The 70,779-nt window shown below is 47.1% G+C and overlaps 1 protein-coding gene and 1 pseudogene across 1 annotated transcript; both read left to right on the forward strand.

Moving 5' to 3' along the window:
• The first annotated feature begins 2,233 nt into the window (after positions 1-2,233).
• On the forward strand, positions 2,234-44,312 carry LOC102003578 (telomerase protein component 1-like). Its single transcript, XM_013516101.1, is given in 60 exon segments — positions 2,234-2,375; positions 3,479-3,747; positions 4,236-4,367; positions 9,070-9,231; positions 10,313-10,474; positions 10,763-10,831; positions 11,992-12,098; positions 12,302-12,459; positions 13,779-13,888; positions 14,254-14,344; positions 14,563-14,606; positions 14,831-14,958; positions 17,742-17,910; positions 18,403-18,591; positions 19,132-19,209; positions 19,462-19,551; positions 20,206-20,333; positions 20,790-20,819; positions 20,821-20,847; positions 21,850-22,008; positions 26,059-26,235; positions 26,472-26,592; positions 27,109-27,190; positions 27,193-27,232; positions 27,495-27,608; positions 27,694-27,811; positions 27,930-28,124; positions 28,249-28,424; positions 28,509-28,665; positions 28,796-28,975; positions 29,403-29,495; positions 29,742-29,874; positions 30,031-30,181; positions 30,429-30,562; positions 30,929-31,017; positions 31,506-31,620; positions 32,050-32,290; positions 32,472-32,595; positions 33,921-34,045; positions 34,166-34,265; positions 34,452-34,607; positions 34,738-34,950; positions 35,200-35,370; positions 35,472-35,667; positions 36,289-36,449; positions 36,686-36,799; positions 37,484-37,591; positions 37,939-38,071; positions 38,159-38,235; positions 38,341-38,473; positions 38,584-38,637; positions 38,640-38,719; positions 38,873-39,006; positions 41,483-41,611; positions 41,725-41,860; positions 43,291-43,341; positions 43,343-43,397; positions 43,509-43,693; positions 43,806-43,910; positions 44,190-44,312. Coding segments are annotated over 60 exon segments (7,623 nt in total).
• Positions 44,313-57,931: 13,619 nt separating this feature from the next.
• Positions 57,932-60,310, forward strand: LOC102003901 (annotated as a pseudogene).
• Positions 60,311-70,779: the final 10,469 nt, after the last annotated feature.

Here is a 70,779-nt window from a genome sequence, read left to right on the forward strand (position 1 = left end):
TAATTTACAGCTTACAGAAATCAGGAAGTCCAAGAACAGCGTGCCAAGGACATCCTGCAAATGGATTACTAAGCAGTAAGTAGGCCAGCTCAACCCCCCTTAAAAAGCTCTGAAGCTTTTTCCAGATTTTCAAAAGCCTCTAAATGGTACTGATTAGGAATTGCAGAGCCAATGGGGAACAAAGCCAAAAGGATCCTGCCCCAGGAACTTACAGTCTAGGGGGTCATAGGAGATGCAGTGACACATTCTACAGTAAGGGAAGTACGGGCATGGGGAGAACCTGGAGAGGTCACCTGTGCTAACGTGGCCCTGGGTGTCCTAGGATCTCCTAGTGAGGAGTGCCAGTGAGAGGAAAGTGTGCTGCCTTTGTCCTGGTGAAGGAGAGGTTGGGGGACATGTATTGGGGCTAGAGGAAGGGCGTTCAGGCTTCTCCCTGTACACAAGTCCAGAGTCGTGAGACATCTCAGTAATTCTATGGTTGTTTCTTGGATGATAATAATAAATAATAACCTCTATTTGTTGAATATTTGTTACACGTAAAACACTTGCACAAGAGCTTGTGTATTTATGCTTGTAACACCTCTGTGAGATCAGCATTTTCTCAGTATTGGGGAGCGAAAACCAAGACCCAGAGAACTGAAGCAACTTGCTTTAGACACAGAATGTGAGAGCCAGGAGTCAAACCTTGGTGTGGCTCACTCCAAACCCCTCTGAACAGTAGTGGTGAAAAAGGGGGAACAGATCTGAGGGAGAAGTAGGAGTGAGGGCCAGATGATGATTCCTTGGGGATGTCTGGAATGTAGGGTGCCTGTAAGTCATCCAAGTAGAGATGTGCCCTAGGCAGACGGATGAATGAGTACTATATGAAGCTTGGGAGAATAAAGCGGCTCAGGGAATGAATTTGAGATGCCAGGATAGAAAGGGTATTTGGAGCCACACCGAAAGTGAGACTGCCTTATTTAGAAGGATTAGAATAGAAGTATAAAGAACATTAATGTTAGGGAATGGTGAGCCAGAACCCCCAAGAAGATGTCCATAGAATTATAAGAAGGACACTGGACAGTAGAATTGTGGATGCCAAAGAGTGTTTCAGTGAGAGAGTCAGCAAATGGTGGACTATTTTCTACTCTAGGAAGTGAATTAGACAGCAGCTACCGTGTATCTGTGGATTCCTACTAGAACAACAAGCCTATTAGTTATCTGACAGGACAGTTTGCTGGACACATAGTTGGTTGAAGAGTGTAATGGTTTGAGTCTAAATGTAGTCATGTGGGGTAGGCTTTTCAGAGGGGGCCGAATCTAGAGTTTATGATTGATTGCTGGTCCAGTGCTGGCATTAAGGGATTGAGTGCTACACCCGTCCAGGGCAGGTAGCCCATGTACAATAGAAGGACAGAAAGAGTCTTGTCTCCCTTCCCTGGTTGCATTTGCTCTCTTCATCTGCCATGAGCTGTTCATCTCTGCCATGTGCCACGCTGCCTTAGAGTCAGCTGATTATGGACTGAAACCTTTACAAAGTGTGAACTAAATAAACCTTTCCCCTTTTAATTTTGGGTGCTGGGTATTTTGTCTCAGCACCAAAAATTAACTAAGACAAAGCGGAACAGAAACCAGACCTCATGGTACAAACCTGTAATCCCGGCATGCTGGGAGACCGAGGCAGTGGGATTGCAAGTTCAAGTTCAGCCCGGACAACTTAGTGACTTAGCAAGATCTTCAGTTAAAACATTAGAAAACAGAGTATTAGGGGCATTGCTCTGCGTGAAGGCCTTGGTTCATTGTCCCGTAGTTGAAAACAAATGTACACAGAGGACAAGAAGTTGGAGTACTGAGTATATACAACTTGATTGAATATTGTTCCTCTGGAGCTAAGAATCCAGAGTCCAGATTATAAGTGAGCCCCTTCTACGAGGTTAGGCTCCGACTGCCAGTCTTGGGGGTCTCTTTTACTACGTTATGAGAAGACATATTCTTCTTTCTCCAGCCATACCTTTATCAAAACATTTCTTGGTCATAAACTTTTTGCCTGGCCCCTTTTTAATCCTCTTAGAATCCTTCCTGGGTGAGTGCAATCGTGGAAAACAATTATGGGTTGTTTTTCATGTTCAGCTCACTGCTATAACCAGCGGGATCATGGGAAAAGATTCATTTCCAATGCAGAGGCTCCTTCCGTAGGCCAGGACTCACCACCTATCTGTGTTTCTCTGTAGGTGCATTCTAGTTGATGGCAGCCATGGAGAAAGGCCATGGGCCTGTGTCTGCCCACCCAGACATCCTCTCCTTGGAGAACCGAAGCCCGAGTTTCCCCAGTGTAAAGAGCAGCGTGTCTGCCGGCCCCACACTCCAGTGTCTCCAGGTACCACACATGCTCACTTGTGCAGCCTGCACGCCACACATGCCTGCTCTCTGAGGCTCCAAGGAGAGGAGGACTCAGTGTCTGTCCCTGGTAGAGACAGTTCGAGTAGCCCCTTCCACAGTGGCTCCAGACACTCATCCGGTCTCAAGACGTGTCTGCTGCATGCTGTTGTCAGTAGGGTTCTCCGCTTCAGTTTCCACCCGAGCTGCTTTGTGTCTGCAGAGCCTCTTCCTACAGCCTTGTTCCTCAACCACCTGACTCTTCCTCCAGTTCAGGGAATCTAGAAAACAGGAAAAGCAGCCCTTGGTCATGGAAAGCCTCTGCTCAGGAGAGAGCTGGCATGACATTGCTACAGCAGGGTCAAACCAGTGCTTCTGAGATCAGGCAAGGACGTAACTGCCATCCCAGAGCTCAGTTCCCTCTGTATTGCTGTGTAAACATGCGTCCACTGGACACTGCGTACTGTGCAGGTCAGAGCTGGGAGATGGGCACACGTTGCTTCTGTGGAGACTGGAAGCTGGGCTGAGGGACAGTTAGCCTGAGCCCCATACTGTCTGCTAATTACAAAGTTTGCAACCTTGGGCAATACTTGGAGCCCTCTGAAGCGCCAACTTCCTCACCTTCAAAGTGGCATCTCTGCAAATACACTTTACAGATCTGTTGTCAACCTTACAACTATTGCCATCTTACAGTGATTTAGGGTTTTGGGATTTTCAAAGTCGAGTGAGTGCATTATTCCATTTCATTCTCCAGTGACCATAGCAGATAGGTAGGTGGTAGTGAATGAGGAAGCTGGGCTTGAGAGTGGTGAAGTAGCTTAAAGCCGCTGAGGCTGACACGGCAGTGGCTTTTTTGTCTTCTGGTTGTAGAAATATGTTAACAGTATCCTTGGAGGGGTGTGGGGTCCCCGGCCTCCGAGGCTGTGACTCTAGTAAGGATGTGAACACAGGGAGGGAGATGTGGAAGCCGCAGGGCAAAGGCTGAGAGGCTCAGCAGGAAGAGGGATGTATGAGAGTGAGCGAGCACTAAGTGGGACAGGATAGGTGAGTGCTGGTGTGGGCTGCGGTGAGCAGAGAGGAGTTTACACATGTTATATGGAGATGTGAACCGTTCCTCTTGCAGGGACCTGCTTTGATCTTCAGACCAAACCCAAGTTTGAGGGGCCAGGGGTTCATGCTGTGACTCATAACTGCCACTATCCCCAGGGTCATCTGTGCTCATCAGAAGAAGAGAAAACTTCAGAAGTGAAGCAAGGGGAAGAGGCCCAGATGACTTTTTATAGCCAAAGCTTGGCAGAAGAGGAAGCAGTGGAGGAACTGGTCCCTCAGCTTACCTGTGGGGAGTTGGAATGCCACCCTGATTTCCTTGGCCAGTACATTCAGAAAAAGAAGGTGAGACTTCCAGAGTTGGGGAGAGCTTGACAGTGCAGGCATGAGGGGCTGGAAAGCTGAACCTGGTCTCTCCTCCACAGGAGGAAGGGGAAGAAGCTGACATGAGCCAGCATTTATTTCTCATTCCTTAATCCTTTTATTGTTTTAGTTTTAGTGTTTTTTTTTTTTTTTGGTTCCTTGTTATTTTGAGACAGATCTTGCTACGTAATTGAGGCTGGTCTTGAACTCACCGTGTAGCTCAGGCTGGCCTTGAAGCTCAGGCTGGCCTTGAACTCATGGTGCTCTTCCTGCCCCAGCTCCTGAGTGCTGTGATTGGGGGTGTGTACCACTGTGCCTGGCTTCCTATCTCCTTCTCTAACCTCTCAGTGGACAGGTATCTTTCTGAACCTGGGTCCACTGTTTTGTCTAGACTTTGTAAGTTGCTCTGCACAGCTGTTCAAGTTGATCTGTTATCTCACACTTTCTTTCCTTCCTGTTCTATCTCTTAGATGACACTGGTGAGTTTAATATGCTCTACCATGGTCTCAAATGAAAAGATGAAAAATGCAGCTGACATCACTAGTTTCATCCTTGAAATCTGTAGTGCGCTTGCCCCCTTGGAGCCCGAGTTCATCCTCAAGGTATTGTGGAGGACGGAGGGGTTGGGGTGGGTAGCTGGGAGACAGGAATGTGATGACAGTGTGTGAGATGGGGCTGACTAGGCTGTGGTTGCAAGTGGGAGCAACATCCCTTAGAAGAGGGCAAGGATCCCTGGTTGAGTTTGAGGACTCATTCCTGGGGTTCTGTGAAGAGTGGAGAAAGATGAGGTCCTGAAAGGATACTAGGCTTGCATTGCCTCATAACCCAGGCCGAGCATGCTGACCATCATAGTAACAGATGAGCTGGCTCTGGGGGAGCTTGGAGTGTTGTGAGGAAGGCATGTCACTCCAGAATATCACGTGAAAGCAGCTGGATCCAGAGCTCGGGGTTACAATACCGTGATCTTACAGCAATTTAGGGCTGTGGGATTTTCAAAGCTGACAGTGTTTGAAAAGCAGCAAAGGTGCTGGGTGTTTGCTGGGAGGGTTTGGAAGATGGCAGGTTTAACCAGTGATTGAAACCCTTGGTAAGTTTGATAGACTTTGATAGGAGCAGTCTTCTGAAGAGAGCAAGGTAAGGTTGACTTGGAGGCCTGACAGTAGAGTCAGAGTAAAGGAAGCTGCAGAGGAGAATAAAGGATAGACCAGGGATGGTGAACCTGTGGCACTTGTGCTGCAGAGGACGGTACATCTCACTGAAAGTTTTAAAAGGTTCACCCTAGGAGGTAGGTCAACTGGACAAAAAAATGAGCAAAGAGCTAACAGAACTGAACAAAATTTGTGAACCAGTGGTCTTGGTAGATGTCTATAGAATGTTCCACCCCACCACATCAGAATACCCATGCTTCTCAGCTGCATAATGGATGTTCTCTACAGTAGAGAACATACTAGCCTATAGAACATGATGAAGTAAATACAAGGGAATTGAAATTATGCCATGCATGCTATCTGAGCATAGTGCAATGAAATTGGAAATTAATGGCAAAGGGAACCACAAAAACTCCACAAACACATGGAAATTAAATAATAGCCTCCTGAACAACCAGTGGGTCACAGATGAAATTAAATGGTATCTACAAACAAACAGAAACGTAAATACAACTCCCCAGAAGCTGTGGGATGCAATGAAAGCAGTCCTCAGGGCAGTGATCTCACACATCAGGAAAACAGAACGAGAACAGATAAATAGCCTAATGCTGCACCACAAACTTTTAGGAGAAGGAGAACGAGGCAAGTCCACCACCCAAAAAAGGGAGGAGATTAGAAAGGTCAGGGCAGAAATTAATGCAATTGATGTGAAGAAGCTACCACAAAGAATTAATGAATCAAAGACTTGGTTCTTTGAATGAATAAATGAAATTAATAAACCTGTAGCTAACCTTATCAAAAAAGGAAAGAAAATACTCAAATTCATTCAATTAGGAACGAAAAGGGTGAAATCACAACAGATCCTGTAGAAATTCAGTTGATCATCAACACCTACTTTGAAAATCTTTACTCCCATGGGATGGAAAACACAGAAAAAGTGGACAGTTTCCTAGATAAGTATGAATTACCAAAAATGAATCCAGAAGATATAAAAATCCTGGACAACCCAGTGTCAATTAATGAAACTGAAAATGTGATTTAAACCTACCAACCAAGAGAGCCCAGGTCCTGATGATGCAGAGCTGAATTCTACAAGAAATTTAGAGCAGATTTAATGCCAATTGTTCTCAAACTCTTCAATGAAATTGAAAAGAAAGCAGTTCTCCCTAACTCATTTCTGGAGGCAAGTATTGTGCTGATACCAAAACCAGAGAAAGCTCCAAGCAAACAAGAGAACTACAGACCAATCTCCCTAATGAATGTAGAGGACAGGATACTCAATAAAATACTTGCAAACAGAATTCAGCAAATTGTCAAGAAGATTATCCCCCTGACAAAGTGGGATTCATCCCAGGGATGCAGGGATGGCTCAATATACGCAAATCAGTTAATGTAATACACCGTATCAAGAGAGCCAAAAACCACATGATCACCTCAACTGATGCAGAAAAAACTTTCACAAAGCTTTTGCCAAACACTCATTCCTAATAAAAACCCTACCAAAAACAGGAATAGATGGTCTTTACCTCAATCTGATCAAAGCCATCTGTGACAAACCAACAGCCAGCATCATACTAAATGGACAACACCTGAAAGCTTTCCTTTTAAAATCAGGAACAATACAAGGATGCCCACTGTCACCACTCCTATTCAACGTAGTTCTGGAAACATTAGCCAGAGCAATTAGACAAGAGAGAGAGATACAAGGAATAAGGATAGGAAAGGAAGAAGTGAAATTGTCATTATTTGCAGCTGACATGATGCTCTACGTGGAAGACCCCAAAAACTCCACCAAAAGCCCCCCCAAAATTAATCAACAAATTCAGTAGCATAGCTGGATGCAAACTCCACAGTCAGAAATCAATAACATTCTTATACCCACTGACAGAGAAATTAAGGAAATCATACCTTTCACAATAGCATCCAAAAAATTGAAATACTTAGGAATCAGTGTAATGAAAGAGGTAAATGATCTTTGCCATGGAAACATCAATATTCTGAAAAAGGAGATGGAAGACGATTTCAGAAAATGGAAAGATGTTCCTTTCTCATGGATTGGAAGAACCAACATTGTGAAAATGGCCATACTCCCAAAATTGTTGTACAGATTCAATGCAATCCCAATTAAAGTACCATTAGTATACTTCATAGATTTAGTGAAAACATTCCTAAAATTCATCTGGAACCAGAAGAGACTTAGAATAACAAAAGCAATCCTGGGCAACCAAGACAAGTCAGGTGGCATCAGAATCCTTGACTTGGAATTACACTACAGAAGCCACTGTGATACAATCAGCATGGTACTGGTAAAAAAACAGACCTGAGGATCAGTGGAACAGAGTGAAAGATGCAGCCACGACCACAGACACACTCATGCACCTTATCTTTGAGAAAAGGCCCAAACAAGTTCACTGAGGAAAGATGGCATTTTTAATAAATGGTGCTGGAAGAGCTGGGGATATCACTCAGTGGCTCAAACACCTGACTAGCAAGTGCAAGGTCACCAGTTCAATTCCCAGTACCAAAATAAATAAATAAATAAATAAATGGTGCTGGAAAGACTGGCTTTCCACATGCCAAAGACGGAAACGACCCATGTCTATCACCATGCACCAAATTAATGTCAAAATGGATTAAAGATCTAAATATTAAAACAGAACCATTAAATCTATGGGAAGAGAAAGTAGGTAGAAATCTTTTAGACATAGGGGTAGGCAGAGAGTTCCTAAAAAAAAAACCAAACTGCACAGGAAATACTTCAAAACGACAACAACTGGGATCTCATCTTATGGAAAAGTTTTTGCACATATAAAGATATCACCAGTAGACTAAAAGAAAAACCCACAAATTGAGGAAAAACTTCAGCCAACTACCCCTTGGACAAAGAATTTCTATCTAGAACGTAAAAAGAAGTGAAAAAAAAAAACAAACAACCCTCCCCAGATTCAAAGACCCAATACAAAAATGGGTATCTGAGATGAATGCACACTTCTCAGATAAAGAAATAGAAATTGCAAAAAATACAGGAAAAAATGTTCAACATCATTAGTCATTCAAGAAATGCAAATTAAAACAACACTGAGATTCCATCTCACCCCAGAAAGCATGGCTATCATTAAGAAATAAACCAATATCAAATGCTGGCGAGGCTGTGTGGGAAAAGGAACCCTATGCCACTGCCGGTGGGAGTGTAGACTGGTGCAGCCATTGTGGAAATCAGTCTGGAGATCCCTTTGTAAACTAGGACTAGAGGTCCCATTCAAGCCAGCTATTTCCCTTTTGGATATTTTTCCAGAACTGAAGACATCATACCACAGCAATATATGTGCACCCATGTTTATAGCAGCACAATTTGTAATAGCTAAATCATGAAAGCAACCCAGATGCCCATCAACCGTGGAATGGTAAAAAAAGCTGTGGTATTTCTATATAATTTAATATTACTCAGCTAAAAAGAAAGATAAACTCGAGGCTTTCATAGGTAAACGGATGCAACTAGAGATCATACTCATAAGTGAAATAAATCAGACCTGCGGGTGTAAATACCACATTGTCTCACTAGTGTAAGAACCTGAAGGAGTGAATAAAATCTAAAAGGTACAATAGATATTGTGAAAGGGAGAGAAACTGCTCTAAAGGAAAGAACTGGGATGAGGGAAAGGAGAAAACAAAGAAAGAAGGGGAAAATATGTGTATGTGTATACACAAGATAGCTACGATAATTGTACTACTAATTTCGATTGCTTTATTGAAAGAAACAGTTAATGTTTAATTGTTTGATCAATCTTACATGCCTCTATTTGTTTCACCGAGTAACCAATTTGAAGATAACAATATATACTACAATAACCATTGTTGATGTCCTATCACCTTGTCCAAAATTCTGTATTTCTTCTAATGTTCTGCTGCTGTTTTTTTATGTCTGTTTGTTTGTTAATGTTTTCCTTCTTTTATGTTTAGAAAATAACCAAAATAAAAGGTTTACCCTCACTGGGCTAGACTAGGGAGGATTTAGAGGGGCAGGCTAGACGCCATGGTTATATTTTGCATACAGAGGGCTAGAGAAAGGTTTCGTGCAGGCAGGCTCAGTAAAATGAGTTAGTTTAGATCAGGAAGCTACAGCAGAGGTGGCTGAGACACTCGCCCTGTGTCCTAGGCATCTTTGTACGCTAGGCATCAGCTGAACCTCCAGGACGTGGCCAACAGGGTGTTGGCCGTTGCTGCCTTCTTGCCCACCTGCCGCCCCCACCTGCGACGCTATTTCTGTGCCATCGTCCACTCGCCTTCCGACTGGATCCAGGTCGCGGAGTTCTACCAGGTGCGGAACTCAGTTCCTGAGTGAGGAAACCCCCGGCTTGCCTGTCTTCTCTGTCTGAATCTGAAGCAAACTCTCAGCCAAGTCTGCCTCCCCTCAGCTTCCCAGCCAGAGCCCACAGGGGACAGCTTCTCCCGTACCAGGCTGCGTTGCCTAAAGGAGGGTAGGACTGGACCACAGTTTGAGAAATGATTGATCTTAACTCTGGACCTCATGTTTGCAATGGGGAAAATGAAAATCAGAGAGGAGGGCTGACCTGCCAACTGCCATGGAAATTTCCTTTTCTCCGCTCATGTCCTTTCCGCTCTTCTCTTTCCTGTGTGCTTGGGAGAGAGAGACAGAGACAGAGACAGAGACAGAGACAGAGACAGACAGAGAGAGCATGCATGTGTATTTGTTTGTGTTACCTGGTATTGAACCCAAGTCCTTTTTTTTAATTGACTGGGGTTTAGGGAGTGCAATGGGAAATACCACGTAGGGTCACACCCTGCTCCCACCCCCAGGGAATATCTGTTCTAGTCTTTCTGGGATGATGTTTTGAGCTTTTTCTCCTTTATCCTAGCACTGAACTTGCTGCCAGCTTCTTCCTTACACCCACCGGAGACTGACTTCTCCTTGGAGGAAAGTTTGGTCTTCTTCCTAGAGACACCCCTGCTGGCCGCATCTTGTAGTTCAGTAGCTCTTTGCTCCTTGGTGAACTCAAGGACTTCGTGCTGAGCTACGTGCCCAGCTCTTTTGTTTGTTTTTAGTTTTTATTTTGAGATAGGGTCCCTAAAATTCATTTAGTTGCCCAGGCTGATTTTCAACTTGTGGTCCTCCTACTTCAGGAGGGGCCCAAGATTATGATCCTCCTGCTTCAGCCTCCAAAAGTGCTGAGATTACAGGTGTGCTACCAGACCTGATCAGAAATTGTGTGTGCAGAGCTGGAGACAGGAATTTGCTAGCTTTCTGTAATTTCAAATATCCTAGGGTCTTGTTTTCTTTTGGAGGATTTCACTGGGTGTCACTTCTGAGGGTCTCTCTCTCTCTCTGTCTCTCTCTCTCTTTCTCTCTTTGTTCCCCCACCCCCGTCTGTCTCTGACAGGAACTGGCTAAAGGAGAGGAGAATAAGCTGGCCCCACTGCCTGCCTGCTTGCGGGCTGCTATGACTGAAAAATTTGCTCAGTTTGATGAGTACCAATTGGCTCAGTACATTCTGCCCAAGCACCATGCCAAGAGACACCACCGCAGGCCACCACAACCTCCAGTGAGTCCCTGCCTCCTCCTGGCACAGGCCCCTCCTCTGGGAAGGGAGCAGTAGGGGAGCATGGTGGTCCCAGGGATATCACACCTCGCATTTGATGGGTTTCCTGGAGAGGATCTAACGGAGAGGCCCTGGGATGCTGGGAAGAGTGCGGGGCAGAAGGAGCAGTGCAGGCCTTGTTCCTCGCTGGCTTCCTTTCTGTCAGAGGTGGACCTTCAGGATTTTCCAAGGGTTTTCCCCCAGGGACAGTCTCCATTTCCCCGTATGAAACCACTTCTCCCGATCCCACAGGAGCATTCATTTTCTGAGAGAATGTGTTTTCCAAGGTACCTGTGGCCTATTCTAAAAGTACAGAAAAAGGTGAGTCCTTTTCCTGGAACTGCATGTGTGCAGGTACAGTTCTGTCTGCATGTGACTGACAGGTGGTGTGTTTAGTGGGATAAATGAGATGTGAACAGTATGAAATAAGTACCTTCTGGGGAAGTTTGAGAAACAAGCAAAATCGTTTGTAGTTTTATGACAAATAAGCCTTTTTACCTAGCGGTTAGGAGGATAGAATCTGGATTGCCATAACTGGGTTTGTATCTCACTTCCACTACCTGGGGTCGCACCCTTGGTCAAATGACCACAGTTCCCTTGCCTCCCTTTCCTCATATATAACATGGGGAAAATAGCAGGACTTACACTCCTGGGGTGTAAAGATGAACTCAGGTAGTTAAGGTATTTCTGTTAGTATTCAGCTTTAAAAAGTGTAAGCTCCTGTCATTATTAAATCATATTATTAGGAGAATGGATGTCAGCATTACAGGAAAAAAATCATATTTTTAGGAGGTCACTGGTTTTTCTATTCATCCTATGAATGCAGGCCAAACTGGGCTCCCGTAGCTTAGAAAATGCTCCCTGCCTTTTATCCCTCACAGCCTACACTGTTCCATGGCCTCCATTTACCTGACCAGGGCCTCAGGGCCTGAAATAGGAGCTGCTTTCTCTTTTCCTCAGAACAAGGGTGTTCTGTGCTCATTTTGTCTCCATCTTGTTTTCACCAGCCACCCACCTCACGCTAACCCCGATAGTTCCATCTTGTGTGAGGGAAGCACTGGGACCCTTAATTGATAATGATACGCTCTTTAGTTTTTCAGCGCTACAAACTGAACCCAGGGCCTTATGCATGCCAAGCGAGTGCAGTAGTGCTGAGCTCTGCCTCCAGTATCCGCAGCATATCTTCTTTCCAGGCAGGGTGTTACCATTGCCCCACGTGGCCTCCCACTCTTTGGGTCAAGCCGTACTCTTGCTTCAACCTCCGGAGTAGTGAGGACAGTAGTTGTGCCACTGCTTCTGCCTGTGTGCGGCAGTCTTACTCAACATGGTAGCTCTTGTTGCTGGAGATTTTTACCCTGTCTCGCTATCTAATTTGGGCAAGGAGATTGCCTAAGAGGTGTAGAACGTCTTAGGCTCTGCTTTCTGGGGAAGATCCCTGATCATGGATGAAATGACCCTTGGGACTTGGGGTATTTCCACAGTTTGAGGTGGGGAAAAAGAATCCGCCAGGCTTCACCCTTAAGAAGTTGGTAGAGCGGCTGCATATCCATGAGCCTGCCCAGCATGTCCAAGCCCTGCTGGGCTACAGGTGAGCAGGTCCACCCTGAGCCCACGTTCCACTGAGGTGATGCCATTGCAGCTCAGCTTCCACGGCCCCTGTCCTGATGGTTCCCAAGCAGGAGCCTGGGCAGGCAGGGGCTGTAAACGTGACTGACACATGGCTTTGACGAGTTCACCTTTCCTTTGCTGTTTTCTGCTTTGAAGTAATGGGCATTTTCTCCTCTGGCTCAGGTACCCCTCCAGCCCCCAGCTCTTTTCTCAGAGTCGTCTCCCTGGGCCCTGGGACTCAAGCAGAGCAGGGAAATGCATGAAGCTGCCGAGACCAGAGACCTGGTCTCAGGCGCTGAGCCTTCGGGGGAGCAAAGCATCCGCTTGGGCGCAGCTCATCGGTGCGGTAACCTTGATCTTCCTGGTCCTTTCCTGTCTGCTCCATTCTTGCTTCCGCATTGTAGAGCGCGATGTCTCTATGGCAGGATACAGCTGCTCTCTTGGTCGATAGTCTCACCACTGAAAATGACTGGACTTGCAAGGCTTATGGTTGACCACACAGAGTGCACAGTGGTGCCTGCGTGGAGTAGTGTTGATGAGGAGGCTGACACACCAGCGTATCAGTGTATGACAAAAGCAGCAGCTCTGTGTTTATTGCATGTATGCCGATGTGTACCTTCCCAAAAAGGGAGGGCTGGCTCTTGATATGTTAGAATCTCTCCAGGATCTCATATGTAGGATAGGGAAATTTTAGGTAAATAGATGTATTATGTACAGGTAATCATTCCCCGCAGGAAATGTAAACATTTTCTACTAAGGACAGGCACTGATAAAAAAAAATTAAAGAAAAAAGTTGGATCACACTGATAAAGCAATTAAATTCAAGAGAATCAAGTTATTTTATTGTTCTCTTTTTACAGTTCTTATTTTTAGTGAATTTCTCATGTGGTACAGGGGATTGAGAACATGCTATGCAAATTCTCTATCACGGAGCTACATCCCCAGCCAAATAAGTGCCCTTTCTTTTCTGAGACAGGACTTTGCTAGTCTCCAATTATCCCACACTAATCTCAAACTCCCGGGCTTAGGCTGTGCTACCACCACCTCAGCTCTCTCAGTGCTTCCCAGGTTCCACAATGGGAAGCCTACAAAACTCAGTCACAAGGGTTAATGCTACATATTTTCAACAAAGAGCAACTGACTTTAAATTTATAGAGATGAAAGAGGAAGCAAAGGGAAACAAAATGGATGCAGGGCTTATAAATGTGGAAACAGAAAGAACATTCTATAGTCAGAAATGAGGAATGGGTTGGGAAGCTAAGTTCAAGGCCAGCCTGGGAGACACAGCAAGACCCTGTGTCAAAAAACCAACAGTAAGTAAGTAGCTGAGTGGGGGCACATGCCTCGCAACCCAGCTACTAAGGAGGCCAAGGCAGGAAGATCACAAGTTTGAGACCAATTTGGACAGGCTAGCAAGTCCCTGTCTCACAATCAAATACAAAGAGCTGGGTCAGGATGTACTGATCTGCTGTCCCATGAACAGTGTTGGGTAAATCTTGCTGCATGCGTCCGGCCCATACTGGCTTCATCCTTGTCCATTTCGGGTTGGATAGATCACGTGGTGAGTCTGCATCTTGAAATTTCCTTGAAGTTCTTCCCTGGACTCTGACCTCTCACCCTTCCTTCCTGTGCTCCCCTCACCTGTGCCCGCCTCCTGCAGACAGCGGGAAGCTTCCCTTCACGGCCATGCTTCAGAACCTGTGCCACCTGCTGCGGGTGGGAATCAGCGCCCACCACCATGAGCTCGTCCTCCAGCGGCTCCAGCACGCGGTATGCAGTGAACTGCCCTGACAGCAAGTCTGCTCCAAGAGAAGTGGGGCTGCTTCTGTTGCTTCCTCTCTGTGGGAGACAGGGTCTCACTACGGACTTCAGGCTGGCCTTGAACTCGCCTCAACCTCCCAGGGCTAGGATTACAGCAGGCCCCACCTCGCCTGGCTCATTACTCCTCTTGCTTACCTCTTGTCTACTCTAGCATGCCTTCTTCCTGCTTTCTTCCCTGTATCTCCTCTAACCCCACAGTCCCCTTCCTTCCCTTCCCACAGACCTAACCAAATAGTGACCCTCTTTTCGTGGTTCTGGCCCTGGTAGCCTCATCCTCCCCGGCCCTGTGGTCATGATCCTCCTTTGCACTGCAGAAGTCTGTGATCCAGAGTGGGGTGTTGCCCTTCAGATTCCTTAATGCCCATGATGCCATCGATGGCCTCGGGGCTCAACTCCACAATCAAGGTATTATCTGCCCTCTAGCAGCCCCTGTCTGCCTCTCCTGTGTGAATGAGGCGGCCCTGCTGACTCATCATTCATAGCCTCTTGTTTTGCAGATTCTGGGCATACATTGGGCAGAGGCCAGACTCGAGCCGGCCTGGAGGGTTGGGCTCAGAGGATATCACTGGTGGGATGGGATGTGGGAGCAGGAGATGCCTGACTGTGTGTCTGTCACCCCACAGCAGTGCCCTTTCCTTCGAATACAAGGCTGCTGAGGCAGATAATGATAACAAACTCAGGGCTGGGGATTTAGCTCAGCGGCACGGCGCCTGCCTGGCAAGCGCGAGGTCATGAGTTCAATTCCCAGTACTGAAAAAAAAAAAAAAAACAAAAAAAAGGGAATAGGGGCTGGGGATTTAGCTCAGCGGCACAGCGCCTGCCTGGCAAGCTCAAGGTCGTGAGTTCGGTTCCCGGTACCGGAGAAAAACCAAAAAAAAAATGATAACAAACTCAAAACGTATCAAGATGTATCCACGGTATCTTTGCAAGCTGAGTCGCCGGAAGCTTCGAGCAGCAATGATGATCCTGGTGATCTATGAGCAGCTCAAGCAGGAAAAGCTGAAAATACACAGGGCCAGGTGTGTGTGCGTCATCCAGGGGCCACGCCTGGGTGACAGGAGGTGTGCTGGTGGGCTGGGATTCATCTGGGAACTCTGAGGTATTTTTCTGTAAAGATATGCTTGGCAGTCATCATAGGGCCTCATACCTGCTTGCCTCCAGTCATCTCAGCACAGCCGATGCTGTCTTGTAACATTCTCCTAGAGATCGTGAAACCAAAGCTGTGCCTGGGCCTCCACTCTGCCGCTGTTCTTATCTTCTTGGTTCCCATGGGTTCTGTGTCTGTGTGTCACCCCCCGTTCAGTGCTTGGGTGTTGTGTCCTCTGGACTCTGCAGCTCCTTGGTTTCCTTTCTCTTCTCTGTGACATCCGTGTTTTTGTTTTTCTCTTGCTGTATTTCTGGCCCCCTCACCTTTTTGCTTTTGACACACATAAAGGTAGTTATCACAAGCAGGCCTAACGACAGGCGTGCAGTCTGTTCTGTCTGCTGGATCAAGTGAAGCTCTGAGTTCTTACTGAGCTAGTTTTTTTGGGGGGGGTTTTTGGTTTTTCTCCGGTACCAGGAACCGAACTCACGACCTTGCGCTTGCCAGGCAAGCGCTTTTGCCGCTGAGCTAAATCCCCAGCCCCGAAGCTCTGAGTTCTTTTGCACCGAGAAGTTCAGTGAATGTGCAAGACAAGAGGCTATGAATGATGAGTCAGTTCTTATGCACTTCAGCATATCCTACGTCCATTTTTACCCAAGATGAGCACAAGACTCACCTGTCATTCTCATGTGACTCAATGACTCACCTGTCATTCTCAGTACTCAGGAATCTTTTTCATCAGTGGCTGAACGCAGAGCGATTTATAAAGCGAACCCAGAAGCTGGGTGTGGTGGCACATGCCTGTTCCCCCAGCCCTTTACCCAGCCTGGACTGAAGAGTGAGTGAGATCCTGTCTCAGAGACAACAAAGACACAAATAAAAACAAACCTTTTTAGCTAGATCGAATGATTTTATTTTATCCATTTCTTTTGCTGACCCCTCGTTTTTGAACATAAGTATAAAACAAATGCCAAAGAGTATGACATATTCTTTTACCCTTGCATATGACGTTCTTGTCTTCTAAAATTGTCCATTTTCTTATATAATCAGAATGTCAATGATATAGCAAACAAAGCTGAAAATAATTCCTTGGTATTATCACCTACTGTATAGTTCATCTACAAATTTCCCTGTTGTTACAAAAATGACATTTCACAGTTGTAAACAAATCAGGAACAAAACAAGGTCTTTTGTATTTAGTTGTTACATTTTATATTTAGTTGTTATATTTAGTTATATTTAGTTACATTTTGCATTGTTATATTTCTTCTCTCTCTCTCTCTCTCTCTCTCTCTCTCTCTCTCTCTCTCTCTCTCTCTTTGTTTTTCTCTTTCTTTCTTTTCTTTGTTTCTTTTTTTGAGCCCGGGACCCACTATGTAGTTCAGGTTGGCCTTAAACTCACTGTAGACCCCAGGTTGGCCTCAAACTCCTGGTGATCCTCCTCCCTCAGCCTCGTGAGTGCTGGGATGACAGGCATGCACCACCACCCCCAGGTGGTTCTTATATTTCTTAAATCTCATTGAATCTTTGTTTTTGTAAACACTGTGTTGCTGTGGAAGGCAGGTTAAGTGCCACCCCCTAGTGTCCCATATTTGGATTGATGTACTTCATCATGATATCTTTTTGCTTGTTTTCTATTTGATATACTATGGAAAGTAACTGTCCATCTATAATACATTGATTTATTTTCTTTTCGCAAGAATTTCAAGGGCAATCCTGTACAGACTGAGTGAGATCACCAGACTTCTGTGCCTCTTGATAAAATACAAGATCAGAGGCAGGAACATCCCAAGTTCAAGTTCAAAGTTATCCTGACTTAACCTCATGAGACCTTGTCTTTAAAAGATAGAGAGCTGGAGATTTAGCTGAGTGGTGGAGCACTTGTGTAGCATGGCTGAATCCTAGGGTTCCATCCCTAATAATGGCGGCTCTAACATGTATCTATATGACAAAGTATTTCATGGCGCAAATTCATAGTGATGCTAAAATTGATGAATGCTCTTAGGAGGTTGACAGCCTCATGTCTTCGCTGGGGGTAATAGCTGATTTCTTAAGATGCTTGCTTGAACTTGTTGATTTATTGGTAGTTGCAGAATGGCAGCTTTCCATCATTCTGTCATATTGCTTAGCTGGAAAAGTAATGAGCTGCCCTCATCCGCTAAACTTTTCATTTACCTTAATAAAGTCATGGCATAGTGAAAGTGGAATGAATGTTCTCCACTGTTTCTTATCTTAATTGCCAGTGACTAGAGTCAGCAGTTAGTGTTTGTTCTTTTTTTCTCTTTAAAGAGGCAGGAGAAAGTCTTATTAGAAATGGATGAAGGATACACTCAAGGGTGGAGAGTAGATGCTCAGAGAAATGAGGCACAAGTGTTCTACAAACTGCAGTTGAAAACTATATGGCCGTTCAGGCTTCCTTCAGGAAGTGAGCGGGGCTTAGTGTGCTGAGTGTGGCAGGTGATTTCAGGGTGGTTTTCCTGGTGAGTCCCTCTCCCGCCATGAGACCGGGCGTCAAGAGAGGATCCCACAGAACAGGGCCTCAGGGAGCTGCTGTACCCAGCAGAGGGGCTGCGTGCGGAAGGGCAAAGCTGAGCTTGAGGAGGGGTCCAGGGAGAGGACTCAGGACTTGAGTGTGGAGTTCTCATCCTCCTGACTGCCCCATACTGGCAGGCCGAGAAGCCCCTGAGTGACTGTGTCTGTGTCTTTCTTGGCCTGCAGACAGCACAAATATGACATTGAGCTGGTGGACCGGTACCGACAGGCCCTGCAGGTGGCTGTGAACCTCTCAGTGAAGCACAATCTGCCGCCGCTGCCGGGCCGCACCCTCTTGGTCTACCTCACCGATGCCGATGCAGACCACTTCTGTGCCAAGAGCAGCGCACAGGGGGTAAACGGCCGAAGCATGCTGCGAGGGGCTGGGAGGGTGCTGGGGGGCCTGAGAGGTGTCCTGACCCCAGCCCTAGTTTCCCACAGAGACACGAAGATTAAAAGGAATAATGTGGATTTGCTTCCAAGTATCAGCCCTTCGCTGCCTAGGGAGAATCCCTAGCACGTGGTGTGGATCCTGTTTATGGCTTATAGCACTAACATTTCCCCTTGCAGTACTTACTATTTAGTACTAAATTTCTGTTTATAAAAGTATACCTCACTCTCATCCAACTGCACCCCAGTGCTGGATTTGGGGAGGGAAGCTGGCTTCTCCCCACTCCTCCCCACAGCTCTTCTTGAGGGCAGCAGGAGCTGAGCGCTCCTCACTGCAGATTTTGTCCTCCTTCCCATTATCCCAAGCCAGGGAAGGTGCATGGCCTCCAAGCTGGGTAGACAAGACTGGATTTGAGAGTAAGGGACCTTTATTTCATCCTGATGCTTATCCGACCAGCCTCCCATGAACTATGTGCTGCTACTGATGGCAATGATGGTGGCGCGGGCCGAGCAGGCAGAGGTCACGCTGTGTGGAAGCGGCACTCTGAAGACGGCCGAGCTTGTGGCTGAGGGATGCATCCTGAAGACTGCGCTCAAACTGCAGGCTCAAGTCCAGATCGGACACCCACCCCCACCACCTCCCAGTGTAGGAGTGTGCACAGGCCTGGCAGCCTCCCAGATAGTACAGGCCTCAATATGCAGTGTTGAAGATTCCCCAACAGACGGTGGTGTTTCTTGTTTGTTGGTTGTGTTAGTGTGTCCCTTCTCGCTGAATGAAAACATGTCAGGCAGGCTATATGCTTAAGGAAAACAGGGTTATTTCATGCCGAGTGCATGGCAGGCCTCAGCTTGGCCCAGGTGAGGCCCTCATTGTGTTTGGGGCCTGTGAGAGGAGGAGATCATCTCCCGAGATGGAAAGCCAGAGAATGATTCCTGGGTCAGGCTTGGGCTTTTAGAAGAACTTGTTCATGCAAGACCTTAGGGGTCTCACAAGGGCTGCCTTAGTCCCCCAGGACCTCCTTCTAGGCCCCACCTCTTCCTACCTTCATTGGATGGAGTTTCCAGCCCCTTCTTATGACAGAAAATTTCAACCTATAAACCCTGGGGACACAACAGTCCATATGGGAACTCGAGCATTGCTTCTCTCACGTGCAACCAACTGGTGACATGAGTCTCTTTCCTTCAGGAGTTAGAGGAGGGGGACGAGGAGCCCCTGGATACTTTTAAGAAGCACCTGCTGTCTCTGGCCATCCGAAGGGTCCCCGTGAGTACTTCTCAGCCCCTGTGACTCTCCCCTCCTGCCCCATTTTCCTCTAGGAATGATGCCTCTCGTGTTTGGCCTCTCAGAGCTGATCTTTCCCAGTTTGCACAGCGTCTAGATCTGCTCCCTGATGGCTCCATGCTGGTCCCCTGTGGTGTAGGGGATTTCAGCACCAGCATTCTGGAGAAATCGGTCTTGCTTAGTCGTGTTTGCTAATTGCCATGGTGTGAATGGCCCCTCTGTGGCTGACTTCAGGCTACCAACGTCATGTCCCTGAGCACAGAGTGGGGAACAAGTGCTCAGTCGCCCAGCACTGTGTCGTCGTCCCACATCACTGGCAGGGAGGTACATGAGGTCGAGAGTGGAAATAACAAAGTATAGTAAGATCGTCAGGAGTGCCAGATGTGGAGGGTTTATTAACTTGGTCACTTATACCTGAGTAACACTTTGGTGGTGCTGGAGAGTAGACCCCCAGTCTCATGTGTGCTAGGGAAGTGCTTTACCTCAGACCTACTGCCAAGAGCCCTTTATCTAATTCTAAACGTACACAATTTAATGTATAAAAGCAGCGTGTTTCTTCAGGCTGTGAGTCAATGGCAGAGCATGTGGTTAACGTGAGCAAGGCCCAGAGTTCAATGCTAGGCACCAATTAATAAGTGAATGAATGACTGAATCAATAAATACAGACATGCATACATAAAAAATAAATGGTCATGTTCAACAACAAGGCCATGAAATTCCTAAAAGTGAAACAGTCAGCTCTCGTGAGTGTGAATGAGCGGCTGTAGCACAGCACTTGCCCTCCCCAGCCTACCCTGCGATGTCTGAATCAGAATCCAGTGCCTTCCTTGATTCCTAAGTATTCTCCACAGAGACAGTTTCCCACTGCCCTCAGAGTTCTTCCAATCTCCCATTCTTAGGGGTGTCTTTTGTGATGTCCTGAGCTCTTTAGTGTCTCTTCTCCCCGTTCCTGGGCTCAGCTGCCCTCTTGTCTTACAGGTGGACAGGGCTGTCGTGTTTTCCAACATGCAAAGTAGCTGGATGCCATTTGCAACGAAATACATTATCTGGCAGCATGTGAATCCCAAATGTCTCTTTGTTAGTGTCCACCTAAAGAAAACAGAGCGGTAAGGATGCCTGAGCTCCCTGTCCAGTGTCACAAGGCCGTGATTCAGGTTTCTCCTCTTCTGCGGTAGCTTGGCAAATCCCCCTTCTCTGGCACCTCCTGTCTCTGTACCTTCTTAATTCCTGTGTACTGCATGTTCCAGAACTTGCTTTGAAATCTTTATCCTCATTCCCCCCATTTGTCCAGGTGTACCCTAATCCTAGCCCAGCACTCAGCCATGGTTGTGTGTGTGTGTGTATGTGTGTGTGTGTGTGTATGTGTTTGTGTGTTCAGTTCTGGGAATGGACGCAGGGCCTTGTGCCCACTGGCTGTGTGGTTTACCACTGTGCTACCTCCCAGCCATCCAACCCTGTTAGAAGTGCAGCCCTGGGAGTTGGGCACCCACCTTGTGCTTTTCAGGCAAGGATGCTGTCCCAGTCATTGTTTCTGATGCTCAGTGACTTCTTTCCTTTCTCAGATACGAAATTTGGAATCCCAATGACCTGACTGTCAGGCTGTACAGACGGAATAGTGAAGTAAGTGCAAAATGGACGCTGGAGGGAATGGACAGCCTTCCTTAGAATGTCTGTGAGAGATTATCTGTGCCCTCTCCTCCTTCTTACAGCAAAATAGCATGTGTTCTTCCTTTAAGATTCACTAGTCCTAGCAGCAACACTGACTTACAGGGATGCAGGCACTTGCTGTCTCACTGCTCCACCATCCTGGACAGCATCTACCTCACGGCTCGGGATGGCTGTTTCAGCTCCAGCCATCTTTGTATCCAGCCAAGTTTATATTAGATCCAGGAGAAAAGAGAAAGGGCACACGGGGGATTACAGTGCTGGTTTTTAAGGAAACAACTCAGTAGCTGAGCAAACACTCTGTGGCCTCTGTTCAATTCTTGATCCAAAGAAAATTCCCTCTACTTTTGCTGAATTGCAGAAATGACTGACTTTGTTTCTCCAGGTTTAGTCTTTGTTTTTCTTTCTTAATGTGGCACTGAAGATTGATGCTAGGTCCTTCACAGTGAGTTATGGCCAACACTTTTAAATTTTTTTTTGAACTTTGGGCCTTACTAAATGACTAAATTGCCCAGGTTTGGTTTGAACTTGCCGTCGGACGGCTTCAGCTTCCCTGTGTGCTGGGGTGCCAGGCGTTCACCCCCTCGCCTCCTTGCCTTTTCCTTGTCTTCTTCCCTGCCTCTTCCTTTGGATGCCACCATTTGGCCTCAACCCCTATTAGGAGGCCTCAGGCACATCCACTCCCTTGGGGCTTTCACGGCTGGTCAGAGGCGATACAGCCCAGCCCGGGATGTTTTGACCTCCACACCATAGCCCAGCCCAGTTTCCCCTGGTCCTCCAGAAATCTTCATGATTGCCGTGTACAGGCAGAGGCACTGGAGCAGGGTTTCTTTCCGCCCATTCCCGTGGTGCTGTGGTGTCATTTATTTTAACTGGGCCTGCTTATAGCTTTGCTCCCTGCCCTTGGAAGAGCTTTCTGGTCCTGACATCTAATAATCTCATTTACTTTGTTCTCAGGTTCATTGCAGAGCGTGGAGCCTCACGTCTTCTAGATCATGTGGGCCAGATGGACAAAATATTCAAGATACCACCTCCCCTGGGAAACACACAGGCCCCGACTCTCCAGCCGCTGGAAGAGGACGCTCCCGGCCCCGTGGCTCCTGTGTCGCAGCATGGGTCAGTCTGCGTCTGTGTGTCTGGGGAGACCGTCTGACTGACCTCCTGTCCGTTGAGATGCCATCGTCCTAGTGACTCAGGTGTGCTCTCTCCTTCTCAGGCAGGGGGTCCTCTAGCACTAGAAAAGTCATGTTGAGGGCTCGCACCTTTCTCTGCTGGGGAAAGGGTGGTGAAACTGTAAGGAAAGCAGCTGGCACTGTGACCATAGCGCCCGGGTTTAGGCAAAGCATGTAGGAGCTCAGCCTCTGGCTTTTTCATCCTGATTTTGCCAAACAGTAGCTTGAACCTTAGGCCAATTGCTTAGATTGTAAAACTGTAGTTTCTTTGTGTGCAGTACCGGGGACTGGACCCCGAGGCTCACACATGGTAGGCAAGAGCTCTACCCCTGAGCTATACCTCCAGCCCCCATATTTTTTATTAATTACGTTTATTGTCACACTTTAGGTATACGTAATGATTGCATTCATTATAAGGAACTCATACCTGTACGGTACACAACTTGATTCTTTTTCTCCCCCATCTCACTACCCTCCCTCCACCCACCTTCCCCTCTCTATAAAAGGTTTGTTTCAGCTTTCCTTGTGTTCTCATCATATTTTTCCTTTTCCCTTCCTTCCTTCCCTCTTCCCCCTCCCCAGCTGCCCTTCACATTTGAATATTGTATTCCTAATTTCATAATACCTATTATATATCTTAAGGCTTATTGACCCTTTTGTTGTCTCACGCCAGAAAACCAGTGTGATACTTTCATGTGTGTGTCTGATTTATTTCACTTAAGAGAATGGCCTCACCTTTCATCCATTTAGCTAGCAATGTCTCGAGCTTATCCTTCTTTGAGGCATAGTAGTACTCCATTGTATTAAAAAGAAAACCTTCTTTATCCAATCATCAGTTGATGGGCATTTGGCCTGTTTTCCAGATTTAGTTTTTAGAAACTGTGCTGGTATAAACATGGATGCTCACATATCGCTATGGTATGATGTTTTCACTTCTCCTGGGAAGATACCCAAAGGGGGAAGAGCTGGGTCAAATGGGACCACTAGTCCTAGTTTTTGGAGGAATCTTCACACGGATTTCCACAATGGTTGCACCAGTCTACACTGCTACCAACAGTGAAGAAGGGATCCTTTTCCCCATAGCCCTGCTAACATTCGCTGTTTACTTATTGATAATGTCCATTCATTCTGAGGTGAGACGGCATCTCAGCATTGTTTTAATTTGCATTTCCCGAATGACCAGTGGTGTCATTCTATGTTATCATATATTTATTTGCCTTTGCTGTTCCTTCATCTAAGAAGTGTCAGTTCATTTCAGATGCCCATTTGTGGATTGGCTCTTTAAATTTGGGGCCCGATGTTTTTGAGTTCTTTATATACTGTAGGCAGTAGTCTTTTGTCTGAAGAACAGCTGTCAGTTTTTTTCCCCACACTGTGAGTTGTCTCTTCAGTCTGTTGATTCTCTTGCTACGCAAAAGCTTTTAATATAAGGTAAGATCCCAGTTGTTGATGCTTTGTGATAGGTTTCGTTTTACTGGCTTTTGTTTACAAAGTCTTTGCCTACACCAGTGTCTTCAAGACTTCTGGCTGTGCTGTCTTCCAGCAGATTTAATCTTTCTCTTTTAACGTTTTGATCTTTGATACATTTCAATTTTAGTTTAGTGCATAGTGAGAGACATGTGTCCAGTTTTAGTCCTTGCCACTGGCTTGGGTAAAGCCAGTTTTCCCCAGCACCATTTATTAAAAAGCCTGCCCTTCTTGCAGGGAATATGTTTGGCAGCTTTCACAAAGCTTAGGTGGCTCAGCATACCTTGAGTTGCTCGTGCATCTTCTAATGTGTTCCACTGACCCATGGGCCTATTTTTTGGCCAGTACAATGCTGTTCTTGCCACAGTAGCTTTGTAGTGTAATTTTCAGTTGGGAAATGTGATGCCCTCTGCCTTGCCTTAGTTTCCCAGAATTGCCTTTGCTATTCTAGGTCTCTTCTGGTTCCCAGTGAACTTCAGGATTTTTTCATCTAATTTTGGGAGATATGCTGTGGGGATTTTAGTTGGGATTGCATGAAACGTGTATGACAATGTTGGAAGTATGGCCATTTTCAGTATATTGGTTCTTCCTACTGAAGAGCAAGGGGTAGCTTTCCATTTTTTGATATTCTCTTCAATCTCCTTTTCGAGAGTTTTTGCAGTTTTGAAAGTAGAGGTGTCTTCCTTTAGATTGATTCCTAGGTATTTCCTAATTTTGGATGCTATTGTGAAAGGTGTTGTTTCCCTAATTATCAGGGACCTGTCCAAGATCCCCAACTGCCTGTCTCAGGGGTATGGCCCAGGATGCAGAAACACAGAAGCAAATTCAGTATTTCATAACTGGGGGCTGGGAGGTCAACCTCAAGATTGGCAAAAACAAAGACTGTCCAGCTTGCTATTTTACTAGCCAATGCACAGAGAAGAGCAGGGCGCTCTTCCTGGGACAGAGTAGAAGTAGTGGTGGTGAGGGCAAGTTTAATGTCAGAAGAGAAACAAGGACGATCCATGCCCACACCTGGGTCCCTGCCCCGCCTGTCCTCTCGTCAGCAGGCCTCATCCTTCCCTGGGAGCACCACAGCCTCGTTGACCATCAAGTCTCAGTGGTAACCAGGAGAAAGCGGGTTTCTGCTAAAACTGGCAGGGCCAGGAGGGCTTCCCCAGAGGCTCTGGTCAGTTTTGAATTTGCAGTCCCCAACATCTAACTTCTTTCTCAGTGAGTTTGTTATTTGTGCACCAGAAGGCAATAGATTTTTGAGTGTGGACTTTGTGTCCAACTACACTACTGAATTTGGTCATTAAAGCTAGAAGCCTTTGGTGGAGTTGTGGGGTGTTCTATGTAAAGGATCATGTCACCTGCACATAATTAGAATTCTTCCTTTGCTATCCTTATCCTTTTTATTCCTATGTATTGTGTAATAACGCTGGCTAATAGTTCCAGAACTATATTGAGTAAGGGCGGTGATAGTGGACATCCTTGTCTTGTTCCTGATTTTAGAATGAAAGGTTTGTAGTTTGGACCATTTAATATGGTGTTGGCAGTGGTTTGCCATAGGTGGCTTTTATCAGATTGAGATAAAGACCATCTATCCCAATTTTCTGTAAGGTTTTTATCATGAATGGCTGTTGGACTTTGTCAAATGCTTTTCCTGCATCGATTGAGATTTCTTTCTAAGTTTCTTGTAGAAGTCGGCAATGACTCTGTCAGGGCCTGGGCTTATCTTCTTTGGTAGGTTTCATCACATTTTCAAGTTCATTGACTAATGTTGGTATACTTAGAATTTTTTTATCTTCTTGACTGAGCTTCAGAAATTCATATATATCTAGCAATCTGTCCATTTCTTCTGCGTTTTCCATCTTACTAGAATACAAGTCCCCAAAGTGTAGGTATAGGTGATCTTCTGGTTTTCTGCAGCACCTGTTGAGATCTTTCCCTTTTCATCCCTAATTGCATGATTTCAGTCATTGGTTTCCATTTCTGATAAGGATGGCGAAGAGTTTGTTGATTTTATTTAATCTTTCCAAGAACCAACTCTTCAGTTCATTGTTTGTATTGTTTTCTTAGTCTCCATTGCATTAATTTCTGTTCCAGTCGTAATAATTCCTTCCCTCATGTGAGCTTTGGGCCTGAGCGGCTCTTCTTTATCTAGAATTTTTGTTTTTGGGGACAGTGTTCCTAAGTTGTCTGGCCTGGCCTCAAACTCACAATCTTCCTGCCTCAGCCTCCTCAGTCGCTGGGTTTACAGGCCGTATGAGCAAGGCTGGCAAAGCCATAGTTTCTTGATGGGTAGGCTGGAGATTATAAGAGTGTGTACCAAATAGTATTGTGAAGAAAGAATAAATGAATGTAATGACTGGCTGAACAAGGAGGGGTACAGAAGAAATGGCAACTGAGTCTTAGATCCCAGGGCTGTGCAGCTGAGACCACAGCATTTTATGCTACAGAGTCTCCCACGACACCCTCTGCTGTGCCTGTGGGTTTGAGAGAGGGCCCGATCCACAGGCTGAGCCTCCCTGTCTACTTACCCTAGCTGGCGCAGCATCCGACTGTTCATTTCCTCCACTTACCGGGACATGCACGGGGAGCGGGACCTGCTGCTGAGGTCCGTGTTGCCAGCACTGCAGGCCCGAGCCGCCTCCCACTGCATCAGCCTTCGCAGCATCGACCTGCGCTGGGGCATCACTGAAGAGGAGACCCCAAGGAACAGGTGCGGGTAGGGGGGCCGGGTCAAGAAAGAGGGCTTCCAGGGGCGGAACCCAGATAGGCAGGGCCGGGGCTGCAGGAACAGATGAGGGTTGGGGAGGGAGTTGTTCTTGGTGCCAACACGAGCGGCCTGCCTTCCCCCTGCTGTGTGAGCCCGCGCCCTGTCACTCAGCTTGTGTGCCTGTGTTCCCTGCCCGGAGCCCCGGTGACCCCTACATGTCGCTCTAACCACGCCTACAGACAGCTGGAGGTGTGCCTTGGGGAGGTGGAGAACTCACAGCTGTTCGTGGGGATTCTGGGCTCGTGCTATGGCTACGTTCCCCCCAACTACAACCTTCCTGACCGTCCTCACTTCCGCTGGGTAAGGCAGCTGAGCGTGGAGCGGGGACTGGGCAGGAACCTGAGGGTGGGGCACGGTTTGTCAGGAGCCCGGGCTCTGCACAGGCCTGTGCCCCGCACTGGGAGTGCAGTGCAGGCAGAGGACCCTGCAAGTGAGCAGGGTTTCCGTGAGGAGGCTCCTCTGAAGGGTGGGTCTGTGGGGTTTTGCCATCCAGCAGGTCTGAGTTCTAAGGTCCCTTCTGTTGTTTGTAAGTGTTGTGGGAAGCAGCCTCACATAACCTGTCCTCTGTTTCCCCACATATTAAAGAGAAGGAAGAACATCTATATTCAGGACCATGGTAAAAATTACAAGTCAGTTTCAGAAATTCACAGTACATGTCATGCATGTAATGTTAGCTGTTAGCTCTGTTTCACAGCTTGTGTTTGGATGGAGGGAGGAACTCTGCTGACCCGAGGGGGTGCTGAGGCTCAGGGGTTCATGAGGGAAGGAGTTGTGGGACCTAGGACTGAACCTGCAGTCTCTGCCCTTTCCCTGCAGGCCCAGCAGTACCCGCCAGGCCGCTCTATGACGGAGATGGAGGTGATGCAGTTCCTGAATCGGGATCAAGGCCTGCAGCCCTCTGCCAGGCTTTCATCTACCTCCGGGATTCCAGTTTCCTCAGGTGCCTCCCGTTGCCCCCAGGGCCAGGTCTCCCTCCCCACCAGCCAGGCAGGCTCAGGTGTGGCACTGAGTATGGGAGAGGTGGGCTGACTCCTCTCAGAGAGAAGCAGGACTCAGGGCACGTGCCTTTACAGCCCACGCCAGCCTAGGGGCTAAGCCTAGACCCTGCTTCAGTTTCAGGAAGTCACAGGCATACTGATGGCTAGTGGTGGGAGGCAGGGGTCTGAGTCTAGCCTCATTCCTGCGGTATCTGTGGTGGTCAGCTCTGTGCCAGATACTTGGAGACCTGACTTCATTCCTGAGTCTGAGGAGGCTGCCCAGCGGATGTCAGAACTGAAGAGTTACCTCAGCAGAAGGGAAGAGATCAGCTGTCGAAGGTGAGCTTGGGGAGGCAGGCAGCTCCGGGTATGTGGCGCGGGGAGCCAGGCCCACTCTGACTCAGTGTGTTTGCTTTGCCTGCAGATACTCCTGTGAGTGGGGGGGCACAGCAGCAGGCCGGCCCTATGCCGGGGGGTTAGAGGAGTTTGGGCAGTTGGTTCTCCAGGATGTGTGGAGTATGATCCAGAAGCTCTACCTAGAGGTGAGCAGAAGTGCTGATGGCCAGAGCAGTGCAGAGTGGAACGAGGACACTCCTGGGTGGGGATTCTGTCCATCAGGAGCGAAGAAAGCTGAGTAGTCACCGCCCTGTGTACCCTCAGCCCGGGCCCGAGCTGGAGCATCCAGTATCCATCCCGGAGGATGACTTGGTGCAGGCCGCCTTTCAGGAGCTACGGAGCCCACCGAGTCCTGCCCGGCCGCAGTTGCTTCAGGACACAGTGCAGCAGCTGACGCTGCCCCATGGGAAGCTGAGCGTTGTGACTGGGCAGTCGGGACAGGGCAAGACCACCTTCCTGGTATGAGTCCCGGGGGCAACGCACCGGGGGCTGGTGGAGAAGGGTGCTGGGTAGCTAAGAAGATGGGCACGGGAGCCATGCAGGTCATGAAATGTCACCGTGTTTTCGCTCCTGTCCCGTGCAGGCATCCCTTGTGTCAGCCCTGCGGGCTCCTGATGGAGTCAAGGTAGCGCCCTCAGTCTTCTTCCACTTCTCAGGAGCCCGCCCTGACCAGGGTCTCGCCCTCAACCTGCTCAGGCGCCTGTGTGCCTATCTGCATAGACAAGTGCGCAGAGCGAGTGCCCTTCCCAGCACGTACCGGTGCATACGGCCCCATGCGCCAGCCCCAGCCCCAGTTCCTGCAGCTCTCTGTCCCCCTGATGCCAGCTGCCCTTTCCCACACAGGGGCCTGGTGTGGGAGCTTCAGCAGAAGCTGCTGCCCACGTGCACTGAGACCCTGCAGCCTGGCCAGACCCTGGTGCTGATCATCGATGGGGCTGACAAGGTGGTGAACCAGAACGGGCAGCTGACCTCAGATTGGATCCCAACGACCCTTCCGCGGGTGAGTGTGAGAAGGAAGTTAGGGTGCATCAGGGAAGAGGGAAGGAGGGGTGCCCTAGGGAGGCGAGGGCCTCTCTCATGTGGTTTCTTCCCTTTGCCCCGCCTTCTGCTCCTTGGCCCCCAAACCACAGTGGGTACACCTGGTGCTGAGTGTGTCTAGTGACTCTGGCCTTGGGGAGACCCTTGAGCAGCGCCCAGGTACCCACGTGGTGGCCCTCGGGCCTCTGGAACCCTCTGCTCGGGCCCAGCTTGTGAGGGAGGAGCTGGCGCTTTATGGGAAGCAGCTGGAGGAGTCACCTTCCAACAACCAGGTTGGGCCTGGGCCTGGGCTGGTGGGTTTGTGGGCAGCTCTGGGGGTTGGGGGGATGCATGGTGCTGAGGCTGTGCCCTGGCCTGCATGGCCTGCTGCTTTGTTTTCACAAGCACTTTTGACCGGGGAGGTTTTAATAAGAATGCCTAGCCAAAAAAAAAAAAAAGAGAGAGAGAATGCCTCGCCAGCACCCATCGGGGAGGCTGGGCAAGTGAACCGCTTACCGTGGCGCAGGCTGCACCATGCAAGTGTCCTGACAGAGGGGCTGCCGGGAGTGGGGAGGGATGCTGTACCCCAAAGTGCTGCCAGGGGCTGTCTGCTGATGGGACTCTCAGGAAGGAGCTGCGTGCAGTGAGCTTGGTGCTGGGACAGAGGCCGGCTGCGGCGGGCGCCCCGGTCCCCACGCTGAGTCCTGTGCACCTCACCAGATGCAGCTGCTGCTGGTGAAGCGGGCGTCAGGCCTGCCACTCTACCTGCGCCTGGTCACCGATCACCTGAGGCTCTTCACACTCTGTGAGCAGGTCGGTCGCTCCGCATCTGCCAAGTCCTGACCCACTTCCCCTGCTCTGTCCAGCTCCTTGGGCTCCGTACCTCATCCCCCTCCCTCACCTTTGCCATCTGTGATCGCCCGTCCCCATCCTGGCGTCACCCGCACCCACTTCTCTCCACCTGTCTCTCTTCCCCCTGTTGTGCTGCTGCTCCCTTCCCTGCCCAAGCCGCTGCTGCCCCTCCCCACCCCATGAAGGCTGGGCTCCTTCCCCTGCCAGGTGTCTGAGAGACTTCGCGCCCTGCCTGCCACCGTGCCCCTGCTGCTGGAGCACACCCTGAGCACCCTGGAGCAGGAGCACGGCCACAACGTCCTTCCACAAGCCCTGGCCACCCTGGAAGTCACACACAGTGGTCAGTGGTTGGGGCAGGATGGAGGCGGAGGTTCTCAGGGCTTGGGTGCCTTGATTCAGCTGGGATCTCCCCCAGCAGGGCGAGGCGGGACCAGGTGTCTTGGGCAAAGTAGCGCTGTGTGGTTTGGGTTGGGCCTCAGAGAGCCTGGGTTCTCAGGTCTAACTATGGAGCAGCTGCATGCAGTGCTCAGTGCATGGCGGAATCTGCCCAAGGGGGCTGAGCGCTGGGAAGACGCGCTGGCTGCTGCGAACAGTGGAGAGCCCTACCCCATGGGCCTGTTTGCCTACCTCGTGCAGAGCCTGCGCAGGTACAGGGCCCCGCCCAGCTCCCACTGCCCATGCCACTGTGCCTTCCCATCCCTGAGCCCGGACCCTTGCTTGTCTCTCCTTGCCTGGGGTCCCTCGAACAGCTGCCTCCCAGGCTCCGCATTAGATGCAACTCCGGTCGCCCTGTCCCATCCCAGGCAGGAATGAGGCCAACACCCAGCCAGGGTGTTCCCTGACTGGCCTCTGTCCTCTCCTCCCGGCTCCTCTGTCCAATTCTCCTGGGCACAGTTTGTTAGGAGAGGGCCCTCTGGAGCGCCCTGGTGCCCGCCTCCGCCTCCCGGATGGGGCCCTGAAGACAGCAGTCAGGCGTCGCTATGGGAAGAGGCGAGGGCTGGAGAACACGGCACATGTCCTTATTGCAGGTGAGCGCAGCCCAGTCGGCTGGGCACTAGGTCTGGGGCCTGCACCTAGTGGGCAGAACCAGCCACGGGTGCCCCTGTCTGTGACCACAACCTGTGCCATTTCAAGGGGGGATAACCCTGCTGCAGCCCAAGGGGCGTGAGGTTCAGGATGCTGCAGGGCTGAGCCCTTCTCAGTGTCTGGTTTTGGTGGAGTGTTTGTTGGTTTTCTGTTCTGAGACAGGGGCTTGCCATGTAGTTCAGGCTGGCCTGGAAGTCACTGTGAAGCCCAGGCTGCCGTCAAACTTGTGGTGATCCTCAGTCTCCGCCTGGAAGTGCTAGATTGCAGGTGTGTGCCGCTAAGCCTGGCACTCGGTTGCTTTCTTCCAGCTCTGCTCTGGAAGACATGTGACCCCGACGCTTCAGGCTCCTTCCAACATTGTCCTCCAGAGGCCCTGGGAGACCTGCCTTACCACCTGGTCAGCCCCCAGATCCCACAGGCACCTTTCCCAAGCAACTTTCTTGGCAATTCTTACTCGTTTGTTTTTGCGATACTAGGGATTTAGCCCAGGCCCCGCACTGGGGTGCATACCCAGCCCTTTGTTTTTACTTTGAGACTGTCTCACTCAGTCCCTAAGTTGCCCAGGCTGGGCTCGAACTTGCCAACCTCGTGCCTCAGCCTCGAGGAGTGCTGGGATTACCAGAGTGTGCCACCACGCCTGGTTTCTTGGGCTGTTGTTCGACCTCTCTCCCCTGACCACTACCGCTATGACCACGGCCATTTCCCTCCCTCCCAAGCTCCCTGCGCCTTTTCCCTTCCCGCTTCCCATCCTCCTTGAGGTCCTCTGTCCCACAAGTGGGTCCAGGTCCGGGCCGCAGGGGTGGGGTCTGGGAGTGCAAGGCGCCTCCTCCCTTTGGCTCCTCACCGCCTCTTCCCACTGCTGATGAGAACCCCCGACCTCCCCAGGTCCAGAGCGGGAACTGTGCCCTTCTGGCAAAGTTCCTCAGCAATCTGCACGTGGTGGCCGCACACCTGGACGTGGGCCTGCTCCCCCAGCTCTTGGAGGCGCATGCCTGCTATGGTGAGACGAGACCCTGGACGGTTTCCTCTCTGAGGCACCAGCTCCTGAGTGTGCTCACGAGAACCCTGCTGAGCGGGAGAAGGAGCAGGAAAAACCAGCCAGGCTTCTCCCCCAATTTGAACGTGGGAGGGTGAGCCAGTGATTCTCTGGAGACCTTCTACTGAGACCTCTTGGGTCACAAGTTCTGACTTCAATCATTGGGCAGAAAAATCATCTAGGAAACGTTCAAATTGCAGATGCTGAGAGCCCCCGATTCTGCTTCCCTCAGTCGGCAGGGGCCCAAAGCATTCTGGTACTTTACACAAGTGTTTCTCACGTGGGCCACACGAGCACATTTGGAGCCTGTTTCAGACCCATCAGATGCTGTGGTCTCTGGGTCACGGGGTCTGGCCGGCTCCCCAGTGACTCTGTGCCTCTCTCTCTTTCTAGCTTCCTCAGTCCCCGAGGAGGAGCAAGAGCTCCCTGAGGCTGATGTTGCAGCCTTCCGCACCTTCCTGTGGCAGCAGGCCCCAGTCCTCAGCCGCTACCCACTACTTCTGCACCAGCAGGCGGCCAACCAGCCTGTAGACTCACCTGTCTGCAGCCAGGCCCTGCTGCTGTCCCAGCGAGGGCACCTCCCGCGCATGCTGCGATGGCTCAATAAGCCCCAGGGCGTGCGGGCTCCGCGGAGGTGAGACCTGTGGCTGCAGGCCCTGGAAACTGGAGCACAGAAGGGCTGCGGCCCTTGTGAACCAGAAGGAAAGGACGGACTCCATCACCGTGGAGAGGGGGATTCCGCTACAGAGGGGCAGAAGTACATTTCCAGTTGCTTTCTTCTCCTAACTGCTTCTCTGTTCCTGCTCTTCCTGCAGCTGCAGCCGGTCTCTGGCAATTCCCTCCTCCCCCACTGCTGTAGCCTTCTCTCCTAGTGCACAGAGAGCAGCTGTGGGCACTGCCAGTGGGACGGTGTACCTTTTGGACCTGAGAACCTGGCAGGTAGGACGCTCTAGACAGGGCAGACGTTACCTGCAGAAAACCCTCAGCCCCTCACAGCTGGGCACATGATGATCTCCCTGGTTGCTTGAGCAGCTTGACCCTTTTCACTTCACACCCAAGGGTTTGGTCAGAAAAGAAAATCCCACAGCCGAGTGCACGGCTGTAATTCTAGCACTCCGGAAAGCTGGAGCAGGACCAAAAGAGTGCAGCCTGCACCACTTGACAACTTGCTGAGATCTTGTCTCACAAATAAAAACAAAAGGGCCTGGGGATGTAGCTCAATGCAAAGGCTGAAAAGAAAAATCCAAACAGCCAATATTTACCGCCCAGAGTTTATTGTAAGCCTTGTCTTAGTTACCTTTCTCTCCTTGCTGAGAGAAACGCCGTGTTGAAGGAGGAAAGGTTCGTTTAGCTCACAGCTTGTGGAAGTTTCAGTCCATCATCGGGCGGCTCCGAGGCAGGGCGGTTCAGGGCAGCGAGGCAACCATTTGTGGTGGCAGAAGACAGCAAAGGCGAGGGAAGCAGGAGAGAAGAGCAAGACCCTTTCCATCCCTCATACTGTGCGCAGACTGCCCACCCTCGGGCGGGTGCAGCAGTCCCACCCTGAATCCCAGTATCAGACTGTGAATCGGTTACAAACTCTAGATTCTGCCGCCCCCGAAAAGCCCACCCCCACTGCACTGCACGAGGCTTTGGGCGGAAGTCCAGACCCAGCCCATCACAGCCCTGTAAGGGACGAGAAGCGCAGTGGTCTGTGTGGCTCACTGTCTCTGCCCGTCCCATAATCAGACTGGGGAGAAGACGTGCAAGGTGAGGCAGGAACCAAACCCACGCTCTGCCGTCCTGGAGCGCATGTGGTTGTGTGGGAAGCAGACACGTAGGGTGCCGGAAGAGAGGCCTCCGGTGAGTGAGGAGCCGCAGCACAGACCGAGGGCAGTGTTCCCCATATGGTGCTGGGAAGGACCACAGCCGGGGGTGAGGGGAGGGCAGTGGTACATTAGGGAGAGGAGGGGAGTCCCACTGCCACGGCCACTCCTTCCTTTCCTCACCCGCTTCACCCCCAAGCCCCTGCATGTGCATTCGTGCGACTGCGTTCCCCGAGACTGTGAAAATCTGTGACCGGGGATAGGTGTGGGGTTTGGAGCAGAGCAGAGCCAGGCTGACTTGGATCGGGACTTCCACTGGTGCATGGTTTGGGCTGGGACTGTAGAGAGCCGGGAGCTCCAGGCCTTCTTGCCTTGGCCTTAGTTTCGGTTGGGGCTGGAGTGGTTGGACATGCAGGGTCAGGAAGTGGCCTGAGCCTGGCCTCCCGTCCTGCTCTACAGGAGGAGAAGTCTGTAGTGAGTGGCTGTGGTGGGATCTCGTCCTGCGCTTTCCTCTCGGACAATGCCCTGTTCCTTGCTGCCTTTGATGGGCTCCTGGAGCTCTGGGACCTGCAGTGTGGTTGTCGGTGAGGGGTCCCCCATGTCTCTGAGTGAGACCCTTCCCTGTTAGAAGCCCAGAGGTAAAGGAACAAGGAGAGGGCCATGGCCACTTAGACCCAGGGCCTGACTTTGTCTTCCTGGGACAGGGTGCTGCAGACCAAGGCTCACCAGTTCCAAATCACGGGCTGCTGCCTGAGCCCTGACCGCCGGCTGCTGGCCACCGTGTGCCTGGGAGGGTGCCTAAAGGTAAAGCGACCCTACTGCGGGTCAGCCCTGCGGGTTTGTCCTCTCAGCGTGGCTGGGCTGCTGACTGGTTGGCTGGGGAGCCCTTGCCTCCTACTGTAAGGGACTGGAGGAGGTGGCGTTGGGCTGTGAGGCTGAGCAGCTCCGCATCTGTACTTAGCCCCCACTCCTCTGCTGTCTCTCCTACAGCTGTGGGACACAGTCTGCGGGCAGCTCTCCTTCCAGTACACTTGTGCCAAGCCCCTCGACTGCGTTGCCTTCCACCCAGAGGGGCAGGCACTAGCCACCGGCAGCTGGGCAGGCAGTGTCAGCTTCTTCCAGGTGGATGGACTCAAAGCCACCAAGGTAGACGCCCGGTAGCTCTTGGGGAGGAAGCACAGGGGGCAGGAGTGAGGGGTGCGCATCCTGCCGCCATGTCACTTTGGGTTGTGCTGAAAGCGAGCCCTGGTCTTTCCATATGTACTTTCCCATGTAGGAGCTGGGGGCCCCAGGAGCCTCTGTTAGGACTTTGGCCTTCAGCACACCTGGCCGGGTTGTGGTTATAGGCTGGCTGGACGGGACGGTGGAGCTGTGGGCCTGGCAAGAGGGGGCACGGCTGGCCACCTTCCCTGCCCATTGTGGCTTTGTTTCTGCTGTGCTTTTCCCGCGTTCCCAGAGCCAGTTACTGAGGGCTGGAGAGGACGGCAAGGTCTGGTCGGCAGGTGCTTAGGGTGGGCTCTGAGGAGGGCGTAGCACAGGCTGGGACGGTGTGGGCAAGCGAGGGGCCGTGTGGAGGAAGCTAGAGGAGCTGGGAGGCCGGAGCGCCCGAGACAGGAGGCGGCATGTGCGTGGCAGCGCTCACCAATCTCGGGGAGGTGGACCTTAACGGGGTGGCCGTGGTCTGGGTGCAGGACCAGGTGGCCGAGGGATATGCTTAATCTGTTTTCTCGGCTGCCAGGTTCAGGTGTGGTCAGGCTCTCTTGGCAGGCCCCGGGGAAGCCTGGGCCCCGTTCCTCTCTCTCCTGCCCTCTCGGTGGCACTCAGCCCAGACAGCGAGCAGGTGGCAGTTGGGTACCGGACGGAGGGCATTAAGATCTACAAAGTCCCTGCAGGTACTGAGGGGCAACGGGTGGATTTTTGCAGCTTTGGAAGGCGGGCACCGCTTACCTTGTCCAGCTCCGAGTGTCTTTCCTCACTCTGTCTCTTCCTCCAGGTCCCCGGTGGGCGCAGCGTCGAATGCTAGACGTGGCAGTGTCTGCTCTGGCCTGGCAGAGCCCCACGGTGCTGGTTAGCGGTGCAGAAGACGGCAGCCTGCAGGGCTGGCTGCTAGAGGAAAGTGCCCTTCAGTGCCTCTGGCTCCTGCCCGGAAACCAGAAGCCGGTGCTGGGACTGGCCACCTCCCAGCACCTCCTGGCTTCTGCCTCAGGTACTGCTGAGCAGGGCAGGGTCTTCTGAATCTTTCTTTTTCACCCTGTGCTAATACTTCTACTAGTACTGTATGCGTGCGTGTGCCTGAAAGCGTGTGGATAGGCGTGGTTTTTACACATTTCAAAGGGCTCTGGACGCATTTCTCCTCCATAATCATTGTAGACAGTTTCTTTTGTTTCCCTGACCCCCAGTCTGGGGCTCTAAACTCCCCTCACTGCTTTGCATTTCTGCCCGCGGGAGGGAGACTTTGCTGTGGAAGCAGGTGGGTTCCCTGCGAAGAGCTAGAGATGGGGAGGTGACAGGAAGAGTGGCCTGGTCCTCTCAGGGAAAAGGGACCCTGGAGCTGTGTGAAGTGGCGTGGGGGAAGCTGGCCAGGGCCTTTGGGAGTGACAAGGAGCCACACTGCAGACTGCAGCTGTTGAGCTGGAGCTGCGAGTGGTGAGCATTCTCTCCAGAGGACAGGTCCCACCCAGGGCCTCCCACATCCTTGTCACTCAGGTCCTGCCTCTCCCGGAGCCCTGCCTCAGGCATCGCCCCGGGCCCCATGGTGGCCTCTGTCCCCCACGCCAGGCCTCTCTTCTGTCCTCTCTCAGGAAGCCTTCCTCTCTTTCCAATGCAGAGGATTTCACAATGCGGCTCTGGCCAAAGCAATTGCTGATGCAGCAGTACAAAGCAGGAGACTTGCCCCGTGGTGCTGAGCTCCGGGAACACCAGGGCCCCGTCAGCTGCTGTAGCTTCAGCGTGGACGGAGGCAGCCTGGCCACTGGCGGCAGGGATCGGGTGAGCCGCTGAGGGTGGGGATGCCCGGCTCCCAGCGCAGCCTGGCTGCCAGGTTCCTTCGGAGCCCATTTTCCCATTGCTTCCTCCTGCCTCTCGCTGGGCCGAGTCTCCTGCCAGTCTGTCCTCCTGCACGCTGTCGCACTCCTCCCTTCCCTGGAGCTTCTTGCTCCACGTGGCCCTGGTGCTCCTGCCCGCTCCCTGTGGTGCTGAGGCCTCGCTCTCCGTGGACCATCCAGAGTCTCCTCTGCTGGGACGTGAGGACACCACAGACCCCTCTTCTGATTCGCTCCTTCCCTGCCTGTCACCGTGACTGGGTCACTGGCTGTGCCTGGACCAAAGATGGCCTACTGGTGAGTGAAGGCGTGGACTGGCACAGAGCCTGGCAGGACTCCCGGAGGAAGGCAAAACGCTCCATTTTATTCCCTTTCTCGTGTCCACCACAGTAGGCAAAGCTAGCACTTACTGAGTGTGTAGCAGACCTGAACTGCGCTGTCTGCGTGCATTGCCACACTTGGTCAACATGAGTCTCAAGTTACGGACTCAGGGCTGGCGGAGTCGAGTTTCCCAGGGTCGGGTCCCATGCTGTCCTCACAAAGAGGAGACAGGAGTGACTGTTGTTCCAGTAGGTTCACTGTAATCTTTTCTATCACAGCCCACACTTAGCACTGCGGGTTTTTGCCCTTGTCTGGAGTTGCTGACTGACACTATGTTAATGACAAGTACCACTGAGACTATTACATGTGCTCTATGTACCAGGCAGGCACTGAGACCTGTCTAGAGATGCATCCAGCTCTTTAACAAGCATACCCGATGGGTAGGTCATCGTTTTCTTGCTTAGATTGTTGAGAAACAGAAAATCAAGGCTGGGAGAGATGAGTTTGCCGCACATCACAAAGCGATGCATGGAGGAGCTGGATTTAGCCCGGGGGAGACCCTGTTCCTCATCGGAAGGCTTCCAGTCCCTGCGACACAGCATGAGCACAGCCAAATGCGGGAGGGATGCCCAGAGCCCTGTCCCTCTCCTCTGACCACAGATCTCCTGCTCCAGTGATGGCTCTGTGGGGCTGTGGGACCCGAGGTCGGGACAGCAGCTTGGTCGGTTCCTGGGTCACCAGAGTGCTGTGAGCGCCGTGGTGGCTGTGGTGAGAAAGCAGCAGAGAGGCCCCCGGGGGTGTCCGGGAGCCTGCAGGGGCTTCGGGGGGCTGATGCTTTGGGCATGCACTCCCAAAGCAAAAGGCGGGGCAGACAGACGTGTCTGGGACTCGAGGATGGTGTCGGGGTTAAGCGCTGGTGTGGGAAGCAGAGATGGGGATGTGAAAAGCACGTCGCAGTGTGAGGACCACGGGGCAGGATCGCGGCCCTCATGAGCCGCACTGCGCCTGAGTTCTCCTCATTCGTGGGCGTCTTCCGAGTCCCGGGTGCTCAGCCCTCCCCTCTGTAGAGGGAGTCCCAGTTCCCTGAGTGTCCTGATCTTGTGTTCTGGGTGCAGGGAGAACACGTGGTGTCTGTGGACTGGGACGGGACCTTGAAAGTGTGGGACCTTGGAGGTGTGGAGCTGACCAGCGTCCCTGCCCACTCGGGACCCGTCAGCCAGTGCGCAGCTGCCCTGGAGCCCTGCACAGGTGAAGTGTCAGCGCCTCCTCTTCCCGCTGCCTCTCCCCGGTGCCGTGCTTTACCCTCCTCCTCACTCTGTCTCCTTGTCTTCTCAGCCAGACAGGCTGGCTCAGAGCTTCTGGTGGTGACTGTTGGGCTGGATGGGGCTGCACGGCTGTGGCACCCACTCTTGGTGAGTGTCCTGCAAGCCCTGGGGCCGAAGGAGGTGGAGAGGGTACGGAGCACGGCTTCCCGGTGGGTCACTGCCCAGCGGGGCGTCTGCATCCCTTCCTCCTAGGTGTGACAGACACACAGCCTCCCGGGACACAGCGGTCCGGTCAGTGCGGCTGCTGTCTCCGAGAGCTCAGGCCTCCTGCTGATGGCCTCGGAGGACGGTTCAGTGCGGCTCTGCCAGGTACCTAAGGAGGCAGGTGAGTGAGGCCTCCAGAGACAGGCGTGAAAGAGGGTTGTGTTGCTGAGGCAAAGAAGCAGCCTGGCCCCTCGGGTGCCACGGGACTAGCCCAGCTCCTTTCTTCCCCAGATGACACCGAGGCGCCTGGGAGTTTCGCGGCCATCACCGCTGTGGCCTGGGCCCCGAAGGGTCTGTGGCTGTGTCTGGAAATCAAGCTGGGGAGTTTACCCTGTGGCAGGAAGCCAAGGCTGTGGCCACAGTGCAGGTGACTCGGGGCAGCCTCCTGTCTCCGTGGGAGTCCTGCCCTGGCCATGCGCTTCATGGTACTTGCTGGGGCGGAGGTTACACGCGTGTGTGGCAGGGAAAGGCTCAGCCTGGCTCCTCAGAGGGACTGAAGTGAACTTGTTGCACACACCAGGCTCCAGGCCGGGTCAGCACTCTGCTCTGGTTCTCAGCAGACACCTTCTTCGTTCTCAGTGATGATGAAAAGATCAGCGAGTGGCAAGTGCTCGGGTTCGAGTGGCAGCCGGGTTCCACGTCCAGGAGGTTCAGGTGAAACCAGGCAGCTGGGGGAAGGTGATAGGAATGCAGTTTCCTTTTACCTGGGAGTTCCAGCACATCGCTGCCTCTGCTTCTCAGCGGGTCAACTGGACGCTAGTTATTGAGCAGGGAATGTTTTCTGCTCCTGGCCAGTCACTCTATGTGAATTCTTCTCAAGTGTCTATTTCATGCCAAGCTCGGGGCCAGTGAACCAGACACAATTGAATTTTATTCTTTCTTTTTAATTAATAGTACTGGGAATTGAATCCAGGGCCACACTGAAGACAATCCCCAGATCTTTATTTTATTTTGAGACAGGATCTCACTAAGCCTCACTTTGCCCAGGCTGGGCTCAACATTGAAATCCTCCTGCCTCAGCTTCCCAGAGGGCTGCAATTACAGGCATATAACACCATGCCCAGTTGGGTTTTAATTTTTCACTAAAGAAGGTTGCAGTAGGTTAAGAGGCTGCAGCATATGAGAAACTGTAGGAAAGACTTGATATTTGAGGTTGGGCAGAAGAATGAATAGGAGCTTTCTAATCCAGTGATGGAAGGGGTTGGAGTTTCATGAAAACGTAGCATTACTGAAAGGCCTGGAGCATGAATTTGTGTGGCGAATTTGTAGTATAGCCAAGACCTTGGGTTCCTGGGAGGAGTAGGGGAAGTTGAGGAGCAGGGGAGATGGTTAGATTGAAAAGATAAACTGAGACCAAGTTGTACAGGACACAGTAGGACGACCTTAATAGAAAGGTGGCACAATCATGTCACCCCAATATTAGGAAGGCTGAGGCAGGAGGATCATCGTGAGTTTGAGAACACCCTGAATCCTAGTAAATGTGCCCCTAACTCAAAAAAAAAAAAAAAAAAAAGAAAAAGAAAAGAAAAGAAAAAGGGAAAAGAACAAACAAGGAGAGTATTGAGAAGTTTGATATTGGTTCTTTTTCTTGCTTGCTTGCTTGCTTCCTTTTTGGTTTTTTTCATACTGTGGATCAAACCCACAGCCTCTCACATGATAAGCACGCAGTCTGCCCCTGAACAACCCTGCCAAATCTTCATGATCAGAACTTTAGTGAAAGAAGCTGGGCATGATGGAGCATTTCTTTAATGCCAGCTCTCAGGAGGGTGAGACAGGAGGATCTCCGTGAGTTTGAGGCCAGCCTGGGCTACATAGCGAGACCCTGTCTCAAAAAAATAAATCAGTAAATCAATAAAAATTTAAAAAAGAACTTCAGGTATGCTGCTACTGTTCTTTGTCTTTGTTTGTTTCTCATTTACTACTCTCTTTAAAATTTAAAAAAAAAAAAAAAAAAAGAACTTCAGTGAGAGAAGACGCTGGGGGAGTGTAGAGGACAGATGGATCCTGTGGGAGATCACCAAGCCACACGCACTCCCCCGAGAAATGTGGCCCCTCTTCTCCATCCTTCCCTGGCCTTTTCTTTAACCGGATTCACTGAGACCTGCAGAGCTGGCTGTGTGGGAGCGGATGTTCCCTTGATTGGCCAGAAGAAGGTGATGGAGGCCGGCCCATGTGCAGTGAGTCTCAGTGTAGCAAAGCAGCTGCGCAGGGACGAGCAGGGCCCCCTGCAGGTGGCTGGAATGGAAGCTCGAGCAGGACCCTGTGAGAGTCCAGGGCTAAGACAGGACATGACATCTCTGCTGTCCCCATGGGACACAAAAAGAATCCAATCTTCCTGGCAGTGAAGGTGCCAGCCTTGCGTACATGAAACTGTCCATTGCATTGCTGATTGGAGGGCTTCTGTGCCTGGGGCAAGGTGCTCTGTCTGTCCTCCCAGCCAGGCCTGCAAAGTTTTCTCCCTGTGGGCACAGGGACTCTTGGCCCCTTGTTCCTCCAAGCGGGTTGGGTTACCTCAGAGCCCCCTCAGCCGCAGATCGCTCTTTTTTCATCTGTGTTCCACATTGCCACGTGGGAGAATGAACCCTCCAGGAGACCCTTCCCAAGGTGCCAGTTATCGGGGACCCCCGCTTTGGGTTCCGCTGCCTGGGTTAAAGGGCACACTCCTGCGGGAAAGGAAAGAAAGAGCAAGAGACAAAGTCGTGGGGTACATAGCAGGGGTCTGGGACCACGAGTTGCTGTCTAGGAAGGAAAGGCCCCGAGTCTCTAGCCAGCTAGCATTTTAGGGACCAGTGTGGGGGAGAGGGAGGGTGCATTGCAGGTAGACTCCGCAGAGCATACTGATCAGCTGGCTTTAGGAGCGGAAGGGAAAGAAAAGGATGTTATTGGTTCCCAGCTTGAGGAAGCAAGGGGAGGGGATGATGAATACTAATACCGATAAAGGAAAATAGGGGCTGGTCTAGCATGCTCAGGGCCCTGCGTTGGACCCTTGGCACCATCAAAACTAGGAAAAATGGGCAGGTTATGTGGGGAAGGCAGTGCTTTTGCTTTGTACTTCATTTGTGAGGAATGCATGGGGAGCTGTGGAGCCTGAGGGAGGTAAGCTCTTCCCTCATACATTTCTGTACTATAGTCTTCACCTGAAACAAGTTTTGCCAGAATTTGGAGTCCTGACAAGTCTGGACCTGGCCCCCGATGGTCATTCCCTCATCTTGGTCAATGCGGATTTGGAAATACTACATATGAGGCCTGGGGATGCTCCGTCTATAATCGCGTAAGATCCATAATGTTTACTCCTCCTGAGCTAGAGAAGGAAAAGGAGGGGTTAGTGGTTACCTGGGTTTATTTTAGAAGAAGCACTGGAATCCTAAGTAGAAGTGGTCTGTGGCAGACTCTTACTTTCTTTTACACCAGGGACTTGTTTGGAATCCATCCCATAATATTTTCCACCCACAAGGAGTACGGGGTGTTCTTCCTGTTTGCAACTTTCCCGGGCATGCTTTCTTTCTTGGTAAGTCCTGTTGTGGTGTGTGTTACACATGTGTCCAGAAGCAGTGTTTTTCTGCGTTGGAGTGCATGACCAAGGAGAAGTGGAAGGAAAGGCAGTTTGGTCCAAATCCCCTTATCCTTCCATGGCAGCAGTTCTACTGTTCCAGAAAATCACAAGAAACTGGAAACCTAGAAGTTTTCTTTGTTGCTTTATTTTTTCTTGAGACAGGGGCTCGCTGTGTAGTTCAGGCAGGCCTTGAACTCACTATGTAGCTGAAGCTGGCCTCGAGCCCAGGGCAATCTTCAGCCCCAGCCTTCCAAGTGCTGGGAATACAGATGTGTGCCCCCACGCCCAGCTAGAAGGTTTCCTAATTGCATTTTCATTTCTCTTTGTCTTGTGGCTGTATTAGCATCTTCAGGGCGAATACTCCAGCACTGTCGTGATGTTGATCACTTACCTCACAGACGTGCAACACTTCCTGAGTAGGTTGTTCCGATGCTAGATGTTGATGTCCTCTGGAAGCTTACTAAACCCTCACCTAGTTCCTATTACAGTTATTCAGGAAGTGTATCAATGAGCCAGTTGTTGCATTCCTAGTTAGACACCTAAGAGAAATCTTTCTCCAAAACATAGGTACCAAGAATGTCTGTAGCAGTGTTGTTCATTAAGGCCAGAACAATCCACATGTTTATAAACAGGAAGAGGGTAAATAATCATGCTGTGTTCATGAAATGGAATAATGCATGGCAGGAAGATCTGTGGTACTGAGTATCAGTGAAAGGAGCAACAGGAAGTGGATATAGTGGTGCACGTCCATAATCCCAGCACTTGGGAAGTTGAAGCAGGAGGATTGCTATGAGTTCAAGATCAGCCTACACTACATAAATACATTCAAGGGCTGGGGATTTAGCTCAGCAACACAGCACCTGCCAGGCAAGCGCAAGGTCATGAGTTCAATTCCCGGTACCGGAAAAAAACAAACAAATAATAAATAAATAAATACATTCAAGACAAGCCTGTATGGTATAGTGAGACTCTCTTTCAAGAAAGAAAATGAACAACATGCCATAACCATTATCCTGGACAAATGAAGCCAGACATGAAGGAGTCCATACTATATAATTTTATTTAAATAAAACTAGAGAATAAGCAGAACCCACTTATGGTGACAGAAGTCAGAATATTGTTACCTCTGGAGGTGGCCTCGTACTGTCGAAGAAAGGGCAACTTTTGGGGTGATAGAAGCACTCTATTCACCTAGGGACGGTTGGGTGGGTAAATGTTACATAAAAATCCCATGAGCTAGACATTTAGCCATTGTGACCTGTACCATGTCCATGTCGTAGTTTGGTTTTACAAAGTTCTGGTCATCCTAGACAGAGCACTGCTGGTTGACCTGGCAGAGTTGTGTGCTATGGGCAGACTAATCCAAGGTACCTAACCTTTCACAGAAGCAAAAGGAAACCGGAGAGTTTGAAGATCATTTGAAATTTTTCATGAATTACCCCGTGTCCTGGTAGGAGCTCCGCAGTGATAACTCAGGCTAAACCTGAATCTGGTGAGTGGGCTGGGAAGACCAGAGAGGCCCTGAGGTGCCTGGGGTGGGGGGTGTGTTGAGCGGATCACCAGAAGCGCAGGTCAGTTTCCAACTCTGCCTTTCAACTGGCAGAGTCCTCATTCCTGTGTGCCAACTCCCATGGAGTGCTGTGGACCCTGGCGGGATGCACCCCTGAAGGAGAATGGAGCACAGGGAACATTTGGCAGGCTGAAGCCCAGGCTGCAGGGCCGGCCCCATCCTATGCCAGCATGGACATATTGGCAACCACAGAGTTAAAGATACAGCATTGTAGAAAGGTGGGTTGGAAGGAAGGGTGGCAAAGGTAGGGGAGGAGGTGGGAGCTGACCCAGCAGACCTCAGTGCCTCTGTCCTGAGCATTCAGCATGACGTCTCCTCTTCCTCTCTCAGATTCAGTCGGACTCTGTCACAGCCCTCCATGTGCTGCCTGGGATGCTGGTGACAGGTTCGAGGGATAGAGATGTTAAGCTATGGGCGAGACCCAGTATGCAGCTGGTAAGTGTGTGCATGTGTGTACGCACATGTTCCTGCGTGTATGTGTGTGAGTACATGCACACTTACAGGATGGGATCAAAGGGATGTTACAAGGGAACTTATTTGGGTAAGAAAAGACAGAAGATCAAAAGTGCATTTTCTTTCATTGCTTTTGGAGTGGTGTACCTGCTTCTAAATAAAAGGCATTTATTTGTGAAAGAAAAAGTAAATTACTGAAGAGAGCCTGGGTGGGTAGCTGGCCCTCAGCTCCCCCCACCCCACCCCCGTGTTCTGTTTTAGCTGGGCCTGTTCTGGTGCGAAGGGGCAGTAAGCTGCCTGCAGCCGTGCCTGGGACCTGACTCGACGCTGCAGCTGGCTGTGGGAGACACACAGGGCAATGTGTACTTTTTGTCCTGGGAGTGAAGGTTCACTGCTCGGGGCAGAGGTGATTCCACCTGTGCTCGAGATGCAAAGCCTGAAGGTGCTGTGGCTACCTCCTTCCTAAGATGATACAAATAAAGTGTCAGCGTGTCTCCAGGGCAGCCTTGTCTGTGCTCTCGTGTGGCTTTAGACCAGGAGGGAAGCATATGGTGGTTCTATGCATTGCTTTTCTCATTTAACATGAATTCCTGATACAAATGCCAGAATGTGCACCGCAGCTTTGGTAGGTGCTCCTTGAAACCAGGGTTCGGAGCTCCTGTGTGCCTTGCTCCCCAGGACCTCAGTTCCCCTGCCTTCCTGATGGGGAAAAAGAGCGACTCAGCAGCACTTAGCTTGAGCAGAGGGCTAAGAGCGCCCTTTGTGAAGAACAAGGGAAGAAGAGGGCACCAACAGCGCAGCAGGGCATTCAGCAGGAACTGGGATGCAGCCGGGACAACGCTAGGTTGCTCTGCTGGAAACGGCCCTTGTGAGAGCCACCTTCCCAGATGAGGGTGTAGAAGCCACAGCAGTGAGAGCAGAGTGAGCCTCTGCCTGTCCACGTGCGCTGCAGGCATTGGTCAGTGCAGTGATTGGCATTCCTGGGAGAAAAGTCATGGAGAGGGAGCTTTCTCAAGTTGAAACTTCACAGCTTCACACGAGACAACAAGTGGAATACTTATATCTGTGTCTCTTAACAGGACTCTAATCCTCTTCAATAAAAGTTCTAGAACTTTCTTCATTTCCTAAAGTTCTAACATACAGGAGAAATAATCCCTTTGGCTCCTTCTTCTAAGGGTTCAGGAGAAAGAACTATCCTGTGTTCAAGAATTTAAGAACTTTCCAGCCCTTAGGAGACTGAGCCAAGAGGATAAAAACATGTAAAAACAATTTAAGGGCATATATATATATATGAAAAGCAGTACTGTGTCAAGGATTTTTGTCCTGGGTAGGTAGCATTCTCCCAGAGAATGCCTTTCAACTGACAGAGTCCTCATTCCTGTGTGCCAGCTCTGACGGAGTGCTGTGAACCCTGGCGGGATGCACCGCTGAAGGAATGGAGCACAGGGAACGTCTGGCAGGCTGAAGCCCAGGCTTCAGGGCTGGACCCATCCTGTGCCAGCACAGGCAGGTGAGCGACCACAGAGTTAGAGATGCAGCATTGTGGCAAGGTGTACTGTGGTAATTGAATTTTTAGGACTTGGAGAGTTTGAGTGTACTGCCTTTTGTTCTTCCTCTGCCTTGATTCCAGGTTTTACACAGCTAAATCATCTGGGGACTTTACCTTTTCTTTCTTTCTTTCTTTCTTTCTTTCTTTCTTTCTTTCTTTCTTTCTTTCTTTCTTTCTTTCTTTTCTTTGGTACCAGGAATTGAACTCGGGACCTTGCACTTACTAGGCATGTGCTTGTGTCACTGAGCTATATCCCCAGACCTACTGTACTTTTCTAGCCAATTCCCTATCACCTCCCCCAGCTAGAGGATAAAGGCATCAACTGATACACAGTGACAGATCACAATTCCATCTTTTTCATGTGCCTCATGCAAAGGTTGTAAATATATCATGGAATACCACTTCTATAAATATCTTGTCACTAGGGTGGACCGGGGTTAATTTGACAGTTATTGTCCGCAGTCCTACCCAGAAGCCCTGCAGAGCATCATGGCATGGCATGCTCCGGAAAGAACCTTAAGGGCCAGAGGGCATAGAGCAGTGCTAGAGCCCTGGTGGAGAATGCACAGGCCCTGACTTCGATCTTCAGAATGGGGGAAATAGACACTCATTTCATTCCTGTCCTTTGCCATCCTACAGCCCAGTGAAGGGCAGGAGAAGGCCCTAGTTATGCTTCCGTGGTCTGAATGTTTCACAGACACACCCGACTTGGGTGTGTGAGTCAGCTTTCTCGGGGCTGAGGCAAAATCCCCGACACCCATCATGTAAAGGAGAGGTTCAATGCCGCTGACTCCTCGGGCTCCAAGGCAGGATCATCATGGTGGAAGAGCTCAGTGGAGAAAGCTGTTCATCTTATGGCAGTCAGGAAGGAGGGAGCACAGAGGCCCCATGGAGGGGCTGTGCTCTCCAAAGGGACTGCATGGTGACACGCCTTGTCCCCTCAGACTCCACCTCTGAACACGAGAGTGCCAGACACATTTTAGATCTGCACCACACTGCTAAGGCTGGAATAGAGATGGGGAAGGTCAAGCAAAGGGTAACTTACTCAGCAGATTGAGACTTGCTGAATCTTGAAGAAGTTTAAATGTTTGTCTCACCTTGGAGATGCTACAGAGCAAGGCCATACTATATTTCCTGTGATGAAAGACAGTGCCAGACTTTCGGTGAAATTAAATACAGTTGTTACCTCTTATCCACGACTCCATATTCTGTGGTTTTGGTTACTTGTGTTCAACTGGGGTTCAAAAATACTATGGGAAAACTTGTAGAAGTAAGCAATTCCTGAGTTTTAAATTGTGTGCATTCCGGGTAGCGTGATGAAATCTTGGTGTGTCCTGCTCCATTCGTGGGCGACAGGAGCCATCCCTCTTTCCAATTAGTTCCTTAGGTCAGCTGCTACAGCACTTTGGTACTTGTGTTCAAGTAACACTCGCGTACTCCCCTCATACTGTATTATGGAGCTGACATCACCTCCCACCTCATCTCACCGCACGGGCACCGCGTCATCTCCTGCCATCAGAAGAGGGGCAAGTGTAGTCCAGGACAGAGAGAGTTGCAGGGCGTGGTGGTGCACGCCGGTAATCCCAGCACTTGTTAGGCTGAAGCAGGAGGATTGCTGTGAGTTTGATTCCAGCCTCTGCTACATAGTGAATTCAAGGTCCACCTTAACGACACAGGGAGACCCTATCTCAAAAAGAACAAAACACAGAGACAGGACCATTTTGTCTTACACTATACATGTTCTAGTTCATTATTTTTTGTGGTTAATCTTTACTGTGTCTAATTTATAGACTAACATTTATCATAGGTATATCTGTATAAAGAAAAGTAGTCTATTTAAAAATCTACTGTCTCTGGTTTCAAGCATCGGTTCAGACCTTGGAACGATAATCCCCATGGACAAGGGAACTGCTGTATGTATGCGCGGGAACTGAAGGAAAAAATCAGTTGTCTTTTGTGTGAACATCGCCCTTTGTTTATCTTTTTCTCTATTAAACAAGACTTGTGTCTCCCAGTGCCTGGGTGAGGTCTATAATTATCGACCCTAGATTATGGGATCATAGGCCATTTCTTCTCTTACTCATCAACAATAGCACCTTTCTCATATAACCAAATTTTAACACACCGTTTTTTGTTTTTTGTTTTTTTTTGGTTTTTCTCCGGTACCGGGAACCGAACTCACGACCTTGCGCTTGCCAGGCAGGCGCTTTTTGCCGCTGAGCTAAATCCCCAGCCCTAACACACCATTTTTAATGCACCTTTTTAGCACGCCTTTTTTTTTATTTATTTTTTTTTATTTTTTTATTTTTTTATTTTTTTTGGTTTTTCTCCGGTACCGGGAACCGAACTCACGACCTTGCGCTTGCCAGGCAGGCGCTTTTGCCGCTGAGCTAAATCCCCAGCCCCACGCCTTTTTTTTTAAATGCACCTGTTTTTATACATCCACATTCACTTCTGAATTCTAGAGCAGAGGTCCACAAACCTTCGCCTGTGTACTATTGTTAATGGTCCTCAGTGAGGTCAGTACAGATAAGGTAAAAGTTGAGAGTATTTAGAAAGTACAGGAATTTGAAACATAACCGTATCTTATTGTGGACACATGTAATAATATAATCTAAGACATGCATTTTTATAGGAATTCAGTTATTGCATATTGCAAAAGAATTATTCCAGGACAGATGAGAAATTAAAACAAAGAAACAAACATCCGGCCCTTCATCATTAGAAGTGTTTTGCTGGACGTGGTGGCGCACACCTGTAACCTCAGGAATTGGGAGGCTGAGTCAGGAGGATTGCTGCAAGTTTGAGCTCAGCCTGGGCGGTGAAGTGAGTTCAAGGCCAACCTGACTAGCGTAGTGAGAATATTTCTCAAAAAAACAGAAAAAGAAGTGATTTTAAGTCTTGTAAATTTTATTGACATATTTATTTACTTTCTCATCGTGGTGCTGGGGATTAGACCCAGGACTTCATGCACGCTGGGCAAGTGTTCTACAAACCAGCCCCAGACACTGCGACCACACCAGTCTTTCCATTAGTGCTCTTTCCCCTAGGCACCACACTGCACTGATGTCTGTGGTCTTCACCAACTTGACAGTTTCTCCGTCTTTCCATAACCTCAATGCTCATTGTAGAACTACCTAAATTTGCTTTGCCTGTTTTCTAAGGAAGACTGAAATTATGGACCTAAGGGGGGAATCTGTGAAAGATTTGCCAGTCTTCTTGATATTAATGGGAGTTATTGCTGGTGACATTAACCTCGATCACTTTAAAGCAAAGGTGATTGCCAATTTCTGTGGTTTTTGGAGGTGCTGATGACTGAACCCAAGGCTTGGGCATGCTAGCATGCCGTATAATAGCACATCTTTCAACATCTTACAGATAGTCCTAGACAGTGTAATAAGGAAAAAAAAAGAAATAAAACATTTAAGCCAGGCATGACTGCACACACCTGTAATCCTAGCACTCAGGAGGCTGAGGCAGGAGGACTGCAGTAAGTTTAAGACCAGCCTGGGCTACACAGTGAATTCAAGGCAAGCCTAAACTATATAACATAACCCTGTCTCAACAAACAAACAAGTAAAAAAGCAAAAAAAAAAAAAAAAAAAAAAAAGGAAGAGATAAAATTGCTATTTTTCACAGTGCACCTAATTGTATATGTAGAAGTCTAAGAGGATCTACAGGATTTTAGTGTCAAGGATGAATATTTAGCTGCCACAGGTGAATTATTAAAATCCAAAGAACTGTATAGGTGAAAGCAACAGATGAGTAAATACAGCTGTGTTATCATTATAACAGGAACCCTCAAAATTAGTAGATATAAATTAATCTTTGTGCAAACAACTTGATTCAATCTCACAGCTACGGGTTTCTCATACATTTCCTTCATCAAATTGAGGAAGGTCTCTTCTATTCCGAATTAGTTTACATGTGTATTTGGAGAGGATGCTGCATTTCCCAAATGCTTTTTCTGCATGAGGACCATGTCATTCTGGCCTCCCCAGGTGGGTTTTCATGACTTTCACTGCTTTATATTCTTGCGTTAAGTTTCACTTGGTTGTGATGTATAATCGTTTTTCTTTGTTGCCAGATTGGGCTTGGTAACATTTTCTTGTATTCTACAGCCTCACACGTGGAAACTAGCCTGGGCTCCAGAAATAAAGGTGCAGGCTTGCTGCAGTTGTGCACTACCTCACCATATACATATGACTGGCTTGTAGGGCTTAATCAATACAGGTCTGGGTTCTGTGTGCCCCGTTTGTGTACCAGTGACAGCAGAGACACAGCTTGAAGTACACTGCTTTTTTCCTATTTTTTCCTTATCTTGTTTCTTCTTTGTTTGTTTTATTTTCTTGTTTCTAGACTGTTTATTTTTATTTTTATAATTATGATCATTTCTAGTTTTTGTGTTAGTTTTATGTTCTATTCCTACTCTTTCCCTCCTGTCTTCTTCATCATTTCTAAAATGTTTGTGTAATCTTCCTTTGTAATCCAGACTTGCTTCTAGTATCTTCCTCTCATTCTATGTCTATATTTTTCTCCCAGTCCCTTTTAAATTTTCTCCCTTGAGTATGGGTGAAATTATAATAACAATGGCTACTTACTGTACTCAATGTCTAGTTTGTTTTAGGTTTGTTAAATTACCACAAAGATAGTTCTTATGGTCCAAAGTGGCAAATCAATAGTGATCACAGTTCATCATTACCTAGGTTGTGTTTGATGCTATTGTTATTGCCAGTTGTACTACTTTAGCCAAGGTGACGTGATTGTTCTCATCAGTTGTTCTTCCCAGTAGGCTAAGAGTGGCATGGCCTAAGGCTCATAAACCATGTTATAGGCCATTGGCAAAGGACCAGGGGCTAGGATAAATAGGCAGCAGTTTCTGAACCCCAATAATAAATTGAAGAGGTAGGATCATGCAACGTACTCAGAAGACAAAGGGAAGCTTCACCTTGCAGACATCTTTGAGAAGTAGTTATTCCCTCAAGGTTCTAAACACTAGTAACTGAGCTACTTGCCACACACAGTTTACAAGCATCAACCCAGAAATGAAATTGAAAAAAGAATAAAGGACAAGGCACTTAAGCCAAAAGCAACCACAGACTTCCATTGCACTAATGGCAAACCCAGGGGGTAATGAGGTGGAAGAATTTGAAACCCACTCACCTGGCCTTTCTGAAGGGGTAGCAGTGAAAAGAATAAATCAGATGAATGAGGCTTTAAAAATTCCAGGAGAAATACTTTCTCAGATAACTACAGAGATGATGATCATAATAAAAGATATGATTAGTGACTCTAGAGCAGATAAAGATAAAAAAAAATGGAGGAGGAAAATATTAGAAATTGTGAATACTCAATATAGGGAAGAAATGGAACCCATGAAACAGACTCAAACAGATATCCAAAAGGTTAAAATTTCCACTGATAGTATATGCAGCGAATGAAGCAACAAGAGGATGGAATATCAGATACAGAACACAGGTCAGTCTAGTGACCGGTGGTTAGCGGTTAGTGTTCATGAAGAGAAAAAACTCTCACAAATAACAAGGTAGCACAAAAACTCAATCCAACAGCTGCTAGGTGATATGAAGAGGAATAATATAAGATGGAACAAAGTCAATAAAAAAGCAAGAGATCGTGCAAATGATATAAAAAACCTGTTCACTGAAGAGATGGCAGAAAACTTCCCACACAGGGAAAATAATCTGACATAGAGTTAAGTGCGACATATAGAATTCCAGCTAAGCATGATCAGAAAAATCCTACAACTCATATAATAATGAAGATTCCAGAAATTCAGCACTAGAACAGAATATTAAAATCTATTAGAGGAAACAACTCATCAATGAAAGAAAGCACATCAAAATCACAACAGACCACACAATACATACCCTCAAGTCAAGGAAAGCTTGGACTGAAGTGTTTCAAGCCCTAGAAGGAAACAACTCTCAAGAGTCCAGAGTGCTAACCATTACACCACAGACCCTCACGAGGAAATAACTTTCAACCCGGATTGTTGCACACTGCAAAACCATCTTTCAAATTTGTTGGAGAAAGAAGATACTCCAAGAACTTCAAGTGTTCTTCAAGTGAAAGAACACTTGAAAAATTGATGACCACCAAACTAGTGCTTCAAAATATTCTGAAGGACAATCTATATATGTATAACAAGGACTACAACTCTATAAACCCTAACAGTAAGCATCAATGAGGCAAAAAAAAAAAAAAAAAAAAAAAAAAAGCAAGCAGCGGTTTGTGGAGAGGACAAACAACAAGAAAAAAAATGACAAGGATAATTTAATAAATATGTTATAATCATCAAGGTATGTGGTCATAATCCACCAATCAAAAGAAACAGAGTGACAGAATTGGTCAAGAAGCAAGATTGTGCTGGGCATGGTGGTTCACACCTGTAAGCCCAGCACTCAGGAGGTTGAGTCGGGAGGATCACTGAGTTCATGGCCAGCCTGGGCTTCATGGTGAGTTGAAGGCCTGTCTGAAGTACACAGTGAGACCCTGTCTCAAATCCCACCCCGCAAAAGGAAGCAAGATTAGGCAGTATGCTACATGCTAGAGCCATATTTGATTCACCAAGAAATTCTTAGAATGAAAGTCAAAGAATAGAATGACAAGGCAAATATAGCATGCCAGAGCTTATGGGATGCAATGAAAGCAATCCACAAGGGAAATGTATAGTGTTGGATTCCTGTATCAGAAAAATGGAGTGAGCTCAAATAAATAACCTAATATTGAACCTCAAGCTACTAGAAAAAGAAGAGTGAGTCAAACCTAAAACTCATATGAGGGAGCAAATTATAAATATCAGAATAGAAATCCATGCAATGAGACTAAGAAACCAATAGAAAGAATCAATGAATCAGAGTTGTTTGAAAGAGTGAGCAGAATTGACAAACCTTTAGCCAGCCTTATTTAAATAAAAAGACTTGCATCCATGCAATTAGGAGTGAAAAGGGTGAGATCACCCTGCTGATTCAGGAGACAATCTATACCTACTCTGAAAGCCCATGTTCTAGTAAGATGGGAAACACAGGAGAAATGGAAAGATTCCTGAATACACGTGAATTTCCACAGCTGAACCAAGAAGATACAAATACTCTAAATAAACTAATATCAGTGAATGAATTTGAAGATGTAGTTAAAAACCTACCATAAAAAAAAAAAAAAAAACTCCAGTCCCTGAATCACTGCTGAAATCTACAGGAAATTTAGAAAAACCCAGCATCACTACTTCTCAGTCTTTTTAATGAAATTGAAAAAGAAGCAATACTCCCAAATTCATTCCTGGGAAGCAAGCATTCCCCACATATCAAAGCCACAGAAGAAAGCAAACTGCAAGCCAATCTCCCTAACGAATATAGATGCAAAAATCCTCAGTAAGATACTGGCAAACAGAATGCAGCAAATCGTTAAGAGGATTAAAACGTTGATAAAGTAGGATTCATTTCAGGCATGCAGGAATGATTCAATATATGCAAATCAATAAATATAATACACCATGTTAACAGAGTCAAGGACAAAAACGATATGACAATCTCAATAGATGCAAAGAAAGCATTTCACAAAGTCCAACACCCATTCATGATTTTTAAAAAAACTACTGAAAATGGGAATATAATGGCTTTATATCAATCTGAGAAGAGCCATCTATGACAACTGACAGCCAACGTCATACTAACTGAGCAAAAAGTGAAAGCTTTTACTCTAAATGAGGTACAAGACAAGAGTATACACTGTCACTGACCTTTTTCAATATTGCTCTGGAAATAATACCCTCAGCAATTAGACAAGAGAAAGAAATAAAAAGAATAAGGGTAGAAAAAGTAGAAGTTAAAATATTAATCTTTACAGACATAACGTAATACTCTCCATAGAAAACCCTCAAAACTGACCAACAAACTTCTAGATTTAATGACCAAGTTCTATAGTGCAGCTGGATACAAAGTCAACACAGAAAAATCAGTAGCATTCCTGTAAACAACAAATTCAGAGAGAAAAATTAGGGAAACCACACACTTCACAGTAGCATTAAAAGAATGAAATAAGCATCAATTTAATAAAGGAATAAAAGATGTATGCACTGAAAATTTCAGTTCTCTGTAAAAGGAGATCAAAGAGGCTCTCAGAACAAAGAAAGATATCCCTTGTTCATGGATAGGAAGAACCAACATTGTGAAAATGGCCATACTCCCAAATTCGTTATACAGATTTAATGCAATCCCAAGCAGAATACCATTAGCATACCTCACAGAATTATAGAAAACATTCCTAGAATTCATTTGGAACCAGAAGAGACCTAGAATAGCAAAAGCAATTCTGGGCAACAAGGGCAAGTCAGGGCACATCACAACCCCTGACTTGAAATTATACTACAGAGCTACTGTGATAAAATCTACATGATATTGGCAAAACACAGACCTGAGGATAAGTAGAAAAGAATAGAAGACGCAGACACAACTCCAAACACACTCAGCCATCTTATTTTTGAAAAAGTGGCCAAACATATTTCCTGGAAGAAAGACGGCCTCTTTGATAAATGTGCCGGAAAGCTGGCTTTCCACATGCCAAAGACGAAAGCCACACCCATGTCTCTCACCATGCACTACCCTATAAAGTCAAAATGGATCAAAGATCTAAATATGAAAACCAAGAGACTAAATCTACTGGAACAGAAAATGAGTAGAATTCTTGACCTAGGTGTAGCCAGGGACTTGATGAACAAAACACAGACTGCCCTGCAAATACGACAAACAATAAACAAACAGGATCTCATCTTATTAAAGAGCTTTTGCACAGCAAAAGGGACCACGAACATCATGAAATGACAACCCACAGAGTGCGAAAAAAGTATAGCCTGCTGTCCCTCAGACAAAGGACTTATATCCAAAACACATAAAGAACTGAAAACAACCAAACCCACCCAAATTCAAACACTCAATCTAAAAATGGGAATAAACACACACTTCTCAAATGAAGAAATACAAGTGGCAGATAAGTATATGAGAAAACGCTCAACATCACTGTTCATTAAAGAAATACAGATTAAAACAATGCTGAGATTCCATCTCACCCCAAAAAGAATGGCTTTCATCAAGAAATTAACCAGTAACAAATATTGGAGGGGCTGTGCAGAAAAAGAAACGGTGCCCCACTATTGGAGGGTAGACTGGTTAAGGCACTGTGGAAATCAGCATGGAGAGTCCTCAAAAAACTAAGGTTAGAAGTCCCATTCGAACCAGATATTCCTCTGCTGGATATCTTCCCAGAAGAATTAAAAACATCATACCACAGCTATGTAGGTGCACCCATGACTATAGCAGCACAATTTGTAATAGCTAAATCTTGGAAACAACTCAAATGTCCATCAGCCAAGGAATGAATAAAAAAGATATGGTCTTTTCATACAGTGGAGTATTACTCAGGCATTCAGAAGGATAAACTGGAGATTTGTATAGATAAATGGATGCAACTCCAGACCATAATCATGAGTGAAATAAATCAGACTCGTGTGTAAGTCCCTGGTGTGATGAACTGAAAGAGTAGATAACGTCCAAAATGCATAACAGATTTTGTGAAATGGGAAGAAATTGTCCAAAAGGAAAAGGGAACTAGAATGGAGGAAAGAGCAAAGGAAGGAAGGGACAGGGAAAAACAAAATACAGAACTGTTATGCTACTAGCCTCTCTTAGCTCATTGAAAAGAAAGACTAGCGCTAATATAGCTTGGAGAAATTTTTAGTCCCATATCTTGTACATTGCTTAACTACTTTAAAGATAGCAATACTCAGTGTGTTAACTATTGTTATTCTCCTCTTATTATGTTACGAAATTTTGTTTGACTTTTGTCCATCAAAAGTATAATAAAAATAAAGATGAACTGTTCAAACTAAAGAAAAATGAAATTATATCATAGTTTGAAAAAATACATAAACTGAAATATCTGTATACTTAAAAGAAAAGTGTGAATTAAAGCAACTTAACTAAACAGAAATAAATGAAATATAACCTATGATAGTGGGTTTGTTTAATAATATTGTCAAAATATTCATACTGCACACAGGAGTCTACAGGATGCAATGCACACTCTGCCTGATGCTGGCAAGTGAGGGGTGTCATTCAGGCCCTGCAGCAGGACCCCCTTAACCAGCGTGAGAATCCTTGGGATTCACCTGCACTGAATAGCCATAAGCTGCTCTGCGATGGCAATAAGTTTGATAGTGTTCTGTGGTTCCCTATACTATTGTCTTCTTTGTGAGCAGGGGTCAGCTTTATGGGCTACTTGCAGGAAATTACTCTTCCCTGACCTTTGAGGGGGTGGGATGTGGGGAACCGCTCAGACTGAGTCAAAATTCAGGGCAGATAAGAACACTTCTGGGCAACTTTGAGGACACAACCCTGTTATCAGCACAGGTGTACAATGGGGCACAGTTATATAACCATGATGTAACAGTGGACAGCTATGAATGCTCCAGGGAAGCCACCATGAAGAATGTAAATAGGTGAAAATAACACGTATTAAAATATAAGGTAAAGATACAGGTGGCTCTTGCATTCTGCTCTGCTCTGTGCTGCCTGCTCTTGTTGCTGAGGTCCTGCACACAAGCATTCTTTAACCTGGGTACCTCACCCATGAAAGCCTCCCTTCCCACACCCCACCTCAAGTGAGCCTAATATGTCAAGTCCTTTTGTGGCAGGGCAGACTCCATCATCACCCTTCTGAGTATGGAAAACTCATTAAACAATGAGTATAGCACATTAGATAACAAAAAAAGGCTTTTCCTGGAATTGCCTGAGTTGGGGAGAGGGTAGAAAAGGGAAATCAGTGGGAAAAGATTTTGCAAAGCCCTGCATAGAGGGATACACATTTATGCAAAAGCCACTGTCTTCAGAAAAAGCTCCAGAGATGTCTGGCTTGCAGCAACAACAGAATTCTCTCAAGAATCTCTTTGTCGCTGGTTTCTCCTTTTATGGAGAAATAGGACACACATGCCTCAATTAGACCTTTCTAAATAAGATGCATTGCTCCTTCTTTAACAGGTGAGTTGTGCTTTTTTGCCTGTGCATGCTAAGGGTCTCACCCAGGACCTCCCAAATTCTAGACAAGTACTCTACCAATGAGCTGCAACCCTACCCCTAAACTGGTGTGTTTCTAGACAGCCCTGAAGGTTCAGCTCAAATTACAGCTATTTGGGTGCTTTCTCTGATCAAGCACCATGAGCGGCATTCACACCTACATTCTCTGGATATCTGCTAAGGCATTTCACATTGAGCCGAGAGGCTTAGATGCTGAACCATGATACCCTATGGTCAGCCTTTTGGCCACAGTCCCGTAAGTCTCACCATAAGCTGGCATGCAACAAGGGATGGTGCCCTATGTGTGACTCTGTGCTGCCCAAGCCTACACCCAGAGCATCAGGCCCCTCAAGAAGGCCCAACTGTCCACGTACACATATAGGTTGTCTATTTCATGCATCATAAGCAAGCACACTGCCAACAACTCCACCCATTCGCTTAACCTATCTGCTCTGGTTTCAAACCAGACTACTTCCATACTGTGCTGGACAGTGACCTTGTCCATGGTGGAGGCTGGGACGGATCTAGACACATCAATACATCCAGCATGAGCCCAAGGTCCTTCTTTCATATCTGCATAGGGACTAGGGGTCATGTCTTGTACACTGGCCTCCCAGAAGGGTTTCTGGGCCATGTACATCCTGGGTCGAAAAACCATTGCCAGTTCAGCTGCAAACAGGCTACCTGCGAAAGAGGCCCACTGCCTAGGTATGTCCCACAACAAGTGAGACTGTGGGCACATCATCAAGGCTCTGGCCTAGGCCTACCCGATCAGAGGTACGGTGACAGAATAAAATACAGACAAAATGTAAATACCATCGTTATGAGGGTACTAGGATGGTCAGAGCCCAGTGATGTGCTAGGAACATGAGACATGGTGTCTTTGGACTTTTGAGGTGTAGAGATTGAGTGAGGGGGTGTTGGTGGGCTGGAGGAAGCAGTGGGGGTGGACTGTGGATGTGGTCAAAGTTCATAATTTGAATAACAATGCATTCTTAGAAAATCTCACAGGAGCAGATCAGGGTTAACTAGTAACCTGATTGCCAACCACCACTACTGAGCTCAATGGAATTTGCACAAGATCCCCAGGTTAAGAACACACATGTGTAAGGCAACAGCAGGCAGCATGGAACAGAACAGACCACATGAGCTGCCTATTCTTTCTTGTACAATTTTAACACAGGTTGTTATCTCATAGTTACTTTCTCACATGCTAGTCTCATTGGCATATGCATAGATTTTCACTGCTAAGTCATAATTATGTAAGTATATCTCACTGTGCACTTGTGCTAGACAAGCAGGGTCACATCCTCAGGTGTCCATAGAAAGCCCTGAAGTATGATGCGCTTTAACTGGTTTCCCACCACTGTGCACAGGAGAAAGAACCAGTGCCAAAATCCCTGCCTCCAGCTTTGGTGCCACTGTGTGAAAGAAAAACATGGGTTGTGTCACCTGCAAAAAAGTGAAATATGTTGAAATATTCTTGAAAATAGATAAAGATGTACATTGGCTCTGTGTCTGGAATGGTGGTCCATGAAATCTTCCTGAAAACAGGCTTAACTTGTAACTTAATAGCCCATATATGGCCATTACGTGGCACAAAACACTATAGGAAGGATTCAAAAGATCAGTTTGCTTTGGCTCTTCACATAACCGAGCATCAGTTAACAGAATGCATTGATCGTCCTCACATTCTCAGACCTGAGATGGTTCCACCATCAGACAAGATGACTACCACAGAACATCAGAGCATCGAGTCCTGGTGCAGATCTCTCTGCTCTTAAGGACATAGATATCCTTGACAATGGAATGGTTGACCTGCAGAGGGAAATAATAATGTGAAACAGGACCTTAGGTGGGGAGAAAATACAATGAAATAAAGGACAGTGGAGGTTCAGGAACTTCAAGATGAAGTTCAAAGGGACAATGTCAATCTGCCAAAATTACAGGCCCAGAAACATCAAGAACAGAAACTCCTTGACTAACTGGATGAGCAGAAAGCCCAGCTAGAACACCAACTCAAAAAAGTCTGAAAGAAATGTGCTGAGGCCAAGTTAAGCTCATCCTTGAAAGCAGAAGTAAGTACTCAAGAATCACAGATCTCTACTTAGGAGGCAGTACAGACCCAAGCTAAAGAGCTGAGCCACTACAACAAGAAAGAGCAGATTTAGAGGAGAGTGTGGAGCAGGAAAGGCTCGGCTGGAACCTCTTCACAGCACCTGCAAGATTCACAGCACAAAATCAGTTCACGCAGATGAGGATGATGGACCTGAGAGATCTGGAAAGTCTCATAATCAATCGAATTGGTGCAGTAGACCACTCAGCATGCTTGTAAGTGGTGTGACAGGTTCTTGTAGGCTCAGAAACAGTAGCTGTGAAGCAGTTAACCTTAAAGCACAGCTGAAGGCCAGAGCAGCCTAGAGACTAAGGCCATACACAGAATTCTCCAGCAAGAAAGAGTCCTCAAGTACCCCTTTCGGATGGGACTGATGAAAAAGAAGTGGTGACTGCAGCTGCTAATGAAGAAGTTTCTCCTGAAATTGACACTGATAATCCAGGCATGGTGGTGCATGCCTGTAATCCCGGAACACAAGAGGCTGAGGCAGGGGAATTGTTGTGAGTCTGATGCCAGTCTTGCTACAAGGTGAGCTCAAGGCCAGCATGAACTGCATAGCAAGACCCTGTCTAAAAAAAAAAAAAAAAAAAAAAAAAAAGGAACAGAAATTGACGGTGGTAAACACTCAAAAGAGGAAGATCGCGTTCATGTGGTAGCAAGTTCCCTGCCACAGCCAGTTGCGGGCACAAACTTGTATTTATTTCACTGCAATTGTTCGGCTGGCAGCGATCCTTTCAAGGATGATCCCTTTGGGAAAATCGACCCATTTGGTGCGGGTCCCTTCAGAGTTTCATATCCCTTTGCGTTGATGGATTCCCCAAGCAACCTTCTATTCACCCTTTTGCCCTTTCAGGTACTGACCCTTTCACTGCACCCAGCGTCAGCAATAAAGCTCTGGGAGAAACAATGAAGCACAAGGACCCTTTTGCTCCTGGCAGAACAGTTGTTCTTGCAGCAAGCGAGTCACCAACAGACTCCCTTGCTTCTGTTTTCTGAAATGAATTGTTTGGAGATGGATTTTCTGACTTCAGCACATTGTCCAAGGTCAATAGTGAAGATCCCTTGAGGTCACCTTGAGTTCTGTCACCACTGTGGTAACTCCAAAAAATGGCTTCAAGGAAACATCAGTCAAGAATGGATACAAAACTGAAGCACTTCCACCAGTGAATGGAACTCTTAACGAGACTCTGCCCATCACCACATGGGAAAAGGCCCATTAACAGATTGTACTCTTCTGAACTCTTTAGAGTAAATGGTTGATCCCTTTAAGCCGTTCCAGGCCTTCTAGGCCCTGCCTATCCTGACATGCCTTGTGATTTATTCAATTCTTCTACCTCTACTACTGCCAATAAAGAGGCTGACCCAAGCAACTTTGCTAACTTCAGTGCTTATGCTTCTGAAAGGTATATGATTGAATGGGCCAAGAGGGAGGGTGAGAGGGACAAAGAGCAGAGGCTTGCCCAACTGAACCAGCTAGAAAAAAAAAAAAAAAAAAAAAAAAAAAAAAGACTTGGGACTGGCTATTGCATTGAACAAACCTGAAATATCAGAGGCAAGAAGTCTCTTGTCCTTTGCCAACAATACAATATACTTCTTCCTGAATATTGAAGCTATGCACCTTGTCTATTAAAAGTGCCTATGAGCATGGGGATACAAAGGGTTTAAGATTCCTGCAAATGTGACAAAAGTTGAAATATTTTTTAAATCTTATTTTAGATTTGTCTTATTTTTTTCTTTCCTTAAAACTGTAATTGAGATGAGACAGCTTCACCTAGGGCCCTGTCACCTATGCCTGTGCACTGAACTTCAGCCTGACTCTTCTGCGTCACTGCACAGCTGGAACACCCACGCCTCTGTGCAACCCTTGACCTGTGCTACTCTTGACTGTAGCTCTTCACATGTGAGCCTGTGGGGTTCCTAGAGTTTGCAGGACTTGCCCCTCCTATGAATGGCTGAAGGATGTGAAGGAAAGAACCCATTTTTTATGATTGGTACAAATTGGCAAGTTTAAAGTGCATTTTCAAATTTCCTTATCCTAAATATATTATTTCTTTTTTTTTTTTTTTTTGGAGAAGGAATAATATTTTGCATAGATCTGCTCCACTGTGTAAAGAGATGCTATGGGTTGAACCATTTTAACTTGAGTCAAATTTTTCCTAAATGAAACCATTACAGTTTAAATATATACATACATACACACATATATACATCCATAAATGGGTTGTGAATGTAGCTCATTGAGAAAGCCCTGAGATCAATCCCTAGTACTACATCAAAACAAAAAGAAATCATGGGCTAGAGAAATTGTAGAGACCATGTAATTGAAATCCTCCTTGCACACTGTAGCCAAGAGACAAGTACACAATTGAGACCACAAACTATGACCCTCTTCCCTCTTCCATTTCTCTCTCTCACACTGTCATTTTCAACAAGTTCATACTATTTTTGACAGATACAAGGTAAGTCATTTATCATATGAAAAAGTCCATTCATATGGTAACAGAAGGACAGCATGTTTTCATACAAAGCAAGGTATCTGGTTAGTCTCTGTACTTGCTTGTGATCATACGGTACATTTTTTACCAGGAATTTTCTTTATCATATGATGATTGTCTTCAGGGCAATAACAACACAGTCTAGCAGTGCATATTTTATTCATTTACATACACACACCCTTACCTAACTTGCCCATTTGCCTTGTGTGGAGGAATCTACCATCATATGGTATACTGCAATCTTGCTGTGAATGTGAAAACAGCTAAGCTGGAACAAGGGACTTCTTTCATTATTAATTTGTTTCCTTATTTGTTTCTTCATTTTTGTTATGGTTCATTTTATTTTAAGAAATAAAAGAAGGAAAGCATATTAACAAACAGACATCCATCTATAAAATAGCATAAGAACAATACAAACAAAACACAGTTACAGACAAAGTTGTAGGAAATTAGCAATGGTTGTTGTATTACTTATTGGTATCTTCAAAGTGGTTTCTCAAGAAAACAAATAGAGACATACAAGATTGATCAAACAAGTAATCATCAACTGTTCCTTTCTGTAGAGCAATAGAAGACAGTAGTACAAATATGTGAGCTATCCTGTATATACCTACTTACATAATTCCTCTGCCTTTCCCTTCTGTTTTCCCACACCTCAGTTGCCCTTTACTTTTGAACATTTCTCTTTCATTTCACAATGTCTATCATACCCCCCAGTTTTTATTCACTCTTTCAAGTCTTATACTAGTGAGACAATAGGATTCTTACACATACAGGTCTGATTTTTTTCACTTATGAGTATGGTCTGAAGTTGTGAACATTTACCTGTAAAAGCCACGAGTTTATCTTTCTTTATAGCTGAGTAATATTCCACTGTATGAAAGTACCATAACTTTTTTATGCAATCCTCAATGGATGGACATTTGGGTTGTTTCCACAGTTTAGCAATCACAAATTGTGCTGCTATGAACATGGGTGCACATATGTCGCTGTGATAGGACCTTTTCAGATCTTCTGGGAAAATGCCCAGAAGGGGAATAGCTGGGTCGAATGGGACTTCTGGATCTACTTTGCTGAGGAATCTCCAAACTGATTTCCACAGTGGTTTCACCAGTCTGCATTCCAGCAAGCAGTGGAGAAGGGTTCCTATTTCTCCACAGCCTCGCCAGCATTTGTTGTTGGTTGATTTCTTAATGCTAGCCATTCTTATTGGGGTAAGGTGGAATCTCAATGATGTTTTAATTTGCATTTCCCAAATGACAAATGATGTTGAACACTTTCACATGTATTTATTTGCCATTTGTATTTCATGATCTGAGAAGTGTGTATTCATCTCAGCTGCCCATTTTTGGATTGGGTCTTTGAATTTGGATGGGCTGATGTTTTTTAATTCTTTCTATGTTCTAGATAGAAGCCCTTTGTCCAAGGGACACTCAGATAAAATTTTTTCCCACTTTGTGGGTTTTCCTTTTACTCTCTTGGTGATTTCTTTAGATGTGCAGAAACTTTTCAATAGGATGAGATCCAGTTGTTGATTCTTTGAGGTGTTTCATGTGCAGTTTGGCTTTTTGTTCATGAACTCTCTGCTTACCATTATGTCTTCAAGGTTTTTACCTACTTTCTCTTCCAATAGTTTTAGTGTTTCTGCTTTAATATTGAGATCTGTGATCCATTTTGACTTGAGTTTGGTGCATGGTGAGAGACTTGGGTCTATTTTCAGCCTTTGGCAGGTGGCAAGCCAATTTTCCAGCATCATTTATTAAAGAGGCTATCCTTCCTCCAGTGAGTTTGTTTGGCCCCTTCATCAAAAATTAGATGGTTGAGTGCATTTGTGGTTGTGGCTCTTTCTTCCAGTCTGTTCTGTTGATCCTCAGGCCTGCTTTATAACCAGTACCAGGTTGATTTTATGACAGTAACTTTGTAGTACACTTTCAGGTCAGAGATTGTGAGTCCACCTGACTTGTCCTTGTTGCCCAGGAATGCTTTTCCTATTCTGGGTCTCTTTTGGCTCCAGATGAATTTAAGAAATGTTTTCTCTAGATCTGTGAGGTATGCTAAAGGTAGTTTAATGGGAATTGCTTTGAATCTGTACAACAATTTTGGTAGTGTGACCATTTTCACAATGTTGGTTCTTCCTATCCATGAGCAAGGGATATTTTTCCATTTACTGAAAGCCTCTTTGATCTCTTTTTTCAGAGTACTGTAGTTTTCATTGAGTAGGTCTTTTACTTCTTTTGTTAGATTGACTCCTAAATATTTCAGTTTCTTCAATGCTATTGTAAAAGGTATGGTTTCCTTAATTTCTCTCTCAGTCTGTTTGTTGTTTGTGTATAGGAATGCTATCAATTTTTGGGCGTTGACTTTGTATCCAGCTACACTGCTGAATTTGTTAATTAATTAAAGTAGTCTTCTTGTGGAGTCTTTGGGGTCTTCCATGTAAAGTATCATGTCATCTGCAAATAGTGACAGTTTTTCTTCTTCCTTTCCAAAGCTTATTTCTTTTATTTCTCTCTCTTGTCTAATTGCTCTAGCTAATGGTTCCAGAATTATGTTGAACCAGAGTGGGGACAGCAAACATCCTTGTTTTGTTCCTGATTTTAAAGTAAAAGCTTTCAGTTTTTGTCCATTTAAAATGATGTTGGCTGTTGGATTGTCATAGATGGCTTTGATCAGGATGAGGTAAAGACCATCTATTCCTATTTTTTGTAGAGTGTTTATCATGAATGCATGTTGGACTTTGTTGAAAGCTTTTTCTGCATCTATTGATATGATCATGTGGTTTTTGTCTTTCACTGTATTGATATGGTGCATGATATTTATTGATTTGTGAATATTGAACCAACCCTGCATTCCTGGGTTGGTTCAGACTTGGTAATGATGCATGATTTTCTTGATGATTCACTGCATTCTATTTGCTAGTATTTTATTGAGTATATTTGGATCTATACTCATTAGGGAGACTGGTCTGTAGTTCTCTTACTTGGCTGGGTCTCTCTCTCGTTTTGGTATCAGTATAATACTTGCCTCCAGAAATGAGTTAAGGAGAATTACTTCCTTTTCAATTTCATTAACAAGTTTGAGCAGTGTTGATATCAAATCTTCTCTGAATTCCTTGTAAAATTCTGCTGTGAATCCATCATGGATCATGGGCTTTTCTTTGTGGGTAAGTTTTTAAACACATTTTCAATCTCATTAATTGATATTGGGTTGTTCAGGATTTTTATATCTTCTTGACTCAACCTCAGTAATTCATACATATCTAGGAATCTGTGCATCTCTTCTGAGTTTTCCATCCTATGGGAGTAAAGATTTTCAAAATAGATATTAATGGTCTTCTGAATTTCTGTAGAATCTGTAGTGATTTCATCCTTTTCATTCCTTATTGCATGAATCTGAGTTATTTCCTTCCTTTTTTTGATAAGGTTGGCTAGGGGTTTATCAATTTTATTTATTCTTTCAAAGAAACAACTCTTTGATTCATTTATTTTTTGGAGTGTTTTGTTCATCTCAATTGCTTTAATTTCTGCCTTGATATTTATAATCTCCTCCCTTCTTTGGGCTTTGGGCTGGACTTGTTCTTCTTTTTCTAAAAGTTTAAGGTGAAGCATTAGGCTATTTATTTGTTTTCTTTCTGTTTTCCTTAAGTGTGAGTTCACTGCTAAATTTCGCTCTGAGGACTGCTTTCATTGTATCCCACATGTTCAGGTAAGTTGTATTTACATCTTCATTTGTTTGTAGGTATTTCTTAATTCCTCTTTAATTTCTTCTGTGACCCATTGGTTTTTCGGGAGGTTATTCTTTAATTTCCAAGTGTTTATGGAGTTTTTGGAGTTCCTTTCGTCGTTAATTTCCAATTTCATTGCACTGTGGTCAGATAATATGCATGGGATAATTTCAATTCTTTTGCATTTCAGAAGGTATGCTCTATGAGCTAGGATGTGGTCTATTTTAGAGAAAGACCCATGTACTGCTGAGAAAAATGTGTATTCTGATGTGGTGGGGTGGAACACTCTGTATACATCTACTAAGTCCATTTGTTTGCAGCTTTCATTCAGATCTATTATTTGCTTTCTGATTTTTTGTCCAGTTGACCTATCTCTTTGTGTCAAAGGGGTGTTGAGGTCCCCTGTTACAATAGTGTTATTAATTATATGGGTTTTTGTGCCTGTTAAGATTTGTCTTCTATAACTTGGAGCTCTAATATTTGGTGCATATGTGTTTATAATTGTTGTCTCATCATCTTGCAGTTTCCCCCTGACCAGTATGTAGTGACCTTCTTTATCTCTTTTGATTGTTGTCAGTTTGAAGTTTACACTGTCTGCAAACAGAATAGCTACCCCTGCTTTTTTCTGGGTTCCTGTTGCATGGAGGAATGTTTACCATCCTTTTACTTTTAGTCTATGGATATCCTTTTGAGTAATATGTGTTTCCTGTATACAGCATATTGTTGGGTTTTGTTTTTTAATCAATTTTGCCAGTGTGTTTCTTCTGACTGGTAAATTGAGGCCATTTGCATTTATACATGTAAATACACATATACAACCAATATGCGTTGATTTATCATTATCATGTTGTTTACATGTTATTTACTTGCTGTTGGTTTCCTACTTTTTCCTCCCTGTGTATTTGCTTGCTTTTCTTGGCGGTTCCCTTCTATTGTTGTTCTTGAAATTGCATTCATGTTTTTCTCTGTCTAGAATATCTTTTAGTACTCTTTGCAACAATGGTTTGGCACTCATGAAGTTCTTCAGTTCTTCTTTGCTGTGGAAATATTTTATTTCTCCATTGAATTTGAAGGAAAGCTTTGCAGGGTACATCAGTCTTGTTTGGAAGCTGTTTTGTCTCAGGACCTGTAATACTTCACTCCAAGCTCTTCTCAATTGGATGGTTTGTGTTGAGAAGTCTGTCATGATTCTGATGGGCTTTCCTTTATACATGATCTGTTTCTATTCTTCAGCAGCTTTTAGTATTCTATTCTTTTGCTGGAGATCTGGAATCTTGAGTATAATATATCTGGGTGTAGTTTTAGTTTGGTTACGGTTAGTTGGAGTTCTATATGCCTCATTTACCATATGTCAGGTTCTGTTTCCATGCTTGGGAAATTTTCTGCTATTATTTCTGTAAGTATACTTTTTATGTCATTTGTGTTGCCCCCTGCTGTTTCATTGAGTCCTGTCTGTTATACATTATTCCTCTTTGCCTCGTCTTGCAGCTGTTGAATTGATTTTTCCTGGTTCCTTGTTAATTTAAGAGATCCTTTCTTTCACGGTCCATAGCTGCCATGCTGTCTTCAAAATCTGAAATTCTATCTTTGGCTTCATTCAAGTGGTTTGGGCAGCTTTCACTGGAAGTTTTGATGTCCTGGATATCTCTTTGAATCTGGTTCATGTGTCCTAATTCATTTCTATATTTTTCATTTAACATTTCCATCCATTGCCTATGTTCATATATCTTTTTTTTATAAGTTTCTTGTTTAGATGTGCTGAGGAGTTCTTTCATTATTATTGTCATTTCATTTTCTGCCTGAGAGATTATTTCTGATCTGATCTCTTCTATGTCCTAATGGAGCTGTTTCTTCACTTCCATTGCAATCATTTCAGCAATTTCGGGAGTGTGTTTACCAAGTTCTCCTATGTCGATGTCTCCTGGACTTGTTCTGAGAGGGGTGGAGTTCTGAGATTATGTTTTAGTCCTTCGTATTGCCATGTATGATGTTGATGGTAAAGCGCTCAGTCCTTTTCCTTCCTGGGAGCTCAGCATAGGTCACTAATGTTCCTAATTTTCCTGGTGGTCAAACTTGCCCCTCAGTGTCCGCTGCTGTGTGCTGTTTAGTCTGGGTTCTTCCAGCACATGGTGAAGTTTACCTAGTTCTCCCAGGTCTCAGATGCCAATCATGATGTTGTCAGCTCACAGACAATCTGATCCAGTGTCCCCTATGAGCTCAAGGCATGAGTATGAACCAGAAGTGGTCTGCACTGGTGGCGTGATCACAGGCCACTTGATCTTGTGACTCCAGGGAGTTCAGGGTGAAGGTAGAGTCCAGACATGGACTATGCGGTCTACAGTTCATGGACTGCCTGATTCTGTGTCTGCAGGCTTTCACCGCAAGCACAGAAGCCACAGGTGGGCTGCACTGGCAGTGATCACAGACCACCTGTTTCTCTGCTCTCACCGAGACATGAACCCTGGAACCCAGACATGAATCACAGCTTCAGCAGTTTCATGGACCACCTGCTCTGGGGCTTCATGTGTCACTGGGCATGCGCAGAAGTGCCCCTGGCAAAGCCCGGTGTTAGCAGGTTTGTGGGTCCCTTGAGACAGTCTCCTGTGTGTCTTGGGTGCATGGAGGGTGGAGACACAGACTGCAATGGTGACAGCCTTCTGGGACGCCTGCTCTTTTCCCAGGAAGTAGATGGGGGCGCTATTTGGTTCTCATGGCGTTCAGCTGCAAACCATGGTGTGAGCAGATCCTGGGCCTCCTGATTCTGTGCCTGCTGGCCACCAGCGGCACACACAGGACCCGCACATGGGCTGTGCTGGCGGAGATCAGGAACCTCCTACTTCTCTGCTCCCACCCAGACACGAGCCCTGAAACCCAGATGCAAATCCAGGCTTCAGCAGTTTCCCGGGCTGCGTGCTCTGGGGTTTCATGTGTCTCTGCACACATGTGGGGGTGCCCCATGCTAACTGTGGTTTTAGCGGGTTTGTGGGTTTCTTGAGACAGTCTCCTGTGTGGGGGGGGCACATGGAGGACAGAGACACAGACTGCAATGATCATTTTTGTTATGTTAAGACAGGGTCTCTTTTGTAGTGTGGACTGGCCTTGAACTCACTATGTAGGCCAGGCTGGCCTGGAACTCCTGGGGATCCTCCTGCCTCGGCGTGGGAGTGCTAGGATTACAGCCATGTGCCACAGTGCCCAAATGGGACTTGCTTCATTTATTAGAATATGTTGAAGCAGGCATTATCATGAGAATGAGACTTCACATGAGAGTTCTCAAACAGGGGGCCCTGTCTGATCCTGAGGCCATCAGCATCATGTGACTTGACTACAGACTCAAGCACCAGTTTGGACCATATTCAAGCATTATGGGGCTGGGGATTTAGCTCAGCGGCAAAAGTGCCTGCCTGGCAAGCGCAAGGTCGTGAGTTCGGTTCCCAGTACCGGAGAAAAACCAAAAAAAACACCAAACAAACAAGCATTATGAGATTATTCTTTTCTCTGTGTGTGTGTGTGTGTGTGTGTGTATGTGTGTGTATGTGTGTGTGTGTGTGTGTGTGTGTCTATCTCTTTCTCCCTCTCCTGTGCCCTTTGCATTTTCCCTCGTGATAGAACAGAGGCCTTACAGATGCTAAGCATGCACTTACAGCCTTGCTGATGCTGAACCACACCCCAGTCTCAACCTTAACTTCTTTTGCACCTTTGGTCACAGTGTGAATCAATACCAGGGGAGCATTTCAACACAAAGCTTTGGAATCCACGGTGCACATTTCAATGACTTCATATCAATATACACTGTACTGTTTTTACCCATGTCTCAGATAATTCCAATCCAGTGGACAAGAATTCCAGACCTCCCCTGACTCTGCTGATAAAAGAAAAGTTCTCAGATGACACAAATGTAGTTGCTAGGTTCTGCACTGGGAATATACCTCAGGGTAAAGCACTTTCCTTGTATCCTTGAAGCAATGAAAAGCAGGCTGGCCTCCAACTTTCAGTACTCTGCCCCAGCCTCCAGAATAGCTGAGTTTTGCCCCTTGAGCACTGAAACAAAGAAGCCACTGTACTTACAAGGGCCCAAGAATGGAGAGTGGAAGACAGGGAAGGTAATTGGTTCACTTGTGCAGACAAAATCCAGTAAACGTCTATTTTGAAACCCACCTTAAATTCCACAATTTTAGACCTCCAGGGCCAGACTGTCCTGTTTTCAGGTGAACTTTCTCTTCTGTTAACCCCACCCAGTCCTGAAGCAGCAAAGGCTTTCCTCTCCAGTGGATGGTGGACGGCCCTCTTATTCTGGAGCTCTCCCTGCTTCATGTCATTGCCCCTCTGCACTGCAGCCAACATCGGTTGAGTGTAAGCTCAGTTTTGCTTCTCCACTGCTTATAAAAGTACTCTGAGTTGATGGTTGGGATTACAATGTGCCAACTGCTAACGACACGTAGTGCCCATTATTTGGAGGTCCAAAATTAACCTCTGAGTGCTCTCTCCACTCAAAACCCACCATCAAATCTGACATGAGATCAGCAGCCCTGCTTTTAATACTATTATTCTGAGGTAAGTTGGTCCTGTGCTGACAACTTCCTTCGCTGTGTTCATGTAAAAGTCCTCTGGGGCAACAGCGCATCAGATACTGTCCTTCTGCAGGTAATGCTGCCAGAGAAATGGCAAGGAAAGCTGGAGCAACTGCGGCCAGACGTGAGGCTGGGCCTCAGGAGTCTCAGCTCTGTCTCTGCTGGCTGAACTTGGGCAAGCTATTTTGCATCATTTGGGCCAACTGTGCAACGAGGAAAAGATGAGTAGTTGGCAAAGTGAGGAATACTTTGTCCGCAATGCCCGAATGTGCTAGCAAGCTGCAAGAAGGATGCTTAGGACTTTCTCCAGGCCCTCTAAGATTGTTAGTCCGCAGCATGGAGCTTCTCTTTCCAGGATCTCCCAAGAGGCGATGCTGAGAGAGGACTGAATGACAATATGTGTTCTAGTCTGTCCTCTATAGACAAGATGATTTCATTATTTCTCTTTGTGCTTTTGTCAAAGCTAAAGGAACAGTGATAACCCCTTACTGCAGAAATGGCTGTGGGAGGCTCAAGACAGTTTCCAAAGTGAGTCTAAAGGGAAAGCAAGAGCCAGTTGTGAGGATGTGCTTGGTTCCTAGCATTTAGGAGGCTGATGCAGAAGGGCTGCAATGAGTTTGAGAATAACCTGGGTTCCAAAGTGAGCTTAAAGCCAGCCCTCACTCCACAGGAAGAACCTGTGTTAAAAAAAGGTAGTTGTAGTAGTGCATGCCTAAAATCCCAGCACTCTGAGAAGCTGAGGCAGGAGGATCCCAAACCTGAATTGATCTTAGGCAGGATCAGTCTTGGTGAGACCTGTCTCTAAATTAGATATAAAGAAAGGGTTGGGGATGTAGCTAGTGAAACAGCCCTGAGTACAATCTCTAGTTTCAGAAAATAAATAAATACATAAATAAATAAACACACAGGAGGACCTCAGAGGCTCAGTCCTCCAAGCCTGGTAATAAGACTGGCTAGGGAGTCTGGCTAGAGCAAATTTTGTAGCTAATTTTATTGTGGCTACAAAGCTAGAGTGTTGCCAGAGGAGGTGGCAAATTGGAGGTGTGGCTTAGTGGTGGAATGTTCATAGCATATGTGAGGTCCAGGGTTCAATCTCCAGCACCAAAGAATACCATAAGTACTCATAAATAATAAAACTACTTTCCACTGTGAAGGGTGGCACATGCATGTAGTCCTAGCACTGGGGAGGATGCTGAGGCAGGTTCACTGTTTAGGTCTTAAGGTTCAAAGCCTGCCTGAGCAACATTGTGAGGCCCTCTCTCAAAAGAAGTGATGCAAGAGCAGGAAGCAAGAAAAAGTAGAGGAGAGG

Source organism: Chinchilla lanigera, unplaced genomic scaffold (genome assembly GCF_000276665.1).
Source record: "Chinchilla lanigera isolate Chin_1 unplaced genomic scaffold, ChiLan1.0 scaffold00032, whole genome shotgun sequence".
Taxonomy (NCBI): Eukaryota; Metazoa; Chordata; class Mammalia; order Rodentia; family Chinchillidae; genus Chinchilla; species Chinchilla lanigera.